This window comes from Perna viridis, chromosome 13, assembly GCF_037379345.1.
Source record: "Perna viridis isolate PV_CMFRI_1.1 ecotype Kerala chromosome 13, ASM3737934v1, whole genome shotgun sequence".
NCBI lineage: Eukaryota > Metazoa > Mollusca > Bivalvia > Mytilida > Mytilidae > Perna > Perna viridis.
Window position 1 is genome coordinate 23,525,083 of NC_142457.1, and position 72,089 is coordinate 23,597,171.

At 32.8% G+C, this 72,089-nt stretch overlaps 2 protein-coding genes and 1 pseudogene across 4 annotated transcripts; 2 read left to right on the forward strand and 1 right to left on the reverse strand.

The window, feature by feature from the left end:
- Positions 1-3,842: 3,842 nt before the first annotated feature.
- On the reverse strand, positions 3,843-27,056 carry LOC148600056 (uncharacterized). Of its 3 annotated transcripts, none has more exons than XR_015918110.1 (4): positions 26,961-27,056; positions 7,878-8,034; positions 6,340-6,485; positions 3,843-5,273 (listed from the first exon to the last, which is right to left on the reverse strand). XR_015918110.1 is itself a non-coding variant. In XM_088559065.1 (4 exons), the coding sequence occupies exons 1-4, from the start codon at positions 9,536-9,538 to the stop codon at positions 5,167-5,169; spliced, it is 462 nt and encodes a 153-aa protein (XP_088415191.1). In that variant the 5' UTR covers positions 9,539-9,597; the 3' UTR covers positions 3,843-5,166. The 3 variants fall into 3 exon arrangements, 2 of the variants coding, with proteins under 2 accessions (XP_088415191.1, XP_088415190.1); XM_088559065.1 differs by lacking the exon at positions 26,961-27,056 and adding an exon at positions 9,487-9,597; XM_088559064.1 differs by lacking the exon at positions 26,961-27,056 and adding an exon at positions 9,466-9,592.
- LOC148600057 (uncharacterized) lies at positions 21,904-23,936 on the forward strand (annotated as a pseudogene).
- A 4,587-nt stretch (positions 27,057-31,643) lies between the features above and the next one.
- Positions 31,644-58,914, forward strand: LOC148600058 (uncharacterized). Its single transcript, XM_088558718.1, has 2 exons — positions 31,644-31,671; positions 57,184-58,914. The coding sequence occupies exon 2, from the start codon at positions 57,188-57,190 to the stop codon at positions 58,223-58,225; it is 1,038 nt and encodes a 345-aa protein (XP_088414844.1). The 5' UTR covers positions 31,644-31,671; positions 57,184-57,187; the 3' UTR covers positions 58,226-58,914.
- Positions 58,915-72,089: the final 13,175 nt, after the last annotated feature.

Consider the following 72,089-nt stretch of genomic DNA (forward strand, 5'->3'; position numbering starts at 1 on the left):
TTGAAATATGTGTGACGCAAGATAATCTACTACCGCAACTTTAAAAATGCAATTAATAAGTAAGGGTCTTTACCTAACTAGACTATGGTAACGTTTATTGTTGCATAACATTTTTATATGATCTTAAGAGAAGGTTAATTCCATGTATCTTCTGCTATTGGCACTGAATAATAGTACAGCTATGATGGTTTGGAAAACGAAAACGAACTCTAATCCAAGAATGTCAGTGTATCGATTTAAAACTAAACCCATGCCCTTACAGATTGTAATAAGTAAAATTTTGTACATTAAAGGTAAAGTTTGTACTCTACACAAATAGTGTATCGGTTGTCCACATAACATTTAGAAACTTAGTCACTGACAACAAAACCAGCTGGTTCACTTCCGACCACATTATCAGCAGTTCCTTTATCGATATGACACCCAGTACAACTTACAACTTTTTCGGAATATTTGGGTAAGATCTAATTTTATTCTTAGATATTCTATTATATTTGGGTCCTAAAATAAGCTCCAATTATATTGCATTGTTGTTAAGTGTCATTGTAAAATAGAGGAAGCCGGTCATTCCCAAACGGAAGAGTAGAGATGCACAATTTGGTCCCATTGGAATGCCGACCGTATCTTCGACAAATTGTGCATCTCTACTTGCGGACCTATTCCTTCATTTTTATGAGGCTTAGGTTATAGCGGTAATCAAAAGAATGTAATCCAGGAACAAAGACCAGACATGGAAAACAAACATACACAACCAAGAACATGAGGTAACTTAAGTCAAACATACAAAGTAACAAAAGCAAATGAGCAAATGCTCCACTTAAAACTGGGAGAATGGACCAGGTGCACCAGTAGGGTAAGCGTCTTCTGCTTTTCTAGAAACATCCGCCGAGTTGCTCACAAAAAGTCAAGTCCGAGGTAGACAAACGAGGAAAGGAAAACTATGACACGTTGAATGAATCAGTTTTCATGGTGCAGATGAATATATTATAACGATCCATGAGTTCATGATGACAACCATAAAACTTATGTTGTGATGACTTCAATCTTGTAGCAACATAACCCTGTTCCAGAAGGCTATTTGTTAGCGTTCTATCGCGATAAAAAAAAGTCTGCGTAGTTTCGGCAAGCTCTGGTGTAACGTATGAGTTGTGATATGAACATTCCATACGCAACTGCTGAAGGGATTTTGCCACAGATGAAAGGAAAATTGACAATTTTGAATGAAAAGTCATCACGTTTGTCGTAACGTTTGGTCAATAATTTTCCTTTACCATCGATTTCTAAGTGTAGGTGAAGATATGAGGCCAACTTCGCAGTGTCTGTTGTATCCTTTATCATATGTTCGTTGGGGTAGATGCGATGAATAAAATCCCCGAAAGTAGGATTGTTTAAACATAATACGTCATCTATATAGATAAAAATCTAACAACAAAACTCTGACTTTAATATTTATTTTGGAATCTTTTTTAAATACATATGATATTCAGAATTAAAATGAACTATAAGTTACATTTATTAAAAAAAAGTCTAAAAACAGCATATGATTAAGGAATATTGTCAAAGGGGGGAAATTCATATTGACAATTTTATAACTTTACAAGTCTAGACGCGATCTTATAACATCTTAACCCAGAATTTCCATACACTCTTAAATGATAGTCTGAACAGAAAACAAAACAGCTGGTCTTGTTTATTTGGACAAAACACGTCTTACATGTGTCGAACTGAAAACAATCTTTTAGTCTTAAACAGTCTAAACATTTCGAACTGAAATCGATCTTACTCTCTTGCATAGTCTTGACATTTTTTTGTTAAGATTTTTCAGTATATTTTAAGACGGTCTAAGATTGTGTTAAGATCGGAATGGCCGTTTAAGACTTAAAACTCAGTACTAGTGGCGGAAACTAAGATTAAAGGATCTAGCCAAACGATATTCTATCTTTCGGATCAGATCAGCTATAAAGTCAGCCCCATAAGAGTGACGGAATAGGTCAGCAAGTTAAGGAGCACAATTTGTTTCATTTGAAATGCCAACCGTTTGTTGAAAAACACGTCCACCACACTGGACAAATATGATGTCGATTAAAAATTCCAGCATTTTGCAAAACATATTCCTCTGTATATTTTGAAGATGATTTGTAATTATTTCTTACAAAGTGTGAGTAATCTCTACCAAGAACTATATATTTGTATCTAGGTGTACCATCGTTTTTGGAAAAAAAACAAGGAGGTATAATGCTTTTAAGTCGGGATTTTAACTTAGTATGGGGAATAGAAGTATACATTATTGAAAAAGCATAGGTTTCAATGCTATTATATTCAGATTATATTCTTGAACTGATTGTCTCCAGAATTTTTCAGGATCCACATTGAATTAATACCACTACAGGAGTAACAAGTGTTATGGTAGTACTACCGACCCTCTTTGACAGTTGTGAGTATAGAAGTTAAGTTTTGAAAGACGTTTAGTGGTACATTTTGCAGATCCAGCAATGCAATGTTGGTTTTATGGATCTTGTGGAGTTTAGGAATGAAGTATATAGACGGTAAATCTCTATCATCGTACTTGGTAGAGAGACCAAAAGAGGATTGTACCGATTTATGGTTTTTCACAATCTCTTCTTTGGAGAGTGTGGTAGCAGCATAGGTCTTATTACTGCTTTTATTTTCTACGTCTACCTCCGATAGTAAACATTGAATGTAAAACGTTTTGCAGACAAAAAAAATAAGTTGAGAGATTTTTGCACCAGCTAAGCTCAAGCCCTTTGTCCTTGTACATTTTGAAAGATGATATTATGGATTCTCAAATAGGACAATTTTATCTTACTATTGGTATAATATCTTAACCGATCCGTGTAAGTATTATTTCGATCTTTCATAGATCACCGATCATTTTCCGATTAATGATAAATCCTATCAAACTGGTGATCGCTTCATTCTTCCATCAGCTGACCGTTGATCGATTTGTTAACTTCAGTATCAGTTTGTTTTGGTTCTCCATTCTTACACATACACAATAGATAATGGTAACGCAGACATTTTTTTAAATATTCTTGTCTTTTAACTGAATTATTTGAAATGATATACACATGTCGATTATAATTTCCAGCTCAAAGTTAATTTAATATGACACTCAATTTAATTTCCTCCTTTACAAATTTTGAAAATTCACATGAACCGGTCATACATCATTTTATATTACAAATCTACAATCAGATCGGTCACTTGTAATTAGTTTGATCCGTCAGTGATTAATTAATCATTGGTTATTGGTCCGTCAAACAGTTGCGCTGAACGATTCAGGGTGTGTATGCTTAATTTAGTTTTTGCAACTAATAAAACATATAACTGTGTATAATTTCTTTTTGATATCATATTTTTTCTAAGATTTGAAAAGATTATACGAATAGCCAGTTTCCCTTTTTTAAGAAACCGCTTATTTTCAAAGTACAGCAAACCAGATTATTTTGTTTAATCTGTAAAACATTCCTTAAGTAAATAAATACGTTTATACATGAAATTGTTTTTACATTACGATAAGGGCATATTCCAAAAACTTCAAGGACAAACTGATCCATTGTAGGGGTCTCTGAAACATTTCTAATCAATATGAATGACAAACGACTAGATAAAATAGTACAAATATTTACTTACTATATTTATGTAGCAATATATTAGATAAACGTGTCAGAATACTCCTCTGTAGTTAAGATTTACTTTCCAATGTTATCCTGAAATTTAGTTTTTGAATAATCATTCCCGTATAAATTGTTTATGATTTACATATGATCAGTACTAAGGCATATATATCCGATATTAAAATAAAATCAATAGGCGACACAAAACTTCATGCATAATTTAATTTCAAAAGTGACGGTATAAATTCTTACCATTGTCTTTTCTCTTATGATTAAACACTTTTCTCTTTGCTTAAATGTGAAAATGAAGTTAACCGAGTGGATGTTTCAAGAGTTACATAATCATTTTCTTTTTTGAGTCTGGGCACTAGCCAGAATTTGAGTTGCAGTGTGTAGACCTTTTATATGCCGTTGAAGTTATATATGATTAATACAGTTACGAACAGATACAGTAAAAGGTTGTTTTTATCTATCATTAATGTTTTTTGGTTTATGTTTGATAAACGTATTGCGCACGAAAAATAACTGTTGTACGCATTTGTTAGTGGTTGTGTAACAGTAATGATTTTATAGTGTAGAGTTACAGCCTTTGTCCACTATAAAAAGAGTTTTAAATACTGTTGTAGTGATGAAAATATATAACGTGTTTCCAACCAACACTGAACTGTATATCAATTAACAAATGATGGAAAAAATTAAATTAATTGAGCCCCACGTTACATGTTTAAGATTGAATACAACATTGTTGTGATTCAACATACTGCAGCAGAAATTCCATATAAGTTAGGACTGGACCGTTTGATTAATCGAACAAAACCTACTTTGTTATAATCTGACACACTGAGCCGAATGTAAATTTTGCTTAACCACTTAATGGTCGTTATCATTAAATCGTGGATATTTATTGTGTATTCTTCGTACCAATCTGCACAATAGCAACTTATTTGTCATGGTGTCACTGTTTTCGTCTGACGGCTACCAAGAATGTATTATCCTCAGAACAATTCGGTTAGTTTCCGAGAAAACGCTTACTCTACAAATGATCCAATTTCATGTTCTTTATTGTGTGTATCTATTCTCCCTGTATATTCGATGTCCTTTAATTTTATCATGTTGACTATTGCTCGATTCTTTGTTCCCTTGATTTCCCTTTCACAGAAGTGAACGCATGCAGTTTGGCATGTAACCCAACTCAGACGCTTCTTCTTACTAACTATTCAATCGTCTAAATGCCGTATGCATTTGGAGATAGGTGACTTTCAATTTCAAGTCTAAGGTATGCCTCGAATTGTGATTGACTCTACTGCTTGCAAGACTACAAAATACTTATGAGAATGTCTTTTAAGCCATTGTTTACCAATTTTACTCAATTTAGTTTGGTGCAAAAGGCATTCTTTTCTTGCTGTATTTTTTTATTGCGTTAGAACAATGTAAATGCTTAGTACCACCTTTCTTTTTGTTAAATGTTATAAGTGAAAACAAAGCCATTTAAATATATATGTTCTTATTCTACTCCTGCATTGTTAAGTCAATAGCCAAAATCATCTTCATCACGGTGCCAATTAAGGTAATTGTAAGAGCTAATCTTCTGACCCCGAGGACGATCATGGTATATATGTATTGGTTTGACCTCAACTGCAATAAATTAGATTCTTATATAGATAGTAGTGTTTTATCGAATGTGTCCAGTATAATAAAGTTCAATAATTCACACTGTGAAATAAATTCGGTAATTTCACTCTCGCACTTCTCCCGCCAAAACGTCACAGCTATGATATCAATGTACAAATCACAGACTTTGAAATAAAAAATTTTAAAAAAATTAGAAGAGAATCTGTACAATATCTATTCAATTGATTATTGTGAATAACCATAATATAATCACTCGTGCCAAGAACGCATGAAGATTTAACTCGTGCACGGAACAATTCCGCACACTCGTTCAATCTAAGCGTTTCTTCAGTACTAGTGATAATATTTTGATTTGTAACTCTTTCCAATTCATTATCCTAGAGTAAATGCAGTACTAGTAGATTGTGCTGCAAGTATGAAGAAACAAAAGTGCAACACACACCAAAAATCTAATTTTATCATTTTATATCATGTATATGTCTTCATAATAAGATATGACTACAAGGCGGCACCGTCTTTGTGGATATAATTTAATGTATTTTGCATAGATAAACATAGTTTTGGATTCAGTAAGTTGTGAAATTGTCATATTTCCTATTCGTATCCTATGTAGCTACGTAAAAGTTTTTAAACCTTTCTTTTATAGTCCGATCGTCTAAATAAACCTCTTCCCGTTTGCTTGATAAATTGAAGGTTTCCCTTTCAATGTCTTGGAAAAGGAAATGCGCTAAGCGTTTATTTTAGGTGTAGACATGGTCCATATGGTAAATGTCTTCATTGTGTACCACTAGAGGTGAGATCTATGTGTTATTCTTATACAATCACAATTTTTTTATGGTCGTATATCATGCTGTCTGTGTCATTATCCATAGAAAATTTGGATTCCAGAAAATTACTTGAGTAAATGATGAAATTACACCACAAGGTGCCATACCACAAAAAAAAGACTGGGATCCACAAATGGGGAATTGGTGCTACTTCAATTTTGTTTTCATCGATATTTCAATCATCTAATATAAATACCAATAAACTACCAATAGCAAGACTTACCGAAGTAAAGCTAACTTACTTGCTCTAATGATGACTTTTTGTGGTTCTGGTCCTATTCTCCGATGTCCTTTGCAATATATTTGTTTACAAAATATGATTGCAATAGTAGTCAGTATCGAACCCGCTATTGTACTTCCAATTGCAATACCAGCTGTATGACCGGACCTAACATTAATGATATGATTTGTAAACCATGAATTCGTCATCTACAGCATGCACCCAAATATTGTCTAACGTAATCGTGAATTCCTCCAGCATGCAATAAAATACAATGTAAGTCTGATATTATCCAATCATAATAGGCGTTTTATAGAGCGATGTTTTGATGTTGTTAAATGAATTCCTTGAATTAATCTATTTCTTTTTACACATAATTATCGATGGTAAAGGAAAACCATTGACTAAACGTTACGACAAACGTGATGACTTTTCATTTAAAATTGTCAACTTTCCTTTAATCTGTGGCAACATCCATTCAGCACCTGCGTATGGAGTGTTCATATCACAACTCATACGTTATACCAGAGCTTGTCGAAACTACGCAGACTTTTTTATCGCGCTAGAACTCTAACAAATAGGCTTCTCAAACAGGGTTATGTTGCTACAAGATTGAAGTCATCACTACAAATATTTTATGGCCGTCATCATGAACTCGTGGATCGTTACGGTGTATCCATCGGCACCATGAAAACTTATTTGTTCAACGTGTCATAGTTTTCCTTTTCTCTTTGCCTACCATGGACTTGACTTTTTATGAGCAACTCGGCGGGTGTTTCTAGAAAACTAGAGGACGCTTACCTTACCGGTGTACCTGGTCCATGCTCCCAGTTTTTAGTGGAGTCCGAGTTGTTCATTTGCCTTTGTTACTTTGTATGTATGATTTTAGTTACTTTGTGTTCTTTGTTGTGTATGTCTATTTTCCATGTCTTGTCTTTGAAATAAACGGAATATTAATGGCAAAATAAATGAAATGGTGTAAATAACCAATGCATGATCACAGTTACCGACGAACGCCAAATTCAATTGAATGTGTGAACCGTGTTCCTTGCAATCATGAAATCCAAAGCGTTTCGGCACGAGTAAATTCTTTTTTACACATACGAATGTTTATAAATACAGATGATATAAAAATATATTTGATTTCAAATATTTGGGAATCTGGTTAGTGGCAATTTGATATTCAAAATATAAAGCGACGTCAACTTAAGTAATCGTAAAAACGGCTTTGTGGTGTTTAGATGATTGAAAGTCCAAAAGTGAAATTATATAATTTATTTGCATGTTGAAACAAATATAACAATGAAGGATGCCCTAATTTTATCACACAAGAAACTAATTCGAGAAAAATAATGTCTCTTAATCTCCGACTAGCATTATGGTATATACCTGCACATGTTTATTAATATAAAGGGAATCAACTTATATACATGCTGGGCATATATGGTGAAAACTCAAATCTGTGACCTCCGAATTTCAATTAACGCAAAAGATTTGTATTCAAGACAGTATTCAGTGTTTGAAAAACAAACAGCTGAAATGACATGATGATGGCCTTACCCAGTTGAACTTGAATTTTTGTTTGAATTATAATAGTAATAGTGTGAGTAATAGGACGATGAGTAATAGCTACGGTAATAGTAACTACTGTATCTGTATCTGTAATATGACCGGTAAATGTAGTATCTGGAGTAATGAGAACAGTCGCATTGGTCAACTGAAAAAAAAACGGCGAAGATTACATCAGCCAATGTGATAGATTCAACATTGATCTACAAATGGTTTCCTTTGATCTCTTTGAAATATTCAAGTATTTTTAGAATGATTATCATGTATAGTCGGTGCCACATACATAACATGTTGTTTAAATCAAAAATAAACAAATTGATGTGCAGTTTTATTGACACCTACCGGTTTTAAAAAATATGTTAAATTACTTGTTCATTTGGCCGTGAATCTATTAACAAAGACGATTTTCGGCTGTTAACAGTTTGGCAAAAACATAGATTTACCGCTTTATTTTGTGTCAAAATTTCGTCTGAAGCTTATTATTCATATTTAATAATTATTTATTTTCAAATTCGTGAGAAATTTCATTTTTGTCAACATAGAAACTGAAAAGTACGTTGTTTTGTCAACAATCTGCACTTAGCAACATACATGACGGAATGACAATGACATTTCTCGTAAGGATTTTAAAAATTCATTTAGGTTGCGCTTTTCAATCGAAAGTGCTGATGTTTGATTTTGTAAACGGAAAAAAGAATAACAAACAAAAACTCTGTCTCGATGACAGAACGGCTGAAGAAAATTATGATTAAAAAAAAACGAGGTTGAACTGACGTCAAGTTTAGATTGTCGTTTCTTTTTAATACAAGTTTGTATTTCTTACTTTTTGCAACATATTAAAATTAGCAAAATTTAGCAAAACGATTAACGCTTCAACATGTTTCACTTGACAATTTAGTAGTAATGAATTGCAAACATGTTTGATTGGTGATATGATTCAACAATATAGCAACTAAAGACATTTTGCCTAATGGTGAGAAAGAAGAAATGATACTGGACAGAGGATGTGGTGGAATGTTTTAGTATCGAATTTGAAGTAAAATCGTTGGAGATGGTACTTATTTGAGAGTTCTGATCTTCCTCTTTATAATTGGACACAATATACCATTTCAACATGTGTATAATATGAAACATAAATCATAATAAAAATAATACTAAAGTTTGTACGGATAAAAATAATAAGTAGGAAGTGCAATACAAAATTTCACATGTTTTACCATATTGCATCCCGAATTCCCCATTTTCCATTTCCCGATCCTCATTTTACATTAGGAATTCTCCATTTTCCATAGGAAATTTCCCATCTTCCCATAAAATACCAATTGCATTTTTGTCGTTATTAACTATTTACAAAACCTCATTAAATTCTATATTATCAAATTCTTCAGTATTAAAACTATTATTTCAAATGGAATTTTATCCTTTCTTCTTTTGTAAATAAATACCTTTAAAAACTAATTTCATCAGATCCCCCTTTTCAAATACACGTCTCCCATTTTATCATCCTGCCCACCAAGTTTTTTTGGTCCAAGTTTCAACCTTATTCTTATTCAGCACAAATGCCTTATTTTTTACTTACAGTTAGTACATAAAATCATACCTTGTATTAATATTCCAAGCAAAATTAAAAAGACCTTCAAAACTGCGTACATTGTAATATTTTGAAAAGAAAGTATGGAAAAAAACAACAAATTATCTAAAAAGTATTGATTTTATCACTATTGATAGGATAAATTATAGTCATGTAATACTGTTGTTTACATAAGGTTTAAAAAGGATTTCAATTTAACATCATGCATTTATTATGTGCAAGGTGACAAATGTGTCCTGAGTACCTTTTAATGCGGATTCTATACTTAAAATATACAGTTAACACTAAGATTCTTCAGTTCGGTAGTACATGTATTTAGTGTATGTTTTTGATTAAAAGATTCCATTATGGATACTTCATTAAATATGAAACTTTTATAAAGTCACCTTTTCATTCCGTTATAATTGCAGCGTATCTAGTTTCACTTTAATATCATATAAAGATACATCTCTATTGACGCCACATTTCCATTAACTTATAATTAAGTTTTTGTACAAGATTTTGCGCTGATTACGCACCAGCTGCCGTTCTTAATATAAAGAAACGATTCTCTGTAAAATTATGTCATAAACAGCATCATTTTAAATTTCTTTTTATCACATATCCAGATAGACAAATACATACAAGAACAAATATGTAACTCAACTTTGTAATTCTAATTATAATCTTTTCATAAAGTTTAGGCCATATTTTACATGTAATTAAGCATCGACAATGTCCTTTTTTCCTTCGTAATGGCCTTGTGTGCCATTGATCTCGACAATAATGATATGTGGTCAATGCTCGTTTTAATGCTTGGTTAAAAATGTCGACATGTTTGCGGTTTTATGCATCAGAAAAGCTCGTTTCCATTGAATCACAAACGGAAGGATGGAACCAAGAGAGAAAAAAACACTATGACTACACGCAGAGCAACCCCATGATTCAAACAAACGCAATCTTTTATTCACAGACATTTGGTGTTTATCTTCTCATAGAAGTTTCTCCTATCGCTGTAAAAGGTTTAACTAGTGCTTTCTGTCACGTTCGTCTAAAATGGGTAGTGAATTTATTAACCACCCTTTAAAAGTCGATTATACAGATCTCCTTTACATATCAAAATCATTCATACGAACCGATAAATTAATTCACTCTTGGAGTTTAGGCTGTTTTTCTGAAATATATATTATTTTAATTACTAAATAATTATGACACTTGCTGATGCATTCTTCAATATTCATATCTCACAGAGGGGCGACGAAACAAAATAAAAATAAGCATTCGAAAACCGCATATTTAATTAAGACCAACAAATCAGTAAACAAAAACAAACAAAAACAACAACAAAACACTATGTATGTAGCATTTATTGACCATAACATAAAAGAATACATAATTATCATCTTATTCAGACTATCCAATATAGCAAAATAACAAATGGCGTATGTGAATTTTAAGATAAAAAAAACATGCCGCGCATTTAACTTCCGGTTCGTTTAGTCTGACTGTCAGTCCCTTAAAAATGCTGTTGATAGGGTTTATGGGAATTGATTATGATACAAACATATCATTGATTTCCAGATTTATGTCCCTTACTCTAGGTCTACCTCCTTAAATCGACGTCAATGATGGTTAGGTGAAGGTGTGTATAGTATAGTTTATTACAGTAAAAGGAATTAAAGGTGCAATATCCACCGATATTCTATTCCGTTTATTGATCTTTTTTGTATATACCGGAAATAAAAAAGGAGACGTTCCGAGTTGCTCATTTGCTTTTGTTACTTTGTATGTACGATTTTAGTTACTCTATGTTCATTGTTGTGTATGTCTGTTTTCCATGTCTGGTCTTTGTCCCTAGTCTACAATCTTCTGATTACCGCTATAACCTTGGTTCCCTTGAATACTCTTCCAGATGTGTTTTTTTTTTCCAAATTGCACACTTGTCGTCTGGTAATCAAAACAAAATGGCAGAATAAGACATCGCCTATCTCTTGAGTTCCATAGGAAAATTACGAACAAAAATCAATTAAAAAAGGCAACGTGAAGGCTTACAAATTAATTTTTATTTCTTTTTATGTATTATATTGGTTATTTTAAATTCTGTGTTGTGAGAGTCTGTTTTTCTTGTCAGGTCTCTGCTCTTGTGGTGCGTTTTTTTTTTTTTTTTTTTCTTATTTTATTAATTTTTTTTTTGTTCTTTTTGTTGTTTTTTTCTTTTTTGTATTTTTTTTTTTTTTTTGGAATTTCCGATAAAATCTTGTTTCCCTTTGTTACTCTTTTGTAGATCAGCAAAAAGAAGTAAATGATCGTAAACTGTTTAAAAAGGATATTTAAACATATTGTTCACCTAGCTGGTGTCGAGCTTAAAATGAATTTTTCGTGTTCATATCTGTATTGAATAACTTTACATTAAACTCAAATTGCATTTCTCTATCAATGTCTCCGTCGCGTAGTGATTGTAACCAACGAGAAAATTTTGATACATTTTGCTAATCAATTGATCTGATAGAGTACTGCAAGAGGCTGTAGTCTTGCTATTTAACGCCATGAACTGAAATTGCGGATAACTTTTTTAATCTGACGTTATTTTGTCAAGGAACTATCCTGCACATAAAAATTGTATGAAATAAATATTTTATATCATCTCCAATACAGTAAAGTAATCTTTTTGATAAACAATTTACTGTCTATTTTGTATATAAAAGAAAAAAAAGGTAAAATCGTAAGAAAAGTTCTATAAACAGTTAGAAAGATTGTGTGCTTCTTATCAGCTTTATGTGAGCATATACTTCTTATTTCAAAAATAATTTGACAAGTACAAATTTATAAAAAAAAAAGACATTATTTTTACAAAGTATGATCAGGTTATTAATTTTCGCATTAAACAGCATCATACAAAATCATCTGCACACGGTAAGTTTTAATTTACAAATGTAGCACCTGTTTTTAATAAGTCTTTGTTATGGATATCCGATGAAATTTATAATTTTCCAATAAGTACCGAACAAACTTCTGATTTGCCTTTACCTATAACAGTTTATACCATAATAGGCCTTGGTCAACGAAAACTATTTCTTTTGCTACTGAGTACATGTATGAAATAAAGAAGTCTTAAACTTTATCCAAAGGCAAACTTCTTGAATAAATATTTTTGTCGATCTATTAAATCTGGATTTGCAAAAAGATTGACATTTATCTCTACACATCTTTATCTGTAGACAAATAAGTATATACATTTGTTTGCGCCATCAGTGCGTCAATAACTTCATTTGGATTAACGCTATGAAGGTGTATATGTCACTGGTTTTTCATGTTTCAATTAAAAGAATTTACAGCTGACAATTTTGTATCAAATGAAGTTAGATCTCATTATCTGTTATGCATGCAACATGTTTTAAATTACGATTTAATCTATAATGTGACCGTCAAATTATTATCTTAATCTTTCGTGTGGTTCTTCATTATATAAAATGTCTCATTTGATCAAGGTTTGAAAACATATTAAGTTTGTGATATTAGTATTTCCTTGAAGATAAAGCATAACACTATATGTAATTCTAGTGGGTTTGATAAATAATACAACTATACGTTTGCTATAAAATTAAAAAGCTTATTTGATTCATTAAGATAATATTATAAATAGAAAATATTTTCATTTTCTATGTAAATCCTGAATATATCATGCTTCATTGTTTTTAAAGCAGAAAATGTTTTAACACGAAAAAAAAAGTATTTTCAAAACTATGTATTTGTTTACCACCAACACTTCATAGCTAACATTTTGGTAGAAAGAATGTACTGAAATATGCAATTCAATAAACATGCACATGAACCACTGTATCCAATGATTTATAAAAGACATCTCATTTTTGCTATAGTCAGCTGTCCTTTTCTAAGGTTTCCACCTATGTAGGCTGATATAAGGTTTTCTTCAGTTCACAACCATCCCACTTTGAAATTTATAGTGGTGTTGTCGATATGTACAATAAATATGCAAACAGTTGTCAATCACAGCAACACCAGATAAGGACATTACAATAACCCAGAAACATTACATTTTCTTAAAAAAAAATAGCTTTTGTGTTTGGCCAGAACATATATTACAAAGAGTAATCAAGGGAACCAAGTTTATAGCGGTAATCAAAAAAATGTAATCCAGGGACAAAGACCAGACATGGAAAACAGACAAACACAACAAAGAACATAAAGTAACTAAAATCATATATACAAAATAATACAAGCAAATGAGCAACTCGGCATGGACCAGGTGCACCGGTGGGGTAAGCGTCCTCTGCTTTTCATGAACCCCCCCCCCCCCGAGTTGCTCATAAAAAGTTCGGGGTAAACAAACGAGCCCGTTGAATAAATCAGTCTTCATGGTGCAGATGGATACACCATAACGATCCATGAGTTCATGATGACGACCATAAAACCTCTGTAGTGATGACTTCAATCTTGTAGCAACATAACCCTTTTCCAGAAGCCTATTTGTTAGAGTTCTAGCACGATACAAAAAGTCTGCATAGTTTCGGCAACCTCTGGCATAACATATGAGTTGTGATATTAACACTCCATACGCAAGTGCTGAAGGGATGTTGCCACAGATGAAAGGGAAGTTGACAATTCTGAATGAAAAGTCATCACGTTTGTCGTAAAGTTTGGTCATTAGTTTTCCATTGCCATCGATTTCTAAGTGTAGGTCAAGATATGATGCTGACTTCACAGTGTCTGTAGTATCCTTTATCTCAAGTTCTTTGGGCTAGATGCGATGTATAAAATCCCCGAAATTAGGATTGTTTAAAGATAATACGCCATCTATATAGCGGAAACTGAGATTAAAGGATCTAGCCAAACGATATTCTTTCTTTCGGATCAGATCAGCTATAAAGTCGGCCTTATAAGAGTGAAGGAATAGGTCAGCAGGTCATGGACCACAATTGTTCCCATTGGTTTGTTGAAAAACACGTCCACGACACTGGACAAATATGTTGTCAATTAAAAATTCCAGCATTTTCTAAACATCTTTCTCTGTATATTTGGAAGATGATTTGGAATTATTTCTTACAAAGTATGCGTAATCTCTACCAAGAACTATATATTTGTATGTAGGTGTACCATCTTTTTTGGAAAAACAACGATGTATAATGTTTTTAAGTCGCGATTTTAACTGGGTATGGGGAATAGAAGTATACATATGTTTTATTGCTATTTATGCATATAATAGTCTTGAACAGATTGTTTCTAGAAGATCTTTCGAATTTTACAAGATCCACATTGAATTAATACCACTACGGGAGTAACAAGTGTTGTGGTAGAACTGCAGACCCTCGTTGACAGTTGTGAGTATAGAAGTTAAAAGTTTTGAAAGAGGTTTGGTGGACTTTTTTGCAGATCCAGCTATGAAACGTTCTTTCTATGGATTCTTGTGGAGTTTAGGAATCCAGTACATAGACGGTAAATCACAATCATCGTCATTGGTAGAGAGACCAAAAGAGGGTAGCACAGATTTTTGGTTTTCCACAATCTCTTCTTTGGAGAGTGTGGTAGCAGTATAGGTCTTATCACTGCTATTATTTTCTACGTCTACCTCTGATAATAAACATTGCATGTAAAAAGTTTTGTAGACAAATACAATGTTCTTTTGGGCTTTGTCTGCTGATACAACATACTTGTCATGTATAGTAGACAATGTTTCTGCTACATCGGGGTCTTTGAACACTGATGTAGCCTTGGCATGCATTGACCTACTTAAAACTTCATTCGTTTCAAAAGTAAGGACCTCACGGCCACTCTGACAGAGAATCAATGTCTTCTTGTTCTTGTTGTATCCATTTTCTTGCATAGTTCTCGCTCGACAGCATCCATAAGAACTTTAAATGTTATGATTCCAATTTATGGAGCGTGGTTCACCGTACTTGGGACCTTTAGAAAGGATATTACGCAGAGATTCGTTTTCGATGATGGTTAAATCTCCCGACGACGTGACCAGAAGGACCATATTTGAATGGAGAGTTTTTGCAGGAAAACTCAGGTGGTTTAGCCTTGAAGTCCTCAATCTCGAGGTTATGCAATAGCCTTTTGTGATTGAAAATTATGGATACAATGGGTGAAATATAGGAATATGAAATAATTGGTATAGATTTATCTTTTTATCATTACAATTTATTTTTGAACTTACAAATTCAGTAAATTTTGATTTTTTTAATTGTAGAATTGTTGCCGAAAATGGAATAGCTATACTTGGGTTTTCTCCATATGACATAGATGTAGAAGCATATTTATTCTCGTCTGAGCAAAGAGACAATATTCGCCTTAAAGAAGAACGTTTTGGAATGTTGAATTTGACACAGATATATATAATGTGAAGATATACAAAAACTCCACGTATATATATATATATGTATGTATGTATGTATATATATAATGATGTACAAACGTGCACTTTTAACAACAATCTATAATGAGTTTAAAAATAATCGTTCAATTGAATAAACTGTCAGCATGACCTTGATTTTGAAACCTACTTCAAGGTGTACCTGGTCCATGCTGCAAATGTTTAGATTAGTTCGCGTTGCACATTTACATTTTTTACTTTGTATGTATTTTTTGGGCTATTCTATGTTCTGTGTCGTGTTTGTCTGTATTCCATTTCTGGTTTTTGTCCATGAATCGCATTATTCATTTCCGCTGGAATATAAACATGTATATGTCCGAAACGGTTGACCTGTATTGTTGATTGATATTCTGTGTTGATATCAATAATGTATTCAATTTGGTATAATGCACCAGCATTTGAGATAAAGAGAAAAGCTGAAATTTCTTATGATAAAAAATGCATTGTAGATAATAGGCAAAAATAGAAAGGCAGGACTTCTTATTGCATTAAGTTTTTATTTGGCATATCTTAAAACAGTCATGAGTAAAAAAAGGGCCTTCTGACTTCCCCTCCTAAAAATGTCAATTCAATTATAGATCTTGCATATGTAATTCTTGTTGTTTAAGGAAAATAATGTTTTCTCCAGTTTAATTTTATATTTGAAAGATTTCGAAAATGCACCACAGAAGGTTTTGTTTCAGTACGTGTGCATTTCACTTACGGTTAATATTTAATGTCTCTCCCTATGAAGCTCAGAACAAGATTTTGTGTAGATTATTCTAATAATTCAAAATCACGGGACTTAAAAAAGATGCTTAGTCAATCCCGAAATTCCTGCCCATACATGCAATCATAAAAATATGAAGAAAAAATATTTCGTTTCATAGCAAAAAAATACTTAATCGGATCCTATTCCAACACAATTTGAAAGAAGAAGTACCCAATTTGGTACCAAACATTAAATGTATCGATTTATATCTTTTCAGTGTAATCTACAGTTTTTGACAATGCTTGAAGTGTTCTTATGGATTAAGATCATTCGTTTTAGTGCAGCTCTGCCTACAAACCAGACAGAGGTACTTAGGATTAGTAATTCGTGCATTTTAATCTCAAACTAATCTTTCATTAGGTCTGATAGAAATTATTTAAAAGAAATAATACAAATAAAAGTTATACTTTGAAGATGTCGACACTTGAAATGGGGCTAATTTATACAATTGAAAAGTACATAATTTTTACCCAATAAACAATCAATAGTCGTTCATGATTTATATAAGATCAGAGGCATTGAACGTATCAAAAGTTATTTTCATTGGTTTTCTTGAGATATGATGAATCAACCCTTGCATGGTTTTTAGAAAGAACAATACTAAAAACTGAAAAGACTTTCCGTCTTGCCTCGTACATTTGTCGTGCAATTGGTAAAAAATATCGGGTTTTTCTTTGTTGGCGTATCGCTCTTTTAAATATATATTTTCTATGATAGTATTTTTTTTTTCATTTCACTGGCATTACACCTATGATGGCATAATATTTTTAGGTCATTTGATAGAACACCGTCTTATTCTTAAGTTCATTAAACTATAAGAATTTCTATCCGAGATCAAGCCATTTATGAAAAATTTGTTGTTTTTTGCAATACCTTCATTTTCATTTCTTTATTCACTAACACTTAAGATGGCATTGGACTTTGGCAGAAAGGTTAATATAGGGAACCAATATTATAGCGGAAATCAAAAAAATGTAATCCAGTGACAAAGACCAGACATGGAAAACAGAAACTCACGACAAAGAACATAAAGTAACTAAAATAAGACATACAACCAGGACCAGGTGCACCAGTAGGGTAAGCGTCCTCTGCTTTTCTAGAAACATCCGCCGAGTTGCTCATAAAGAGTCAAGTCCGAGGTAGATAAGCGAGGAAAGGAAAACTATGACACGTTGAATGAATCAGTTTTCATGGTGCTGATGGATACACCGTAACGATCCACGAATTCATGATGACGACCATAAAACTTCTATAGTGATAATTTCAATCTTGTAGCAACATAACTCTGTTCCAGAAGCTTAATCGTAAGAAGTCTAGCGCGATACAAAAATTCTGCGTAGTAACGACAAGCTTTGGCATAACGTATGAGTTGTGATATGAAAACTCCATACGTATGTGCTGAAAGGATGTTACCACAGACGAAAGGAAAGTTGACAATTATAAATGAAAAGTCATCACGTTTGTCGTAACGTCTGGTCAACTGCTTTCTTTACCATCGATTTCTAAGTGTAGATCAAGATATGAGGCTGACTTCACAGTGTCTATAGTATCCTTTATCTCAAGGTCTTTGAGGATAGATGCTATGCATCAAATCCCCGAGGATTGTTTAACGACAATACGTCATATTTACAGCAGAAACTGAAATTAAAAGACCTAGCTAAAAGAAGTCTTTTTCTTTCGGATCAGATCAGCTATAAAGTCAGCCTCAAAAGAGTAAAGGAATATGTCAGCAAGTAGAGGAGCACAATTTGTTTCCATTAAAATGCCGACCGTTTGTTGAAAAACGCGTCCACAACACTGGGCAAATATTTTGTCGATCAAATATTCCAGCATTTTTAAAACATCTTCATCTGTATATTTGGAAGATGATTTGGAATCATTTTTAACTAAGTATTAAGAATCTCTACAAAGAACTATATATTTGTATCTTTCTTGGAGAAGCAACGATGTACATTTTGTATAATGCTTTTGAGTCGGGATTTTAACTGATTTTGAAAGAAAAATAGTACTCAGTATTCAAAAGGCAATATGAATTTATTAGCGAACTTTTTTAGTGGCAATTATTTTTGTCATTTTAATACCTATAACTGTATTTTGCTTTTATGAATGCATTTTGTGATCTTTGGTTGAATGCTGTCTTTAAGGTATGCACCCTTCACTGTTTTAATAGTTTTTATCTGTATTGTAAGACACTATGGGGAATAGGGAAACACATATATACTGTAGTATCTTTATTTTTACAGTTTACTCATTTTTACCATATTTGCAGAGGACAGAAAGACACAATTAATCGACGAAATCAATTTTCAATGCTATCAAAGAGTAATCAAGGGAACCAAGGTTATAGCGGTAATCAAAAGAATGTAATCCTGGGACAAAGACCAGACACGGAAAACAGACATACACAACAAAGAACATATAGTAACTAAAATCATACATACGAAGTAACAAAAGCAAATGGGCATCTCGGACTCCCCTAAAAACTGGGAGCATTGACCAGGTGGGGAAAAAAATCAACTGCAACATATGATATCTGCGAATATATCATACTGTTTGTAGACATAGCGGTATCCGTGAAACAACAACTAAAAACCTTAAATAATGTTTGTATCTATTGTTATTTTTCTTGGCACAGTATTATGTTGGGACCTTGTTATGGTTTACATCTACGTGAGCTTGTGGGTTGTGTATGTGGATCTGTCAGTCACATGTATTATGTATGTGTAAACCGTTTTTTTAAGACAATTGATCAGATCTTATTCAAGGACTAATAATCACTTTGTATACCGAAGTTTCAGCACCACAATTTCACTGGAGATATGTGATTTGTTTGCATTTAACAATATTAGGACGCTGTAAATTCAACGGATTTTGTCACATCAACTTCATTTCTACCTGATTTGACACATGTACTATATTAATTGCAAGTACAGTTTGATCAGATGAACTATGAGGTCAATGTGTGCAGGAGATACTTGTCATTCGTCAGGTAGACAGTAAATTTCTTTTCAAATACATATTGAGTAGTCACGACATATCTGGGAGTTATTTAGTTTTGATAATGAATACAAAGATAACTAGATATAATTGTTACATACAGCATTGCAGGTTGCTTGTTCCACACTTCTCCTCCCATTATGACGAGAGCATTTCAAATCGGTCTTTTATGGTTCCATGAATTTTACACATTTTTTTTTAATTTTGAGAAGCGGCCATCTTGGAGAGGCGGCTACTTGAAATAAACATTAATATGGCCGATGTGAAGTAAAACAAGTATGAACCTTCTACATTTTTTTGTGATTTTTTTTATGATTTCTCGAAATTTTTCAGACGACCGCTATTTTGAAAATGCGGCCATGTTTGAAAGGATGAGGGTACATAAAGCCCTGTAGAGCTTACTAGAAGAAATGCAACTGTCTCTTTTTAGTAAACACACGGAGTTAAAAAGTAAAACAATTTGTTTTATCTTCGTTTTTTACCAATTACATCTTGGTGTTTTATTTTAGACTATTTGTTTTAGTCATATAATAACCATATACAAGGATACAGATTGTAAAACTATGCAGAGATTCGAACTAGGTATGATGTGTTTTCCATTCTGTTTAATGTGGATATGTATTTTGTCTGTTATGTAATTGATTTCAAGTTTATCTCCAGTGCCCGACTTAAATTTAAGCAAACAAATGTTGGGCATGATTTTGGCACGTATTTATACCTGTAAAGAATCTTTACTTCAATTTACGCATTAAAAGGCTATGAGCGACTAATATTTTTGACTCCCGTTCCTTAAAGTAGTATTTTCAACGACTATTGACATAATTAAAACACGTTTATATAAAATTCAGTGATCATTGAGAGTGTTCCGCTGACTGCGGAATCAATATAGAAAAGAGAGAGAGAGAGAGAAAAAAAAAGTTGTTACTGTTGTTTCATCAACTACATAGTAGCACTGCAATATATCTTCAAAATACAAGCAGTTTCATAACGCTGATTAACTACGTACCGACAGACAGATAGACATAGCCCTGCTGCACTGTGTTTAATATTTTCATAATTAAGTACAATAGGTCAAACATAATAAGCACGTATATGCACAATTCATTGTTGATAAACGTATCATTACTTTACAAAAACTGATGCATATAAAATTTACGAAGTCTTAAGATATATAAATGAAATAAAAAATAACAGATGACACTTATACATTAAAACTTTTGATTTTGAACAGTACTAAATTGATTGATAAATTGTACTAAGTTTGAAATAAATGCATCGATATATACAGCTAATTGTGACACCACCCTCACTTCACCCTATCTATAGGTCGTCAGATTAAAGTTGTAAATGCAGCCGTTGAACAGATTACAATTCCCGTTAATAATTAAATTCATTACATTTCCCTTTCTCATGATGAGAACGACAGACACAAGTGGTGCGAATATCTCTAAGAATACATTGTAAACTCAGATGTAAAATGACATATATTTATGTTGTACGACATGGTTATATTATGCATGTTATATCAAACAACATTAATTCAATATACTTTCAAAATCCAATTAAACAAGTCAACAAAATACAATTTGGCGTTACGGGCAATACACCAATGCTTTCGATATGCATTTAACTGTAATCGTAAAATACATATCTTTTATTAAATCAATGCTTAAATTCACAATTATGGGCATCTGTCGTTGAGCTTTGTCGCTGAAAGTGTGCCGAGAATGCATATTGCTTGTGTACGTTAGGTAAAGGTAACAAGGAATGAAATAACAAACCCATTATACACCCGAATCTATCAGGAAGGGGTATCCCCAACATTGTAAATTTGTAAAATTAATTAAGTGATAGTAAACTACAGTGGGACCGTTGAGCGCTGGCCCAGCCCATGTCTTGAATATTGTAGTGGTTGTTCAATGCACACATTGATAGAAGAAGATATAGACCATTTCAGCTCTAGTCAAACATTTTTGGCGGTCTGACAGAATAGGCTGTTGGTCAAAGAAGATCATGATGGGTCTGTCAGATAGAAACAAATGCCATGATAGGTATTTGGTCACACACATCAAAGGAACAAGGGCCAGGTTTATATATCATATATTGCCTTATTGGTGTTCTAAGCAATGGCCTTGTTTCACAGGCATTTTTTTCTATCAGTGGCAATGCCAAGGGCCAGATCCTTGACAAATCTGTCATTGAGTAGTACCAGCCATTCTGTTCTGAGATAAATTTTTCAGATTGTGCCAGTACAAAATCATACTTGAGAATTTTACAAGCTGTTGACCCATATGTTTGAAAATCAATGAAAGGCCTTCGACAGAGAAGTGTTAGGAAAATTAGGGAAGGATTCAGAGTGGCAGAAAAAGGTACAGAAGTCCTTAAAAGTATCTTAAACTTAAATATAAGGTACATGTAAGTTTAAGAAAAGATGTCAAAAGCCGGATTGGCCATCAAACTATAAGCAAAAAACACCTTGAAAAAGGCAGGGTAACAGTAAATCATAGTGTTTAATAACTTATCTGTTTCTACGCAAATACAACCAGCTCTGCTGCAGAATGCATGAAATTTATATTACAATTACTACTAAGCTATTGTTAGCTCACCTAGCCTAAAAGACCATGTGAGATTTCAAGGTCACCGAACTACTGATTTAGGAGTTATTGCCCTTTTGATGCTGATTTTACCTATTCTTTTTGCAGTTTTTGGTTATTCATTTGAAAAGTACATGTATTGCAGCTAGCTTGGTAATTCAAACTAAATTATCATTATAAAGATAATTCAGTGGTGCAAATTTCTGATTTTTTTTTGATTTTTTTACAAGTTTCCCTGTTTTGCCTGTTATTTTTCAAAACTCTTCTTCTCTGAAACTACAACACAGATTTCTTTTAAATTTTGCATGAACGATATATGGCATATAGTTTACATATCCTCATTTTGCTGTGATCCGTTTACATGTATTTCCATATTTGAATATACTTTTTGTACAAAAATATTTAGAATTGTAGCGTACGAAATATCTAGAAATTGCTGTTTTTATATTATATAGAAGTTATTGCACTTTATTATGTTTTCCAATCTTATGGGGTTGGTCACTTAGTGTAATCATGCCTGAAAGTTTTATAGGAACTTACTAACTAGTTATGATCATGTAAATATTTGATTGCCATTTGCTTTATTTTTTGTTAATAGTTGCATATAATGAAGAGTCAGAAAGTGCTGATCATTGCTGTCAGTTTTCCCTGTCTGACAATTCAAAAGAATTTAACATAGAGTGCCAACATGCCCATGATAAAGTTTGCAAGAAATGCGATTAGTTAACAGAGACTCTAGAAACAATCAAGGCATCCTCTACCCAAATTACCTATAGGTCTGCAGATGAAGAAGATGACACAAAGTACATCATAACTGAGGTGTGATACTTCACATTTGCAGTTATCTCAATGTTGACAAAAAGTGGTGCAAGGCGATAATTTAAACATTGGTAATCTATCGATAATGAAGCTCATCTTGTTATGAATCATCGTCAGAAATAGAAATAGTAATCAAGGGAACCAAGGTTATAGCGGTAATCAAAAGAATGTAATCCAGGGACAAAGACCAGACATGGAAAACAGACATACACAACAAAGAATATAAAGAAAGTAACTAAAATCATTCATACAAAGTAACAAAAGTAAATGAGCAACTCGGTTTCCACTAAAAACTGGGAGCATGGACTAGGTGCACCGGTAGGGTAAGCGTAGAACATATCAATTATTTCTACTAAGTCATTCATTTGCAAAATGTAGGTCATGTGAGTCATTAAGCGGTTATAGACATAAACCATTCTTCCTAACCGGACGTGGATGCTGACGCAAGCGAACTGGGTATAAGATAAGCCCTACTCATTTCATTAGCTGAGCTAAAATTAAATAGAAGGAAAAAAGAATAACCAAAATATGTTATGTAGGACAAAGAAACTCAGTTTTGTGTCAATAGAAACACGGGGGTATTACTTTGTGATTGTTGATTTTCACAGCAACTCCGACCATTTTACTTGTAGAGTGTCAGATCAGTGGAATATTGGAAGAAACATCTTTTGAGATCAGTCAACCAAGATTGGGCAAGGAGAGACATTCTGACAACACTTACCAGTCAGGATGTACTAATTGAAAGAGATTGGGCTATGAAGTTTCTTCCTATGCATTATTACATAGAGAATTACAATCTAAATGGTTTGCCAAAAGAAGACTCAACTGGCATGTAAGTGTTGGCACATATTTGGATAATGAAGGAATGAAAATGCATACCATCGTCCACATTTTTGACAATGCATCTCAAGATGGTAAAACCTGAAATGCCATATTGAAAAGCACATTGTACCAACTACTTCAACTGAATCCATCTCTTAAGAGCCGTCATTCGAGCTGATAATGCTGGTTGTTTATATGGCTGAGATTGCAGTGATAAATCAAACATGACTGTTTCAAAAATGGATTTTGCTGATTCCAAAGGTGGGAAATCTATTTGTGACAGGCGGGCAGCACATATCAAGTCTTATGTCAGGAGGTGTGTGAATGAAGGGAACGATGTTCGTACAGCAGTCGAGTTTAAAGATGCTATTCGACACAGTGGTTTGAAAAATGTGACTGTCATTGTAGCTCTACCTCCATCAAATGAAAATCAAAACCATGTCAAGTCAAAAATCAGGAATATTACTACTCAACAATTTTGTTTATTACACCAATGCTGTACATGTTTATAGGCAATATGGTATTGGAAATGGAAAATCTATAACACATGATGAACTAAATATTCAGTCAATTCAAACAGGCAGTATTACAGTTCTGGGTACATTTAATGGCCAATCAACTGTAAAATTTGGATTCAGAACTACAAATGCAAGAAACATTGAACCTGTTGAGGACCCTACTAATGCTGAAACTCCTTTGAGTAACACACTTAACGAGTGTGATAATGGAAGTAATCTATTTACATGCCCATAACTAAATTGCCTGTCATCTCTCACCAAATATGGAAATCTGGTAAATCATGTTGACTTTAATTTATACAAAAATTAATTTTAATAAACACAGCAATGCGTCATTAAATGACAGATCCAAAGTACTGTATGTTACCTAAATTGAAAAGAACAAGTGTTAATTTAGCATCTGTAAGTAATTTATTCGAACAAGAGAAACAATGAACTCTGGCAATTGGATGGGCGCTTAAGTCAAGAAGACAAGTAAAAAGGTTATCTCAACAAGAGGTCTCTTTTTTTAAACAAAAAATTGCTAAGGGAGAAAAAACTGGCCATAAATGTGACCCAGAAGAAATATCAACTGAAATGAGGACAGTAAAAAATAATCTGGGGAAATGCCTTTTCAGCAAAGATGATTTTCTGTCAGTAAACCAGATTGGAAGCTTTTTCAGTCGACTTGCTTCAGAAAAAAGGAAATCATCATGTAATACATATGTAGAATAAGACTCGGAAGCTGAAAGCCAGACAGAAGCTATTCAAAGTTTATGTGATCTAGCCAAAAATAGTGACTGTATTTGGTTCTGACAGATGTCGTCATTAACAATTCTTCAAACATCTTCTCCTCAGAAATTGCTGAATGGATTTGGATGAAACTTGGATAGTTTTTACAGTATCATGCACAAAATAACCCTTTGGATTTTTGATCTGATAAAAAAAACATGGCCGCATTACTAAAAATAGAACATATATCTCAAAAACTGTTAAATTAAACCAAAGTCTGACAGGGTTAAAGTATTGAACATGATGAGATCTATCTATGGTCAAATTTTGGTAAAAATCTGTTGACCCATGTTCGAGTTATTGCCCTTTTTGGACTTTTTTGCTGTTTTTGATGTGACCATTTTCAAAAATCTTCACCTCAGAAACTACTATACAGTATTCAATGAAAGTTGGTATTTTTGTATTTTTTTGGGTATCCTTACAGTAACCTTACATGTAAATATTGGTTGCTATGCATGTTGCTATGCATGTTGCTAAGATGCCACTATAGTTTTCTCCATGTTCATATGAAAATCATGAATAGATAATAAATTCTTGATATCTTTCTTCAAATGAAGTATTCCTATGGTAATAAAAATATGGTTGCGAAGCAATGACTATGGTTGCTAAGCAATAATTTTGGTTGGTGGGGATTTTTTTTTCATAAATGAAGCTTATAGGTAATTTTATAAGGCAATTTGGCTATGAAAAGTATGTATATGAAAATTTTTATTGTTGTATGACATGTTTAAAAGAGATTATACTTTAAAAATTAAAAAATACCCTTTCTTGATAAAATTATACCATATTTTATGGATTATTGTTTTTCTTTTCAAATGGAAAACCTACCCATTTTTATTTTTTAAAGATGATATTATGGTATTATATTACAGGAAAACTGAAGCCATTAGTTTCTTTATTGTTGCGCTTGTTTTTTGGGAACAATAATGGAAAATACAATTTATAAACTTTTTTCTAAGAGTTTTACACCCTGTCTGATATAACGTTACCATAGCAACCACATTTTTGGGGCATCATATTTTTAATATTATTTCTTGGTTCAACACATGGTATATTTTGATATTATACTGATACAACTATAATTATTTGTTTATTGAGTGATGATTAAAGACTTATAAGAACACTTGTTTTGATGTTTTTATGCATAAAATTCATTGAAATAAAAGGATGTTGCCATGGAAACAGAAAACAAATTTGTTTTCAACCATACATATTTCTAAAATATCAAAATATTTTTATGAGTGTTTATTGTACAAAAACGAAACTATATAGAACAATTTTTCAGACCTTTCTATACGTTTACATATCTTCCCTGTATCAATTTCATCCAGCTGGCCGAGTGGTCTAGGGCGCTGGACTTTGTGCAAGCGGTGTTGCCATAGATGTCACAGCTGTACGAGTTCGAGTCCCGCGGAGGGAACGACCAAATATTTGCATGACAAATTTGACAGTCCTTACATCGTTGGGAATTTTTCAGACCTTTCTATACGTTTACATCTTCCCTGTATCAATTTGATCCGATGGAGCAGTGTAGCGAATAGAGTCGTCACATATATATATATATATATATATATATATATATATATATATATATATATATATTGCTCTTTTCATCCATTGTCACTTATTTTAATGACTTTACAACCCAACAAAAATGTAAAATATAAAGTTTTAAGTAGGGTAAAAAAACTATTACTTGGTCTGCAACAACTTATGTTAACTTTTTTTTGCAAATATTGATTTTTAAAAAACGAAAATTCCTTAATTATTTCTTATGGTATTGCAAAACCGTATATTGTGAATTACTTGCTGCAGTCATTTATCAAAAGAAAACAAACCTTATCTGCAACAATTTGCTCGGTTACCGTGGCACTTGTACTTGTCCATGTACACAAGACGCATCATTATTATTTAAAGTTGGTCGTATCTCACGAACATCATGATTTTAAAGACATTCTATTGTATGACATTTGTACTACATAAGTCCTAAAAATATGTCGTTCGAACAAAGCAGCCAATGAGAAATTTCAATATCTGCCAGTTTTATTACAATATCGCCGAACCGTCAAGTTACCAATTATCATTATAAAATGACAACATCTGGAATATCTCAAACATTACAATATGTCACCTTTTATTTAAGCATCAAAGAAAATGGATTCTTACTTAAACGGTCGATATTAAATACGTTTTAGTTTTACTGACATATTCACATAAGACCATAGCGAAGCTGATCAATCAATTGTTTTCAAATGATTCAAAGAAAATTCAACAAAATTGGAGAAAAACATAATTGTTTTGTAGTGATACATATTTTGAGAAAAGTTGTTGGGGAAAAGTTTTAAGAGATTTTCACAAAACTGCTCGGTCTAATTATATTACTTTATGAGCTTTTTAGTTGTCATTTTTAATTGTACGACACCTTTTCACTTGACTATCGGAAAGATGTAAGTCGGCAACATTTTTCAACTAATGACCGTTTTCATCTGAGGTAAGTTTTTACTGTTTTCCAATTTGTTTTTTACAGTGACAGTGCTAATGAGTAATCAAGGGAACCAGGGACAAAGACCAGACATGGAAAACAGACATACACAACAAAGAACATAAAGTAACTAAAATCATACATACAAAGTAACAAAAGTAAATGAGCAACTCGGACTCCACTAAAAACTGGGAGCATGGACCAGGTGCACCGGTAGGGTAAGCGTCCGACCGTGCCAATTTGCATACTATTGTAATCTTCTAGAATGAAGGTGATACAAATTTGTCAATATCATAGCAAGGAAAATCACAAAAATATATCCGTTTTAAACCCCTAATATAGTTATTGTTTAATGACTTCAGAAAAAAAAGTTAAGTAGCACTCCAGCTAAGAATCGTGCACAATGTGACACATGGTTGGAAAGGCTACATATTTTTAATTTGATATTGTGTTTAAAATTTTTAAGTAAACAGAAAATAACATGAAGATTATCATATAACCCTTTTCCATAAGAGATGCAAATTATACAGAATGTACTGTAAGGTTGAAATTTAAGGAAAATAACTCTGTAAATTATACTAAAACACAATGGAAAGTATTTTATTTCCATGGTTAGTTATCTCCTAAGAGCAGACAGATTGAAATGAATAATTAAATATGTCATCGTAGAGACCTATAAAGAAACTCAATAACAAAACATAAAAATATGTAGCCTTTTTTTTTGGGTTGTATCACATCTTACAGAATTTGAATAATTCTTACAAAGACTGCTACTTAATAGTTACGTTGATGGAATGATTAAAACATAATGACAGAAGAAACACCATCGCTGAAGTATGTACTAATAACTATCACCTTAAAAGAAAATAAAATTCATCGATTTACAACAGGTTTAAGATACGGAGTACGGAGTACTGTTCCTTATTCTTTCGTCTACCCCAGACTGAACTTTTTTATGAACAACTCGGCGGTTGTTTCTAAAAATGTAGAGGACGCTTACTCTACCGGTACACCTGTTCCATGATCTCAGTTTTTAGTGGAGTCCGAGTTGCTCATTTACTATTTTTACTTTGTATGTATTAATATTTAGTTATCTTATGTTCTTTGTTGTGTGTGTCTATTTCGAAAAACACTCATATTTACTGTAAGACTAACGCGATTTACTTTTGTCACAAGTGAGTTCTTTTGCATTACACCAAATCTAATACATATTATAACGAATTTTTTTTTCACAATGAATAGATTACTTAACAGCAGTATAGTTCGAAAAAACAAATTCATTTCAAAGCAGAATTTTGCATATTATCTGACCCTATCTATTCCGAAATTACTATAATTTAAACCTAATATGGGACAGTTGAAACCCCAAATGAGTCGGAAGAAATTTAAATGCAAACCTCAATTAATGCCGAGCTGCATACTCCGATTGCATCCTAGTTCGATGCATCTTTTGCTCCTGGATTGCATTCTTTTGGTTTCCACTGGAATCGTGGTTCCTATGGTTACTCTTTCATATGTTTCATGGTAACGTAATTTAATCGCAGAAGTTAGAGTAATTTACATGCAAAGTACCTTTGATAATAGGCAAGATAGAAATTCTATGATGTCTATTCAAGATTATGGTGCAACTTTCACATTTTGGATATTGTACCAATAGAATTATATTAACATCGTAAAGCATGCCAACAAACAAGTTATTATTTACTGAAAACAAAATTCTGGTCAAAACATGTGTAATAAAAGATTACATATGTATTATTGAGTAAAATAAACCCGAGAAACTTTTATTCGTTTAGGCTTTTTTTGTTCAATGTAAAACAAATATAAGCATAATCCCCTAATTTAACGATATATACATATATACAGCATACTAACATGTGAATTATGTAGGCATTAGAACAAAAATATAATATTTCTCAATAAAGAGACAAGAACTTCCTATTTTTTCGCTGTGCGAGTTTTCCTTATCTAACCTGCGGCTTAAAACTGAACACGTTGAACACGTGCGCTTTCCCGTAGAGAAATGGCACATTTAACTAACATGTTAATGAAAGATCATATCCTACCAAAATCGATAATTTGTTTGAAAAGTCTTTTAATATAATAGTTTTATATCGAGAATAACCGGCGATTGATTATTTCTTGCATTTTGTTGATACCGTTTTGCAGTAACCTAGATTTTACACCTGTTCGTGATGTATCCTTGGCCTGAAACGTCACGGTCAGCTCTTCAATGCAGGTCATTTCAATTAAAAGTTTTTTTCGGAAAACTCGAAGTGAGAACAGAATCAAACACTTGCTCTTCTCATGCAAGAGAACGATTAAATCTTACCCTCGGGTTTCTGAGATTTCAATATTTTGCATTGTACAGACGTATTTGAAGACTTTTCAAGGTCAGCTTTGAATGCATTTAAAATGTAATATTACTTTGTTATAATGTTTTCTCATGAGGAATATGAGAATATTGCCATATTAAGATTAAATAAAGCAACAACATGTGTTATACTAATATCGATGTCTGCATTTAGGAAAAACACCAAATATTGTTTCAAGACTTTATTCAAGGTCAGCATGTGCATGCGTTACACAATTTAATGTTTACAATTTTTATAATGTTGCAAATACGAACACAGCCAAATTAAGGTTTCACCAGGCCGCAGCAGATAATCGGATAATACTGATATTTACGTTCGAATAAAAATAACCCCAAGTGTTCTTACTTTTTTCACAACTGCGATTTTCCTTTTACAATCAATTAATGGATGGGTTAATTTTGATATAACTGTGTTGTATTTGATTGTTTGGAGGAGTCAGTTTTGGATTTGAGGGCGGGGACAAATTTGGATTGCTGCCAACTGGATATTGACGACGGTAGATGAGATTTTGTTTCATAGTAATTATTTTCCTATAGCCGACAATAAAAACCTTTTTCAAGTTTTTCAGTAATTTCTAATGAATTTCTAATGAATGCTCGAAAACCATTTTTTGTTGTAATACTTTCATCTAGAGATTAAAAAATCACCATGGGAATAGAGGTTAACCATCTTTTTTTTTTTCAATTACCACCAAAAGTTTGGAGGTACCGGAAGTATTGCATATTTTTTTTTAAACTTGAATCCTTTAAGAATCTAAAAAGCATCATTACAAACTTTGTCAGTGCACCAATCTGTTCTTTCAAAGTTCTACTTCCTTTTATCTGAATAGGGTACACGATTGGTCAACCTAATGCATGGAAATAAATACTACTCTTTTCCCTTAAGTCAAATCTACACTGACGACGACAATTCTTTTTTTTTAAAAAACGATTATCTCCATTCTTTTGTAAATGTCAAATATATCTGTAAAATTAACAGATTAAAATACTTTTCCTTCATAAATCCTGACATAACATTAAAGCTACTTAAAGACTGAATAAGTGATGATATAAGAATGTAATCCATGGACAAAGACCAGACATGGAAAACAAATGAGCAACTCGGACTTCACTAAAAACTAGGAGCATGGACCAGGTGCACCGGTAGGGTAAGCGTCCAAAAATCATTTCACATTTATTCAAAATGAATTACACAATCAATTTAAGGTTATTACAAAAATATAATGAAATTACATACAAAATTTAAATTACACAAAAATAATTAAAAACAATTGATGAAAGTTAAAATATAGAAGTAAAACAAACCAAATATACATTGTACAAAGGAGGATATTTCTAGTCATTATATCCCTCCCCATTTTTATACTTACCTATGTTAAGAATGTCTTCAAACTTTAAGGGTCTCCCAGTTAAGTCTACTTCCGGTCACCAAATGTCCGCGTCCGGTCTCCCTTCCTTTCCCTGTCACTTCTGCTCCACCCAGCAAATTTTTATCTTATTGAACTTGAAAATTTTTATTACTAGGCTCAAAGAAACGTCAATTTCAAGGTAAAATCCAGAAATATATCAATAAATATGTAAATATATGTTAATATATTATGAAAAATATATTTTGACGTGGCGAAGAAAATTATGTTTCATAATATGGATTTTTTAAGAGAAAGTTGCAACGTAAACAGTCGTCATTTGGAAGGTTCGATATTGTACATTTATATATGTTGGACAAAACACATTATATTTATGTAAGTTTTTAACTTTGTTTTTACAGGTCTTATTATAACGTAATCAATATTCAGGTTGGTGGAGCTTGAAAATTGTCTATAGCATGTTTCTTTATTCTTTTTCTATTGAAGTCCTTGTTTCTTAGCTGAGATTGAAGTCTCGATTGTCAATGAGAATTCAAATACATTAGATATCCTACCTCAAAGCAAACATTTTGGAGAATGGCTTCTGTTTATTTATTTACCAGAACTAGAAACTAGAGAGACTTATGACATTGTCATTTTTAGACCTCGAATTGGACGACAGCAGTCATCCCAGTACAAAAAAAAATGTCAAACGAGACTATTTCGATTTTGATATTATAAATTTCATTTAATATGCATGGTGTTTATACTTATCAGCAACTGAGCTAAACGTTATAGTCTAGAGGACGGGGATCTGGTCATCGGAATATAAATCAGACAGATACGCTGCAGAAACGGGTAATGGAATTGAATTCAAAGTGAAAGAAGCCTTCAAATTGGTTTAGAATTAAAGTATTGAATTCAAAAACAAACAAAGTCATTTACAGTATCTATATCCGTTACGCTGAATTATTTCTTAAAATATGAACAACCGTTTACCTATCCTATATCGTCCCTTTCAGCTATCGTCCCTTTTGTCCATGATTTTACAAACGTAATTTATATTTTGCTACTCTGAAGTTTTCTTTATGATTTGTTTTTACAATTTTTTAATATTATGTACGAAATTTTTACACAAAAATCCCTATTGTGTCATGATAAATCAATTCAATCAACTGTCATGATGGAATGCCGATAAGCCATTTAGTCAGAGAGCCAACTTGATCAGACGACGTAGTGATTAGTAGTATATGTGCACGTTTGGGTTAGTATTTTTCATGTGGTGCAAGGTGGTGCACCCCAATGCGCATGCCCATGACGTTACATCCGGTGGTCATAGACCGGAAGTGGACCTTGGGTATGACCGGAAGTGGACCTTGGGTGACCGGAAGTGGACTTAGATGGGGGACAAATAATGGGAACATGGGGAACTTTTGATGTAGGAAGGGGGTCTTAATGGTTGGGAGGGGGAAACGACCTCCATAGGTATCCTTATTAAGTGTCCTAATTGGTGTCATTATATAGTATACTATAAACAGGTAAGTATAAAAAGAGGGTGTATTATGACAAGAGTTATTTTTCTTTGTTTATATTTTTTATTATCGTTCATTGTTTTTAATTATTTTTGTCAATTAATTGTTTTTTCATTGTTTTTGTGTAATAATGTCAGATTGAACTTTGAATATATTTTAAATTTTGATTTGAATTTCTTTGTGTTCATTGAATTGTGTATTTTGAATAGATGTCTCAATGATAAGATAGATGTTTGAAACTTTCCATTTCACTGGTGATTTCAAAAGCCTATGTATTGATTTTTAACCGCTATTTATTGTGCTTTATGAAAACATTACAGGTGTAAGGACGTGTTGTGCAATATTTACCACTAAGAAATAATTTTTTATCATTTTTTTAATTATTTTTGTTTTCATATTTTTTGTATTCAGTTTGAAATTTGACCTCACCACTAACGATTATCCTGCCAATTCTAAGGTTTAAAATTGATGTTTACAATCAGAACGTTAAGAGCTTTTGAATGGTGTATTGCCTTTCAATTTTATTACAATTAGATTTTTATAAGGAACTTTTTACTGCCATAGTATGTTTTCAAGTTACTTATACTTTGACCATGTTATGAGGTTTTGATATTAAATATGTTTGTTTATGCTGCCGGTAACGGTTTTTGTACTCCCCCACCCTCTTTTTGTAAGGAGGAAATCTCTTTTTCTTTTCGTTAGTGTAGTTGTACTATACAACTAGATACACCTATTTTTATTTATTTTAGGTTACAGACCACCAATTCAACCAATGCGCATTTGGAACGTACGCAAAAATAGTCCTACGCAAAAATTACCGCTGTTCCTCATAGTGCTGTGAAAAAAGTTCTCTTATTTAAAAAATTTAAACAGTTTCTGAAAGGAAAAACATTTCTGTACATTTTATAGGTGCATTTGCGTCTTGTGATGTGAAGCCTAATCTCCATAATGATTTTTAAATATACCCTATCTTGTGATAACACTGGGATTTCCCATGCTATTTATAGACCCTTCACTTCCGGTGACCAGTACTGCACTGCAAGTCTGCTAACCCCACATGCCATTCTGAGGATTGTGAGCTGACATATGTAGAATCATGCTGATATATAGTCCTCTGCAGGTTAAAGTTAAGGTAAAGTCCAGAGAAGCCATTGAATATTGTGAAATTAGCATAGAAGCCTATGGGAAGTGGAATTAGTGGTTTCTAGCCTTTATTGACGATTTTATAAAATCGTCATACGTTCTTGATATTATTCCAAGACACATCTGGTTACCCATAATCGGAAGTGGCCACCGACCCCTTAGACTTTGACCATTCTAACCACTGATGTTTTACCCTTTCAACCCCTTGGTAAAGTGTTTTAGTGCAACGCCGTCGGGTTCAAGATGAGATCCGACTCCTTCATTAGCGTCGTCCTATGGATTCAGTTGAAATCCAAACGTGTGAGATCCAATCGCGTGCGGTCGCGGGGAGGATAAACACTCCGGAAATTTTCGAAATCGTCATTTTCTTGCAGACCTCCAGAAGAGAAAAGTTATAAATCTTAACCTCGAAGTTAGCTTTTGGCACCTGGTTTCCTACGGGGGTTAGTTTCATTGTATTGTTTGTTTGTGTTGAACCCCAGCCTAGAAGTAAGTTTGGCTACTTGCAACAAGGAGCCCTTTTAGGTAAAGTTCGATCAATTATGCCACTGTTGTTTCTTTTTTGTTATTTTCCAACACCAATTCATATCATATATTACACGAAAAATCTATCTTTGGAACACCTGCTTCGTTATACATCCATCATTGACCTCGTAGGTAGTGATTGATATAATCGTGTATGCTACATTTTTTTTCACTTTCCGGTCACACCAAAGGGTCACTTCCGGTCATACCCAATGTCCACTTCCGGTCTCCCTCCCTCTACCGGTCACTTCCAGTCTATGACCACCGGATGGGACGTCATACGCATGCGCATTGGGGTGTACCATCTTGCACCACCTGAAAAATACTAACCCAAACGTGCACATATACTACTGTAATTCCTTTCCTGAGTATGGTTATTAGAAATTCAATAGATCAAACAAGCTCTCCCTTGAATAGTAAGGGAATTACCGCCAGGTTTTCAGAATAGATTGATTTTGTGTAGAGCACAGTTATGATTTTGAAAGTGCAAGTAATCTTTAATTTTTTTACATATTTTCTTTATTACGTAGAACAGTAATTGTAGCAAATGTTGTAACTTATGTTGGAAAACATTTTACACAACGTAAATGATTTCAGTTATGCAAATATATTGAATCAATAACATACATAAAAAATAAATTCTAATACGATATGATCGTCAAGAAAACATTTATCAAAAACACCATTACATGTACGATTGTTTGTTTTTAAACGGTATGAAAACGTTTGATAGAAAACAATGAAAGTTTTGTTTTCATGTTTTCCCGACCATATATTTTAACGGCAGATAAACATTTTTTTAAAACATTATAATAACAAATATTAAAACGTTAATAAGACATTGTATAAATATTTTATGCTAAATGGAGTTGACCAGGGTTGATCATACTTTATTCTGCAGTAAAATTACTATGTTCAAAATGACCAGCTGGGGGATTTAGAGTTATGACCCTTTGATAAAGCTGTTTAAAGTGCTTAGTTTCTGAACACAAAGTTTCAAATACACGTACATTTAACTAAAACGCCGAATGCTTAGAATATGATTTCAACAATAATATCTGGAAAAGGTAATAGTAGCCATGCATTTTTAAGTCCTTTGAACATCTTTAGCTCTGGCATTCCAAGGGCACCAACTGTGCTCCACTCCTGGTCGTATTGTTTTTATATTCATTAGAGACTGAATTTCTTCAGAATCTCATAAAGAATAAAAATATAAAAGATGCTAATTCCTTGAACTTTACATACAAATATATTGATGATGTGTTGTCCATCAGTAACCTTTCTTTTTCGATATATTTACCAGACCATATTTAATTCTATGCTATTCACGCCAATAAACAACTTTTACTGCTAACTAAATATGATAATTAAATTGGTTTGTATTAACAACGATCCAATTAAAAAAATAGTTGTCCTTTTTCGCCAATTGGATATAAAATCGCAGTTAAATTTCGCCAAAAGATATTTTCCGTGTAGTCCTTTTCCGCCAGAAGAAGACTTCCTTTCGCGCCAAATACGAATAAGAATATCAAAGAAGTAAAAATCTAAAGTAAAATGATAATAAAATAAAGAAAATGAATTAAAAATGAATTAAAGAAAGAAAGATAACAAATACATATATATTTAAAAATGTATCCAGAATAAAAACCGAATATAAATTATTTATTTTAATTATTTATTTTATTTTTTATTTTCATTTTAATTTGATTGTAGTCATTTGTTTTTCAATTTTCAACATTAAATTTTGAAAATTAACAAAAAAAGGAGAAATAACTGGATAACATATAAGTAAATGGTTTAATAGTTCTTCTATCTCATAATGGATAAAGTATTGCTCGTCCGTCCGTCTGTCGCTAACATGTCCCATAGCTGATTAAAAAAGAAGGCCATATTCACTGGTTTACGAATGTAACTTTGTAATGCAGTCATATAGACTGAAGTAGAACTCCAGCTAAGGATCATGCAAAATTTGATTCATGGGTAAACAGCCTACATATTTTTATTTTTGATATTTTGTTTGAAATATCATTGTAAACAGAAATTAATAAGTGGTTTTATATATAACCCGTTCTCTTAGGAGATAAAAATTATGTATAATGCACTGTAGATTTCAAATTTAAGGGAAATAACTCTGTAAATGGCACTCAGATACAATAGAATCTACTGTATTTTCAATGTGGATTATCTCCTAAGAGCAGGCAGATTTGAATGAATAATTACACATGTCATAACATAGACCCATAAAACAACCTAATTACAAAAATAAAAATATGTAGCCTTTTTTTGGGGTGTATCACATTTTTCAGATTTTGCATGATTCTTACAAAGACAGTTACTTAAAATATAAGATAAACAGCCAATTCTAAAGAGATTTTGAAAAATGGTAAATAACATACAATAACCACACCACGCATCTAATGTAAATTAATTTGTATTCTGGGGGAAAAGGATCATGAATTTATTGGCGCAATATAACTATAAAAATCGAAAAGTAAACTGGCGCAAATGAAGCACTGGCGGTGCAAAAGGAAAACGCTGCCTCTAACATTACCAGTACCTGTTCAATTCTATGCATTTACCAGGATAAACAAATCGTTCTTTATTTTATATTCAATATGTCGCTTACAAATACAATACTCTTAGACGCATAATAAAGCATTTGATGTTTACCTAGATATATAAATAGTCATCGCTCATAGAAATGAAAAAAACCAATACAGAGTGTCAATTGGAAGTGTTGTCTTTCAGAAATTTCATGCAGGGCCTGGCGGATCCATATACTAGTATTTGCAAAAAGGGGGCATTGATTCCGATCAAGAAACTTATACAAAGAAAGATGATCCCGGGGCAGGCAAGGACTACACTCCCTGTTCCAGGCTAATATTTGTCGCTCATTTGTTTGCTAAACTTTTAACACAAAGGTAGCATAACCCCCGAAACCACCCTGACTACCACCCACTGTATTGTGCATTTTTATTACGGCTAATGCCTCGTGACATCGGAAGCCCGTAGGTGATAAATAAAAATGAAACTTTGCTTATAGACGATGGCATATGAATTTTCATAATGCATTTCTAAGGAATGGTATTAGTCTGTGGTCTTCTGATATTGGTTTTTGATGTAATAAATCTATTTGGCTGTTTGGCCATGTTTGAAAATGATAGAGTTGTAGGTGCTTCAGGGCCTTAGAAGTGCATGGCGAGTGCTTCCTGCACCAGACATGACTGTTGAAATTGTATTCGAAGACTTTTGTGTTTATGTTAATGTACGTGAAACTAGGTGCCCAGAAACTAGGCGCATTATATGACACACAGGTGTCTGTGCGATAGCTTGTAGGACTTGAGTTTAACTACTGAGAAATGTAGCTAGTTGAGAGGGACATGTATCTAAGGGTATGGTTTATTTCAATAATTGTGGCTTAAGATTGAATTATTTGACAGACAATTTCGACCTGAAGATCTTTAAATTGAATTTCGAATTAAAAATTTAGAAACTGGGGAAGGCCAACCAGTAGTTTGCAGTTAAATCATGCATCATGTTGGGTGTTTTGTATTAATTCATCTATGTGTTCCATATAAACCATCATCGAACCTGAATATTTCGCAAACTGGTGCACTGCATGCTACGATGCACCGCAAAATTTTGTTGTGTGTTTATTAAATGCCTTTCGTAATCAGAATGGTTAATTTAAAATAAATCAGAGTTCAATTATAACCATTTACAACAATAAATATACGTTTGAATTATATTCCTGTACTTTCCTTATATCCCTGCTTCATCTCATATTTTTGCAATTTGACGATTATTTGAGAGGTAAAAATTCAAGCGATCGATATAAATTAATTCAGTACATGAGTACGTTGATTACCCTTTGACATTAAAGACGCTCTCCCATGGAAACGCATGTCAACTTATCGCAATTCTGTTTCCCGATTGGCCTAAAACTGATAACTTAGTGGCGTTCGAAAAAACATGCATCGAAAATTGAAATTGCGTCAATGTGAACTGTAGATAATTGTAAGTAAAAAGAACAAAATTTTACTGCGTCGGCTATCTTTTTTTAAAGATAGTATGTAAATTGGTTGTTTAATAAAAATAACTGATAATTTAATATACAAGATTGTGATGGTATACAAATGTAAAAAATATACTTAATCATACTACCTTATGATAATATATATATATATATAGAAGGGTCTGAAAAATTCCCAACTATGTTAGAACTGTGAAATTTGCGAAGCAAATTTTTTTTGGTCGTTCCCTCCGCGGGACTCGAACTCGTACCGCTGTGACATCTATGGCAACACCGCCTGCACTAAGTCCAGCGCCCTAGACCACTCGGCCAGCTAGGCTATATAAAAATATAGCTTTCGCTAGCCGGGTCATTCCTCCTCGTAGGATTAATATAGGGCTGTAACTTAGTACACGATGTATGGTAGTACGGGACAGTTCATCTAGGTGTTATTATGTAGGATAGAGGATCAAATTAATGATGCATGTCACAACAAATCAATATTATACAACGTCTCAGAATGTGACGACTCTATTCGCTACACTGCTCCATCGGATCAAATTGATACAGGGAAGATAACGTAAACTTATAGAAGGGTCTGAAAAATTCCCAACGATGTTAGAACTGTGACATTTGCGAGCAAATTTTTGGTCGTTCCCTCCGCGGGACTCGAACTCGTACTGCTGTGACATCTATGGCAACACCGCCTGCACGAAGTCCAGCGCCTTAGACCACTCGGCCGGCTAGGCTATATAAAAATATAGCTAGTAGTACACCATACATCGTGTACTAAGTTACAGCCCTAGATTAATCCTACGAGGAGGAATGACCCGGCCAGCGAAAGCTATATTTTTATATAATCTCAAATATCCACCTTTTGTGCACAGGTGAAGATGAAAACCAGTTATATACCAAAGATACTACTATCAACAGTCAATTGTCTGATTTACAGTTAAAGAAAAACAGAAAAATGAGCTCGTCCATTGTGCTAAGTCGAAAAAATGGCCGTCAAAATCACAGTTATGTTTCGGTCGTGTTTGGAGTTAAATAGAGTTATGATAAGTGTTTCTGGAATCGAGAGGCTACATACACAATTTGCCTTTCTACTTACTGACGTACAATGTATTTTGTAAAAACAATTCCGGAGATGCAATTGTGTCAGTTATTTCAGAAAGTGGTATTTACCAGCCGAATATTTATTTTCTTAACTCTCGGTAATTTTGAAGAAAGCGGGCATAGAAAAATAGTGACAGTATGCCAGTCACCTCGAAAAATATGGTTTCTTATACAAATCGGCTTATCTGAATCTAAATTCTCATGATTTATGACAAAACAACACGATTATCAAAACCTAAGGACGTAAACAAAGATCAACTGCCAAGTTGATACAGGTGTACTAGTCTACCGCCACCATGAAAGAATCGGTGACGGACTGACCTTTCCGGTGGACAAAACAATTACAGTAACTTCTTTTTTCCTCCAAAGAACAAGAGCACCAATTGTGACTATTTTGTCTCTGACGATCAGAAAAAGGACGTCAGAAACGACATTGTCATAATATGAGGAAGGTAAAACATTAAACGCTCCCGAAAAAAACAGGAATTCAAACACCTAAATCCTTTCAAAATTTTTTGTAATTGGTAAAATGTGCAATGTTATACGTTTCTGATATATGTTTTTCCATTGTCTTTATGCCTTCTACGTTGTCATGGTCTGAAAATGTATGGGCCTAAATGTCCAGCTTTTGTAAGGAACTGTGGGTTGTTATGGTCCGAAATGTCTTTGAATCGAATTGTCCGGTATTGATTTCCGTAAACATTCGGGTGCCATTTTTTTACCATTCCTACCGTAGAAAAAGCTCAGACTCGATTTGAATTTCATCATCGAAGCTAGTTTATGTGTCCAAGACTGGCGTGGTCCTAAATCGCATTTTTTCCCTCTTGTTAGCCTATGAAATTACAAACAATTAAAAAAACATTCAAAAATAACAGCTTGTCCCGTTTTCTAATCGCAACATGATTGACGTTCTCTTTCAGCATGATAAAAAAAAATCAACGAAGATGTTGCATCATTGGAGTGGCATATGCTTTGCGCGAATAAAGTAAACAAAATGTTCTCAAACGGATTTTATCGAAATTTCGTATTGGTTTTATGTTGACCCACGAATGAAAATGAAAACGTACAGGTCTTACAAAAAATGTATTTTCAGTGGGTATGGTGATTTTTGTTATACACGTACTTTTTGTATTCCGAATTCACTTACCCCGTAAAACCACCTTTTGACAGTTTTAAGCTTTGAAAGAGTAATCAAGGAAACCAAGGTTATAGCGGTAATCAAAAGAATGTAATCCAGGGACAAAGACCAGAGATGGAAAACAGACATACACAACAAAGAACATGAAGTGACTAAAACAATACACAAAAAGTAACAAAAGCGAATGAGCAACTCGGTCTCCACTAAAAACTGGGAGCATGGACCACATGCACCGGTAGGGTAAGCGTCCTCTGCTTTTCTAGAAACACCCGTCGAGTTGCTCATGAAAAGATGTATAGCCTTTTCAAGCATGACAAGTATCATTCCAAGGCTGCTGTTGGATGTGGCTTCTCTACATAAAAAGAAAGAAATAGACAATTTTCAAATTTAGTATGTGCATGGGGGAAGGCGTGTTGCTGGAGGATAAACTCCATGGTTGTATAGAACTTTTTGATGGACCACATGTACATGTATATAACATGTAAACTATGTATGTCTGAGTTTTGAAAATGATGTTTTGATACTCACTCATCAAAACTGCACGATAAAGCTAATGTTTTGCTCACTAAATATCGTTGAATCGATTTAGCGAGATTGAAGTACAAAAGAAAAGAAAAATGTTTACGTTGATATTTAGAGTCAAAAGGACAACTTTTAAGGGGAGGCAATCACTACAGAAAGGAAGAAATTAAATTGTGGTGATGACGGATAGAAAATCCGAAACTGAGATTTCGAACTGGGTACAAAATAATGTTCCCTCTGGGATTTCAGGGTAATACTATATAGGCTCATTAAAATCCCTGTAATCATAGAATTACATGATCTACGAGGTTGCTTTCTTTCTTAAGGCGTTGTCAGTAGAGAGTTTCGGTACATGTACCCGTTACGTGTAGAGCGATCTGGATGTTGCGGTGGTTACTATGCATGCAGACCGGACTGTTCTTGTGGGTCATAATGTTAGTATGCATAATCTTCCGAACAAAAGTAACATTTTTCCTCCGTCTTTTTGCAGTTTTAATACAGGGTATAGCTTTTTTTCTCCGGTCCTCAACTGCCATAGGTAACTGCTGATAGATGCTCCACTGTTTGTATGTAGCACATACAAGGACAAGCCTAAAGCCTTAAGCCCCATTTCAGATACGTGAGCAAATTTGTACATGTGCAAATTTACCTGAAATTTGAAAACGGGTGTATAATTAAATTTATTCATGCACAATTATACATACATGTACGTATGTACTTTTACGCACGTGTGTAATATATATGGATGTACAAATATCGCATGTATATGCAAATACATACGTATGTAAATTTACACCATATGTATATATATAAACATGTACATCACCTCAGGACCAGATGTAAATAAATACATATGCACAAGGGCAGAAAAGTTTTGCGCATGTAAATGCAAAAAGGTATAAATACATACGGGTTTAATTAAACTTCATTGTCCACCGAGACAAATAGGGTTAATACTTCGTGCTGTTGTCCGGAGTCTGTCTTCGACTGACCCCAGAAATGCCAAACATATCAGTTCAGATGTACCCTGAACATAATATAGAATCGAAGTACTCGTGTACTGAATCAAATTATATCGATTGTTATAATTATACGCCTAAATCTTCAAATTGCAAAAGTATGGACAATATACATGTAAAAGGAAAGAACCGGGGTCGACTTCAAACGTATGTTAAAACAAGTTTATTGTTATGAACTGTAAGCATGATTTAAATTCACCATTTTGAAATAGCGAATTACATTTTTTTTCTTCAAATGCTCCCAGTTTTAGGTGGAGTCCGCGTTGCTCATTTACTTTTGTTACTTTGTACGTAGTATTGTTTTGGTTATTTTATGTTCTTTGTTTTGTGTGTCTGTTTCCACGTCTGGTCTTTGTCCCTGCAATTACATTCTTTTGATTTCCGCTAGAATCTTGGTGCCCTTAGTTACTCTTTCAAAAAGCAATAACACCAGACCGTAGACTGACAGTATGCAATCCATGGTAAATTACTATGTCACCGTCTAAGCAGTTCTATTTTTATTTGTCATCTACTTCCGATGTAACGAGACAATAGGTCAGTATAAATTTATTTTCTACCTATAAAGTGTAGCTTTCAGTCCTTAGTTCGTTTGATTTGGCCCTTTTTATATCGTTCAGAGAGATGAATTCTGTGGCTACTCAATAATACAACGTTTCCTTTCGGTATAACTGTCTAGCGCAAAGAAATGCTGTTTGTTTTTAATGCTGTTATTTGTCATCGTGTATCCTTTGTCCATATATTAAATTTATCATTGAATTTGGATTGGAAATTTAATCGATTGTAAAATGATGGGAATTTTAAAATCTGTTAAATGCTTTGTTTATTTGCTAGCTATACCCAATAAAAGAAATTGGTGTGATGGAGGACTCGCCTTGCACGTACAATGTCTGTCCTCCCACGTTTTGTAGCGGTAGTTCCCCTAAACTGCATTACATGTGAATGTTTAAATATGTATGTTGCAGCAAAATTATCATCATATACAGTATGCTTGCAAAACGGAGATCTTTCAATAAAGGTTTATATATTTTGAACCCGTCGAAGATTTCTCTGATTTCTAAAAAAAAAACCTTTGGCGTACCTGAAAATGAAATATTATTTGGAGGACATCGGCTACTATACAAGAGCAAGTTTGAATACAATTTTTACAAACATTTAGTAATTCCGTTTACTAATTGAAGCAATTTGAATTTTGGTCCGAAGTGTAAAAATGTTAAACGGTTTATTATGTGAACGTTGGGCGGTATCATAGTGAAACATAAGACCGTGCCACATTTATTTTCAGTTTTTGACAAAGGTTCGAAACCATATGAAAAAACATATAGATATTGAAGATGCACAATTTTGATTGTTTTTCAATAATTTGTACGGATTTTTCAGAGAACTTCACTTGAAATTGCCTGTTTTTTGTGGCACAAACTTCAGTCTTCTCTCTCCGTGTTATACGACTAAATTACCAACATGTGAATTTGTATGACTAATTTTCTTTCTGATCTTATCAGAGACTCGACTCTGACTTTCAAATAAAGATTCTTTATTCATTTATAAGTCTCATCAGTGGTATTTTCATAAAATGACACCTTAACCCGAATATAAAAAAAGGATGTTTCGAACGCTACAAGTGGCTCCATTTAAACTGTTGTGTGATCTCATCCGATTTTGAATGACACGGTGCTTTGGGTGGTTGTTCGTGTCAAAGGTCCACGGCGACCCCTAGCTTATAAGATCTTATAAATTGGTATCATAAATTTAGACTTTGTCAGCGGTTCCGATTTTTAGAGAGTCAATTTTAACTTCACATGCAAAACGTTGTACTATAAAGGTCTTACATGTATCAAAAGACGGTCAAACTGAATAACTTTTTGGTGCATACTACGAATTCCTGGTGCTTCATGGAGCATCTAAAAGTTCAGTTACTGAATAAATGACGTTTACAGTTACTTGACTTGGAAAAAGAGAGATTATTTAGGCAAATTCAAACAGATTATATGGATTTTGCACATTTGCTGCAATTGGTCCGCACAATAGCAGAGTCAATTGAATTTTTTATAAGCCCCTCACTCCCCACGTGTAGCGTTCCGAATAAAAATCTTTGATCTAATAAGAATATTGTAGCATAGATCTAGGATATACATAGAAAGAAAATTGATTGATAAAACTTTCACCATCAGTAGTGGACCCCTCAGGACCCCCTTTTTTAAATCATTAATCTAATGCAAAATGTGCGTTAAACAAAGCAAATAATAGCCTGGGTCCCCTTTTCTGGAACCTTCTTTTAAAATAGACTGGATTATCCGCTGCGCAACACTCTTGTTATCATATTTAAACACTCTCTCGTCTGCCGCTTTTGATAGTGCATCACCATTTCTGGTGATTATTTCACCACCTCCATTGACGGATAAGATCGGTGAAATCGTTTTTTTTTTCCTATGCGATCGTCTGAATTATTCGAAAAAAATATCTTGTGTTATTATTACATTATACAAAGAAGAAAACTGTATATCTCTTTTAAGGAGGTAGACCTAGGGTAAGGGACACAACTGTTTAAAAATCATTGGAACGTTTATATTCAGCATTTTGCATCGATCTTATATAAGCATCTAATTAACTTAGATTCATTTTATTCTGCTTCAAACAAAAGCTTGAGAGGCTTTGGTAAAATTGAATATGATGCAACCATATCACTGATTTCTTTTCCCAACATCTATGTTACTAGCGATTTTTCAGCTTCTCCACCTACAAATGGCAAAACTTTGACCTGTCTAGAAGCGTCCAATGAACAGTTAAGTAATAAGCAAATTAACCCAATTACTGCACTTTTTAAGCCTTTCTTACACTCCCCCTCATAAGACAAACGGATGCCGAACGGATAAAAATATTTTGCAGGTTTACAGTAAGTATATCGTAAATGGACAGACCTTACACCAAATTATCCGAGCTGACACCTGAACCCTACCGGACAAGCACCGAATGAAACGGACTTTGAACGTATAAGTACCGTACGAACACCGAGTATAACGAATTTACAACGTCTACATAACGAATAGATACTGAATTCAATCATTTATAGCATAACTATAATGGTAATTATTAAGTAATTTGGCTTTCTTTCAAATTTGACAACTCAACAGCTTATACAAACAAGTTTCTTTAAATTTTATTTAACAGCGTGCCGTGACCGATTTAGTTCATATAAACAAATTACAAGGAAAGGAAATGAATGATTTCTGGTCTTCTAACCTTAACTCTGTTTTAAGCTGGCCATATAACCCAAATTGTAACTTCCTTTCGGCTCTTAGCAATGGCTTCGTCCTCTACCTCCATTCTCTTCTTCGTCTCATGTGTTGTAAAATGAATTTTGCAAAAAGCAAGTTGAAGTTTCCGAATCTAATTCAAAGCGCCTTGGTTTGACTCTGGGGGTTTGACATTGACAAGTATGTCATTTATAGCGATTTGTCAGTGGAGTAGGGGTACATTATTTTCATTTTATCCAAAAGCCATTTGTGTAACCATAACTGTTTAGATACCATTGTAAAGCTGAGACATTGAACTACATGATGATACATCAATTTCTTTAGTTTGTTCATACATGTTGTCCGAGGAAGACTTAGCCGCTCAAACAATTAAGTCACAAAAAATCTTGGCTTTTTTAAGTTGATGAGTAGGGTGCACGGTGGACAGGCGCGTAGCGCCGTTAGGCAAAAAAGCTTTTGCCTGCACTTAATTTTGCCAATTTTTTCTTTTTTTTTTTGAGATAAAATACATCCAGGAGAGGCATAAATGATGCTCTAAAACGCTATCTCCGCGGAGTTTCGTGGGGGCTTCGCCCCCCTGGACCTGATGGGGGTCTTAAGCGGCCCCAAGACCCCCTGCCGTAATTTTGCCTATACTTCACTTTGGCCTCAGCTACGCACCTGGTGGGCCCGCCCAGCCCATGGACCAGGATCAAAATCGGGAAAATATTAAAAGAAATATTTTGTGTTTATTTAGGATGGCAATGTGCTAGGTATACCTCTAGGCCAAAAATTCGAATTTTGTCTTGTCGTTGTTACGGCCGAAATCGGAATATGACCCATTCCGGAATGGGACGCGTCCTGAATCGGAATAACGCGAGATTCAACGTTATTCCGATTTAGGTCGTTCGATTCCGGAATGGGACGATCTCGTTTATAGATATTTCAGTGCATATTTCGAGATTTGTAAAGGGAACTTGCTAAATTAGCTCTTACCACTTTTTTTCATGTTTAATTAAAAAATCGCTATAGAACAACACCTTATTCATCCATAAATCCCTAAAAACGATGCATTTAAATTATTTTTCTTTTTACACTCAATAATTTTACGGAACCTTAAACAATAAGCGGGTATACCACCTGTTATATATTCATTCATTTACTTATGTTACTTTTTATGTATTATTTCAGTTACTTTATGTTCTTTTTGTGTTTTTCTTTTTCCATATCTGGTCTTTGTCCCTTGATTACATTCTTTTGATAAAATTTTGGTTCCCTTAATTACTTTTTAACTATACACTACATTATTACCATACATGTATATTTTATTTTATATTGTTTAATTCTGTTGCTATAGAAATATTTCTATTTGAATTTATTCTTTAGTAATTTAATTTTTATGTATATAACCGAAAATAAAATGTGTTCAGCATTTATAATTTACATTGGACAGGGTAGCCACATTTCTGTTCTTTTTTTTCGGCTACATGTTTAGCATGATGGAACATTTTATTCCTAATTGACTTTATCACATATCATCATGCTAATGATATGCAAAACACTTAGTAATGTTTGATATATTTAAATATTTTGACAATATTGTATTACAGATAATTTATATTTTCTATTTGTTCCACCATTTTCATCAGAATTAGAGGAAATGAGTTATTATTTGTTCGTTGGTTGATTGAACTGAACAAGAATAAAGAACCATGAAAATTCCTAAAGATTATTTTTCCCTTTTTCTTAGGGTGTAATTCATGTTACAATCACTATGAAATCTATCTGGAAAGGTTTAATAATAAAGTTCTTTTTTTCAATTTTATTCGTATGAAAGTTTTTTCCTATTTAGCTGTATTTGTTTATATTTTTAATTGGGTGTTAATACTTTTCTAAACTTATGGAAAGTGCGACCTCGTTATAGGGATCAAACTGCACTGAAATATTTACATTGTATTTTTAAATTGAAAATGTGTACTAAAAATATTAATTTTTGTTTAAATATGTTCTATAGATGTAGGACATTTGTACTGAATATGATGTAATAAATTCAATTTTAAGATTAGAAGGAAATTCATAAATCCAGGTATAAAGACTATAGATAGAAAACAAACACACACAAAAAGCTTATACTAATCAAAAAGGTACAAAGATGAGCAAATAGCGTGAATCCTCAAAGTTGGGAGCATGGACTACATGCAATTGCAGCGTAAGCATGCTTTGCTTTTAATAAAGTTGTGCGAATTTAATCAGAGGAAGTAAATGGAATAAAAAAATAATGTTTTATTACCAAATTAAAGGACCAAATAAGACATGCAAAAAATATTTGGGACTGATAACTCTAGGTAGGAGGAAAGAATGTAAAACGCGATTTCTCTTCCACTGAACTAAAGGAAGGTTAGAAGCAAATACATTTGAGAAACAACCTAAATGATTTTTATAAGTTCTAGAGGTATGTAAACGGTAAAAACACCGAAAACAATAGAGTAATCAAAGTACAGAAGTACTGAGTCAATGAAGGCCTTCATAATTTGCACTGTTCACTTTTCAAATTATAAAAAAAGATTGTATAATATTAAAATAGGGAAGGTAGTTTTTAAACCCCCTTTCAGAAGGATAGGTATACACTTAAAATTTACCCTTGTCCGTGTCTCTGTTATTTGTTCGATACGTTGCTATAATAGTCAGATTTCGCATTTTTAACGGCTAGATTACACTTTTTTCCTTATTTTTCTAAATTTTTCCCAACTATCCGGACTATCATGCTTTTTTGCCTTATTAAGACAGCGGTTTTTCTTCATAATTATTTTTTTTAAGGGAGAGTTAATCCAAAGTAGATCTTTCTTGTTTATACTAATGATACGGTTTTGTATAACCTCGTCACAGACAGAAATATTTTTATCCGTGATATTTGAAGTAGACGAATCTATTTGTTCAATTACAAATAGGGAGTCCCAGTCTACTCTAGCGAAACGATCTCTCAGTAGGTTATAATCTGCTTTTTCATATAGATAGATTTTTCTTTTAAAGAGTTTTTGAGGTTAGATTTGGGAGATTTAAATTCCAAGAATGGGTAAAAGGAAGCGAACTTGATCTAAGAGATGTGGACCTACATCAGTGATCAACAGGTTGATTGGATTTTTAGCATGGTAAGGTCAATAAGGGATGATGAGTGTTCAGTAAAATGGGTAGGTTCACTGATTAACTGCTGAAGGCTAAACATTTGAAGATCTTTAATTTCATAGTTTGGAGAATTAGATAGTTGATTAATAAATAAAATTACCTGTTACAGTAATGTCTTTGCAGTATTCAGGGATAATTTTAAAGACTCGGAGACTTCTTCCCATATATTATCGTTACTATTTGGTGGAACATAAAATGTACCGTATAACACGATTTTCTTTTTAAGTCTTATTTCTAACCATGAGCATTCTAATTGACCAACGCAAAGGACGGGACGCCAGATACAGTCGGTGTTGGATCTTACATACACAACAACACCTCTATCCAAACGAACTAGTCTGTCTTGGCGGAATAGTTGGTATCCTGTTATCGATATTTTATTATCAGATACAGTCTGTTTTAATCAGCTTTCCGTAAATGAGAGGCTATTGAAGTCGTTATATTCAATTGATATTTGCTCAAGTTTTGGTTTTATGCTTTGCACGTTCAAGTGAAGAAAAAATACGGAATTCTTCAGGATTTGCGAATAACTTAGGTTTAAGCTGGTGGAGCTTGTATTTAATGGTTCTGTGCTACAACTGGATGTAGACGAGGGCCCAGGATTAGGTTCAACGCCAGCAATTATCTATAAAATGCAAGCAATCATGTAGTAGAAAATTTCAGTTTTTATTGGGAAGTCTGGAACAGACTTAATATAAATTGATGTATTTTTCCTCTTTATCTCAGTACTTGCTTTTGTATTTAGTTCCCGATTTAGCTCGTGATCAAAAAGGACTATTCTTAAAAGAAGTATCAGCGGGACAGAGGCTAATCCATAAGTGATAAATGAACAAATGAATTTGATATTGAACAATGAGAGACATTTCTTAGATTTCCTTATACGCAATAATGAGTAAAACAGTCCGATTTTCTCTCTCTGTGTAGCTATATCATCCGTCATCATGACCATTTAAGACAAGATTTAACAAAACAAGATTTTATTGATAGCCTCAGACACAGTAGGTGTACAAGTGGACAACAAAAAACAAATACAAACATGTACATACATGTAAATAAGACAAATACACCGACAAAATACACAGAACAGTCAATATCATTAAATATCATTACATATGTGAATACATACAGATTCACATTTATATTTTAACACATTCACTTTCATATGATATTAGCAATTTTTCGTAAGAAAAAAAGAGACATGTTGTCCATTTGTAAAAACCAAGACTGGTAGAATTGATCACATAATGTCTGTTTAACTGCGACCTTAAGCCAGTTAATATTTACTTTAACTTGTTCGTTCCATAAGTAACTAAGACCCGTATCATCCAAGATAGATTTAACATGATATTTATTCCACCAAAATTTAGTTGGATTATTTTCAAGCAATTTTAACATAAGCCGAAGCATTGTATTTGACAATTTTTGTTCTACTTGCATAGTTCTTTCCCAAAAGCTAACCTTTCTGACTTAAACAAGTATTTCAAGTGGAATTCTACCCAACTCTCCATAAACCATAAAATTTGGAGTGCTGCTTCTCAGCTTAAGGATATTTATAGAAAATTTAAGATGCACCTTTTCAATGTTTTGCTTATTTTCAAAACCCCAGACCACAGAGGACTATAACAGTATTGGTGATATCAAAAGTATCAAATAACTTCAACTGTAAATCTATTGGCAGTGGAATGTTTCTTAGTTTCCTATAGAGAGCAAATAGAGCTTTTTGGTCTTGATCTATTAGACGCTTTCTTGCAATGGTGAAACTGCCGTTGTAACTGAAAACCGTGCCTAGATATGTATATGACTCTACTGTTTCTATATTTTTGTTATATATTTGGAATTGAAAATGTTGTTTACACTTTATTTTACTGAAGACAATAACTTTTGTCTTTTCAGTATTAATTTGTAACTTCCATTCTTTACAGTAATTAGCAAACACATCCAATGCTTTTTGCATAGCTTTCTTTGTTTCTGACATTATAATTGTATCATCTGCATTAACCATCACAAATATTTTGACATATACATCAAACATTTTTAAGCATGAACTTTCTATCAAATCTAGATTTTGTACTTCATTGTCTTGCAAAAAGATTTCTAGATCATGCAATAAAATTGAGAACAAAAAATGCGACAAGTTTTCTCCTTGTCTTACACCAACTCCACAGTTAAAAATACACAGAGTTTACCTTGATGCGTAGTACAAGCCTTAATATTCTGATCCATATTGAAAATAACTGAAAATATTTTCCTTGTTACATTGGATTTTAGCCACAGACCATCTCTCCAAACTGTGTGAAAAGTTTTTTAAAGTCAACAAATGTGCAAAATAGTTGTACCTTTTGAAAAATATATAGCTAAAAGGGCATGTAACACAAAAATGTTGTCAACAGTAGAATAACCCTTCCGAAATCCAGTCTGTGATTCAGATAAGAGCTCAATCTCACCAGAAGACGTAGTAAGTCTTTCATTCAAAATGGATGAGAAGGTTTTCCCTAAGCATGAATTTAGTGTAATTCCTCTATTGTTATTTGGTACAATAAGTTCTTGCGACCAAAGTTCTGGTACAATACCTGTATCGAGTACTAAATTAAAAATCTTTAAGTATACAGGTATTAGCTCCAAAACAGTGTTTTTAACATATTCATTAAGAATATCATCGACTCCACAGGCTTTGCCATTTTTTAGATTTCTATTTTTTTTATTTTTAACTATTTCGTCCACAGTGATTGGACCATTGAGTAATTTGTTCAATTCACTTGGTAAGTTGTTGACAAAATTTTCAAAATTTCTTGAACTCTACTTCGGTGTCCATTTTAGTATCAGTCTTGTATTACATATTCCTGAGCGGTGTACCCAAATGACTATCATTTTTCATCAGAAGTACAGGGTAAATATCAAGCTATGACACAAAAAACTAGTTTTTCAGGAAAAAATAGTATTTTAATGAAAAATAATGCTTCAGAAAAAGTGAAAGTGAAAGTAGAAAATGTCTCTTTTTAGTTTGACCAGTCCTGGTGTTTCAAAGTTTGTGCCTTTTTTTCTAAAATGGACCTCAAAATTATTTTTGACATTTCCTTAATTGAAAACCATGGTCAAAGGTTGAAACTCCTTGTCTATATTTTTTTTTAAATCATGAAAATTTAAGGTATACTTATATGGCACTTCCACTGAAATATTAATGTGACTTATAAAAAATTGGTGGTAATGACATATAAAAAATGAATTTTCTTCAATAGAGTGTGAAGTAAGTAGAAACTTTGATGTTTTCTGTGTATGTTATTTACTGTTCTTGCAAAATATCAATCTGTTTCTGTGAGATTTTTCTCCTTTTGTAATTACTGAGTACATTTATACATGCCGGGGTACCAATTGTGACTGAAAATCGGCATTTTTGGGAACTAAGATGTCTTTTTCATTAAAATAATGATAATTATTTGACCCTATTATGCCTTTGTGTAAACAAGAAATTCAATTTTGTGCAATTGGTTGTTTCAGTAAGCAGATTTAAAATTATCAAGACGATCCCTTGTGTTAATGCTAAAAAAGGGGGGTCCGAACTGGACTATTGTGAATATTGGCAAAACAAATAGAGATTTTGAAATAATTTGGTATTCATAGAATAGTTAAGGCATTTGTCTTATCAATAAAGACTACCTTTAATGTTTAAAAAGGTAACTAATTTTTTTTTTTCAAAACGTTTTTAACAAAAATACTACTAAAGGATACCTATATGAAAATTGGAACACAAATTCACAGGAAAGCAGGAGGACAGAGATATGTTGTCTTTAAGTTGGAAATTGAACAAAGTTATAGAAAAGCAACAACATTTAAAGATGTCTAAAAGTTTTAGTAATAGGTATCAGTCTTGTATTACATATTCCTGAGTGGGTGTACGTCAAAACATGGAGAGTGAAAATATAGTGTGCTTCCTTATTGCCTTTTCCTGTTTTTGTTTCTTGGCAAATGACTATCATTTTTCATCAAAAGTACAGAGTAAATATCAAGCTATGACACAAAAAAAAACTTGTTTTTAAGGACAAAACAGTATTTTCATGAAAAATAATGCTTCAGAAAAAGTGAAAGTGAAAGTAGAAAAGGTCTCTTTTTAGTTCGACCAGTCCTGGTGTTTCAAAGTTTGTGCCTTTTTTATGAAACTCCTTGTTTATTTTTTTTTTAAAAATCACGAAAATTTAAGGTATACTATAGAAGTCTATGAGGCAAAGAATACAAGACTGAGACCTTTTGCTGCGTCTGTCATATTCAAATAAATACCGCCTAGGAACTTGAAATAGCGTTATTTATCTAATAAACTAAGTCGTCCCATTCCGGAATCGGACGGCCTGAGACGGAATATCGTGGAATCTCGCGTTATTCCAATTCAGGACGCGTCCCATTCCGGAATGAGAAAATTCCGATTTCGACCGTAACATCACTACCGCTGTTTTCTCCATTTTCTTGTGAAGTTTGCGCAAAAATTAATTGCTAAAAGAGAAATATTTACAAATCTAGAATTGTGAGCTATTTTTCTTATTACATACTTCAGTGTACATGTAACTTGGGTCATTCTAGCTGCAGGCAAAGAATTAGACATAGTCTGAATGTATTCCATTTAGTACTGTCCTACCTTAAGAAAGCATTCCAAAATATATGAAAGTGACTTACCCTTTTTTCACTCTAAGCTATAGGACTTGTAAGTCTCAATCAAGCTTCAATTTCTATACCAGAAATTCCGATGTAGAACGTATTGAAATCCGAATACATATCTGCATTGTACTGCTTACATCCGAGATTTAGAAACGCTGCATTAAATAAACACAAAGGAAGCATCGGGATTTGGTTAAGTTCATGACCCTTTGGACTTCAGGATCATACCGATGTGTTAGCATTCTTATAGTAAATGAACACTTGAACACTTTTTCAAAAATGATTTGTCACTTCAAAAATTGTGTTCTTTTAAATTATAACAAATCTTCTATAATATCGGATTCTTATGTATTGTTTTTTTACCAAATTCAATTTGTAAATTGTTTTATTCATTACTCGATTTGTTTTTGGTAAAGAACTTCGAATGCATTCCATTAGAAAAGGGTTCCAAATCTTTCAGTATGTGCGGATTTTGCAAGTTAATGTGTAAAGGTTAAAAGGTCAATCTGTCTGGTAACATTGTTAACAATGATATCTGGACAAACCTAACACCTTTTGGACGTTAAAATTGACCCAATTTAAAATAATGTTTGGTTTTACAAGTTTCAAAATAATTGTATTGTCCTTTTTATGATAATATTCGTTATAACTGTTAAAATTACATTTTGGTTACGTCAGTTTGTATAAATTACATGACATTACTTACGTACCGTCTACTTTATCAATTACTGGGCATGTATTCCTCCGGGTATTTTGATTTGTTTTCATTCCACTTGCAGTATTAATATTCCGACGTAAAATATGATTTATCATAATTATTTATGCATCCCACATTCCCTTCACCAGTTTTGAGATATTTTGAGATACTTTGAGGGGGAGACTTTCCTTTTTGAAAAATTGATCTTACCCCTGCATCGTGAAGGAAGATAATTCAAGTTTATTTCATAACACTTTTCTTTAAAATATTTGTTATCTGTATCTTGATTCTGATAAATATCTTTGATATTTTGAATGTATGATAATTTTGATTGGACAATTATTTAGGAAAATCCTTTTTTGTATATTTTCAGCTTTTTACCACACACTATGTGCATTCATCAAATAAAAGTGAACTTCAAATGTTTTTTTGATTGAGGCCCATAGATGGTTATCTATCTGTCTGTATCTGTCTGGCTATATTAACCTACTATTCCTTGTCAGTCCCTGTAAGAATCAGGCAGTTGGTGAAACATGGCATGAAAAATCCACCATTTTGAAAGTTTAATTTGAGTATTTCCACCATCAGAATCAAGGAAAAATGACAAGATAGTCCATATCATGTTGGATCATTGAGTCATAATTTCATTGAAATACACTGAAAATGAACATTTCAAGGGCAGACAACTCTGTCATAAAACTCATTTTTCTAACATTCTATTGAAAAATATCCGAGGAAATCCTGTGTTTTAAAAATCACATAATCGACATTTCAAATAGAGAACGCATACTTGAGTGATATTATATTGTCAGATCGGTGGGTTATTGACACGCATGTTTCTGATTTTTTCCATTTTGCCTGATTCTTACAAAAACTTAGCTAATATTATGAACTATTCTATAAGCTCAATATTTACATGTTGATTTGTTTGTATCAATATCATATAACTTATTTTTCTATTAATGTTGGAACTTAGTCCGTTTTTATCAACTTTTCTTGAAATTACTACTTTTCAAAGGTAGAGTTATATGTATAATCCTTTAACAACTTTTTTTTTCTATTTATGTTGAAATTTATTCCATTTTTATCAAATTTTGTGGAAATTACTACTTTTCAAAGGTAAATTCATAATTATATATAATACTTCACGCCAACCCAATGAATATATATTATAAAATTGTATTTAAGCTTGAATTAGGCTACCTTTGATTATAGTTCTTCAGTAAACCTTCAATTTCTTTCTTAATATTATTATTAATTTTCAGTTCCTTTTCCAGAGCATTAACAAGAAAAAGGTAACAGGAAGCGCACAATATTTTATAGCCTTCGTGTTTTGACGAACACCCGCTCAGGAATATACAATACAAGACAAATACCATAACCGCTGTTTTCTTTAGAGGGTGTCCATGTAAACACCAGGAAATGGGTGGCATATTTTGTTTTCAATTTTTTTCATGCTTTTCATATCACAAATGCATCCTTTATCAATTTTGAATGTTGATGTTTGATTAACTGCAAAGGTTAAAGAGATATAAATAAAATAGAAAGCATTGATAGTTATCGAAAAAGGGAGATAACTCATGAATTTTGTGCAAAATTTGGTTGCTTTGTAGGAAACAATTTAAAATCGTTTTCCGAGCTATCTATTATCGCTTTAAAAAAGTTTTTTTTACTATTTGGCATAGATATGATTTGAGAATTACATTGGAACAAAAGAATCATTTTGTAAAAAATATCGTATTAGGATCTGCCTGATTTTTACATGGACAGCCTTTCAAATATTTCTGGACAACACTGTTATGGCTTTAATCGATCTAATGAATATAAAATACAACGAATATCCTTTGAAAGTATTTTTATTCGTGACGTTCGTGGGTACTATTTTTCGTTTTAAAGGGAAAATTACATTTTAATAGTTCATAGAAAAAAAGATACACAGGCAAAATTCAGATGCAAGTCAAACATATGTCAACCATACGATTATTTTTATTTTTATTTTAAAGCTGATAAATAGGGACTTCAACTTTTATTCCCAAAAGTGGCTCCACTACAAATGTGTATTATGTGACACACAAATTGTTATTTAAACAATCGTAAAAAAAATAACAGATTAAGATTAAAGCCAGGATACAGAAATCTTGAATAAGCATAAATGATAATTGACCCTTTTTTGTTGGGATTCTGTACCCAAATCTAGGTATTATTGTGCTCAATTTATTGAAAAACTGTGAGTTGTATTAGACTTTTAATATGGTCCTGCCTGGGTAAACACCAATTATTTAACTTATGAAGACCAAATAAAGTACTTTCTGACAATTTGTTTTAATTCTTTTGATTACTGCTATAACCTTGCTTCCCTTGATTACTCTTTACTACGTATGTGGAAAGTAGGAAATAGTGATTACTAGTCAACATGCTGTTTGAATCAGAATAATTATTCAGAGAGTAATCAAGGGAACCAAGGTTATAGCGGTAATCAACAGAATGTAATCCAGGGACAAAGACCAGACATGGAAAACAGACATACGCAACAAAGACCATAAAGTAACTAAATCATACATACAAAGTAACAAAAGCAAATGAGCAACTCGGACTCCACTAAAAACTGGGAGCATTAAACAGGTTCACCGGTAGGGTAAGCGTCCTCTGCTTTTCTAGAAACACCCGCCGAGTTGCTCATAAAAAGTCAAATCAGAGGAATTGACATGCCCATCTGCTTGTTATTGCTTCTAAGAGCTAGCACTCTAAATATCTGGCTTAGCTTGATGCGCAAATATTGGTTGAGCACAAAACAGGAAATGTTAAATTGATTAACCCCATTCTAATAATAAAAAAAACATTGCATGGAGTATCGCGATGGAGCACTACGACCCCAAGTAATCAATTACTCAACTTGCCAATTATGTGATAGTTAACATTATAAAGATGATCCTTTTTTTCTTATTATTAATAATATTATTTATTATTTATAATTGGTTTACCAATTAATTTCTATTTCCCATTGATTAATTAAGAACCTGTACAGCAATTCAAGTTAAATTTGGATTTGGAAATACAACTCATTGTATTTTAACCGATCTTACTTTTTCTAATTACAGGCAGATGGAGATGCAAGGTACAGAACAGAAACTTATCCCCAAAAAGATCAGGCATTATACCTGTGGTATAATGCTTTTGTTTTTGGGATCATTCTGTTTCTCGTGCGTTTTAATAAGAGTAACCGATCATCAAACTCAGATAATTCTAAGCAGGTTCGATGAACCAAAACCCAAAGCGATCAATACTAAGGATATATATTTAAAACATGAACATAGCCTCTTTAAAAATTCGAATCTTCGTCAGGTCAAAAGTCAAACAAAGATTAAAAAGGATTTCAGTGCATTGAATTTCATTAAAAGAATCCTGCCTAACAACAGTTATTCATACAAAGACAGTTGGACATTCCTTGGAGACTCTACAATGTACCGACTTTTTAACTCTTTTAAAAGGCTACAGACAAACTGCAAAAAGATAAAGTCCTCTGGTCGTTGCAACTTTTGGGCTTATCTCGGTGTTCGTCGGCGTGAAAATTGGGTGAGACCGACGACGACAGAGGGCCCTTTACTCTTTGGTCTAACCCATCCATACTGCACAGATTGTTCTGGATGTAACAGTATTCAACTGAGTTGTAGAAGTAAAGATATCGAATATTTGTCGGTTGAATTCGCACGAGACGTCGAAATACAATCGACAACAACAAACACAACACAAGAGTCGGTCTCGTTCTATCTATCGCTTAAACCTAGGAATCGATGTATTGTTAATTCAGGACTACATGACTTGGCAATTTTTAATCTCACTGACAGTCAGTATGTCAATAATGTTCGCCAATATCTTGACCTACTTCAGACGTCATGCAAAAGGATATTTTGGTTATCGACCACAGCAGTAAAAGGAAATCAAAAGTTTCCACAGGAAAACAGAAGAATCTACAAGTGGAATAAAGATGTCGAAAAAATGATATTAAAAAGAAAGTTCCAAAATATCAAAATAATCGATGTTTTTGACATATCTAATTTTCCAACACTTCATGTCGACAATGTTCATTTGAAAGGTACATTTTATCGTAAGGTAGCTAAAAATATAATGTTTATAAATTGAGGTAATCAAGAGTGTTGTATTGGCCGAGCTAAAAAGGCAAAATTATTTCACATGGTTTTTAATCAAGTGAGTAAATAAAATTTGTAACACACTTTACAGGAAAATCAAGTGAATTGAGCGTTCGCAAGAAATTCATGTCTTTTTTAGATGTAATTTCACATTAATTAAAATTCAAGTTAACATCAAGTTAATTTTATGTCATTTTCACGTGAGTTCATATGAGTTTCAGGTAAATTTCACATTAACAATATTTACCCGTGAATCAGTATGTACTTTAGACAGATATCCAAAGCGCGTTTCGTGAATAAGTTCAGGTTGATGTCATTTGTGAGAAATAACTTCAAAGCACGATAAATGATAAAGACAAATAGATGGTGTATGTTAAAAATCTCTGGTGATATTCATCTCCTATCAAAGATAACGAGATTTCCAAATTTTGATTTCTTAATATAATCTTATTCATTCAAATTATACATTAATTATGGTGTCATTATGTAGTGAGTTTCATATTGGCTTAAAGGTCCAAGGCTTGTCATATAGTCCCAAGACTACGCCGAAGACTAATATGACGAGCCGAGAAGTTATAACTCAGCCAATATAAAAATACTTTTATTAATTGATTAAACTGCACTATGTTGAGTTAACTGTTCAACGTCATTTTGAAACAAAATATACACTTTTTAAGATTACGTTCAAGTTGTATCTTTCTTCTACTAATGCTTGTCAGTAGAGTAAGGTTCCATTTTTACCATGAAAGCATTTACAATCGCCAAAGTTACCATACAGATTTTCTTGACATGCATGTCATAAAGGGGGATTTGAAAGATCAACCAAGTTGAAAAACCACATGTCATTACGAAATATGACTCAATGTATGCTAACTTTTCCAGGATGAAAACGCACCTTCATAAAAGATCCATAAGTTGTTGTTTGTGTAAGACGGCATGTTTCAGTTTTTTTTTATGAATTATTTTGTAATTGGTTATTTTTATCTGTGTTAATTTTCTGTTCTGTTTCTTAAAATTAATCGTTAGCAGTATTGTTGTTATGTTTACAAGAACAGAAAATGATTAAATATGCGTACACTTTAATTGCCGTAACAATTTTTTTTTAAAGCCCGCCATCAACGAATTATGCTGAGGTGATTTATGGGTCCGAATATATTTAATTCTAGTTTTTTATTTATTTTATTTCATTTTATTTTATTTTATTATTTTTTCAATTTTTTTTCAATTATTATTATTTATTTATTTATTAATTTATTTAATGTTTTTGGTAAACCCGACTTCCCATCACATTTCACTGTAACTTTAATCTTCAATTCAATTCACTTATGAAGTTTCTTATTTACAGCCATTATATGCTTAAATGAAATGTTTCAAACTATCAAAAGTTCTTTTTTTTTTATTTTTTGTTTATGAATATCTATGTCTTCTTTTGGAACGTCCTAATCAGTTTAGAAATCAAGGCATAGGGAAAAGACAAAATTTGTATTTACAAGGGAGATAATTTAACAAATGTACTTGAAGCAGTAAACTTAGGAAAGAATTATAATTAAATCTGACAAAAACCATGAAAAAACCATCATTTTGATAGTGTAATTTTACTATTTGCACCATCGGAATCAAGGAAAACAGACCAGATTTTCCATATCGTGCTGGACCATTGAGTTACAATTTCATTAAAGTGCACTGAAAATGAACATTTCAAGGGCAGATAACTCTGACAAAAACTTCATTTTTCTAAGATTCTATTGAAAGATTTCTGAGCAAAGCCAGTGATGCAGAGATCAAATAATGGTCTTTTCAAATGGAGAAAGTATCCTTGAGTGATATAACATTGTCAGATCGGTAGATTTATGACATGCATGTTTTTGATTTTTCCCATTTTTCCTGATTCTTACAAATACTTACACTTAATTTCAAATGAAGGACAAATCCTAAAACTAGACGGTCATAATTGGTTTTCGAACGTATCAAATTGTCAATTTTTCTTCATGTATTTTAGTATAAAATGTCAGTAATTTGAAGGTATGAGAGAAAGTTGTTTAAACCGAACCCCTTGTGGACTTCAAAGTTTGTTCGGTTTAAGGTGGTAGACCTCGGGTAAGGGACACAACTCTTACAAATCATTGGAACGTTTGTATTCAGCATTTTGCATCAATCTATGTAAGCATCAAAGTAACTCAGACTGATCTCGCTCAGTTTCGAATGAAGCTTGATAAGCTTTGGTGAAATTGAATATAATACAAACATATCACTGAATTCAAGAGTTATGCCCCTTACCCTATGTCTACCTCCTTAAGCAGGTTTTCGGTTTACAAAGGTTCTAAATATATTCAGTTTTAACAAGTTGGACTGTATTTTTCTTTCTGGCAGAATTATTTTCAGTAAACAAATTATGACTGCATACGGTTACAAAATAGTTATTGGAGGTAATTGGGTCATATGGTTTTACAGGGAAATAACATTTAACATAATCCTACTATTTTTGTCAAGGAAGTCTATTTATAGACTGAACTTGACTTGGAGATCGTCGGCAACCAAATTACATAACCAGGATAAACATTTCAACATACAACTACTAAAATAACAGTCCGCGGGTTATTCTTCTTGCAAAGTTTGCATTAAGATATCGCTCCGCCGCCGATCATACTCCATGTCAAACATGTGATGTTTCCTTTTCCTAAGACGTGGGCGTGTAACGATATTAAGGCTATTTAATATTTGTAGACCTGCAAGATTTCAATGATTATATGATATTAAATATTTAATTTTGACGTAGAGAGCTGGATTATTTTGTCAAATTGACCCGAACATTCGCAGGGAGGAAAGCTCAATCGAGATTTGCCATTTCATTTCTCTCGATCTGACCCTTTTTATGAAGATGTCAGGAGCTTCTGATGACGGATTTTCGGAGCTGAAATGTAACCTTTTTTATATTAAGTATAGATTACAGGTGCGAATCCAGGGGAGGGCGCATGGGTTGGCACCTCTCCTTTTTATTGGAAAATTACATGTATGATTAATTTGATCCCAGGAATTTAACTTCTGTACATAAAATGCAAGCACTGTGTATATATATGTTGATTACTACATGTACTTGCACTTAAATAATATAAAATGGTAAATACATGTGCATACATGTAGCAAACAATTAAGTATTTAAAGTAGAAAATAAACAGAATTGTTAAATTATTATGATTTCAAAGCAGAGACTCAAACAATGTCTCTGTTTCAACGGTAAGGGTGTCATGTGGCACATTCATCACATTCAGTAGGTAATCTTGAACTATCAAAAAGGAGGGGTATCCAGTGAAATAAAGTTATGTCCTTGGGACGCGAGTGGACACATGAGCCATGACATTACACATACAATTGTGCATTTACATGTTCCAAAAATCCAAACTTCCACATCGACCATAGGCCTTTATCGCATACCCTATATCACGCCCATAGACCTATATCCCATACCCTATATCACACCCCTAGACCAGTATCATATACCATATATCACACTCCTAGACATATCTTATACTGTATATCACACCCTAAACCTATATTGCATTCTATATCACACACCTTGACCTATTCCCGACTTGCGGACCAACATTTTGTCAACATTTATCTCCCTTTGAAGCAGGTGTCTATTCGGAACACGTAAGGTTTTCCATCCGATATCGACGATAATTTAGAAAATCTCGAAAGTCAAGAGAATTTCTCGTTCTACAGACCCTGCCATAAATTTTCTTTACCCGGGATACAAATGAAAATCATCCTTATGTATCCTACCGACAAAATGAAACACCCTGTAAATTGTAGACACAGCGTTGTGTTTGTCTGCAGGGGATTCCATTTTCATTCGAGTTATCTCTTTTTTCTGCACCCGAATCCGAACATCGATTAGAGAGACTTCGAAATTACACTTGCTGTTACGGGAGGTAACTCTGCAAAAAAAAAAACAGGATAAAATATGGCTGCATTCCGAACTCCGCAAGTAGGAAATATTGCATTCTATATCACACCCTAGACCTTTATTGCCTTCTGTATATCACACCCAGGGACTTATATCGCACACCCCTAGACCTATATCGCATACTGTATAGGACCTATATCGCATTCTCCAAATCACACCCATAGACCTATATGGCATACCCTATATCATACCCCTAAACTAATTTCAAGTACCCTTTATTAACCAACTACCCAAAATACGTTAAAATATGTCAAAACTGATCAGTTGATATGAATTCAAACCGGGCATCTATATGGGGCTAACATGGATGAAACCAGGACCAATACGGTATCATAACTTCCGGTCGTTTGACACCACCATTTTGAGTTAGAATTGGTTTTCATGAACGTTGATCACCGGGACTAAAAGCTGCAGAAACACAAAAAAAGTCACAAAAATACATGTGCATGTACTCTAACTATGGTTACTGGCATGTGCAGCACAGTATCAATTCAAGATTTTATAGATTAAATCATGATATTTGTAATATAGTTATACATGTATCTAATTTGTTTCCTACTTTGCAATGTGATATTAATTGCTCATAGATAAATCAACATTCAGGGATTGATCCAGAGATTTTGAATGGGGGTCCAAACATCATTATATGTCAGCAGGTAGTTAAAATCATACATGGAAGAAGCCCTAAAGCAATATCCTCAGCAAGCTTTCCATTTTCTGTAATTAGAAGGTTTTTGTCTGGTAAATGAAATGACTTTCGGACTCATCACTTCAAACCACTTTTTATGATCTATCTGGTTATGAGGGGATGTTGTTTTAGCAATGACAGGTGAATAGTAACCTGTTCTACTCTTACTTACATGTATGTTACCTGTTATTAATAGTTATTGAAACAAATGTGTGCTCATGAAATACACTGTACATTTTTGCAAAAGTTTGTTATGTTATTTCAGATAAATTTGAATTATTTTGGAGACAGAAATGTTTATTTTATATTAAAAGAATAAAACCTAAGATACATTTATATATTATATTAGCTTTTTCAATGTAGGACAAAAACTATGAATAATGACAGAAATATTGTATGCAAATTTTGAATTGACCAGTATTGATCACTGTGGGAATAATGACCCGGTGGTTTAAAAACCAATAAAATCTGGTACTGTTATAACCACCCATCCTTTATTTTTGTCTCATTTGCACGAAATTATATGTACATGTAACAATATTTCCCAACAATACGAGGTTTCTCTATATCATATGGTTAAAATACATGTATATTTTCATGAATTTACATTTTAACATTTTGCATATATAAGTTACTGTGATGAAGTGAGAAGAAAGCAAAAGTAAAACAGACCATTTCTATGCTGGGACACTATTTAAGCATGAAACACAGTTCAGGATTCTCAAATGCTGGTACATGTATGTGTAGCATGAAGCAGCTGTAAATGTATATGTCAACATCTCTATATAAAAAACTATAAAAGCATTAGCACTTATATATTGCAAAACATAAGAGCTACTTGATTTGTAATCTTGTACATATTTATGAAACAATCACGCAGAAAAAAGTGAAAGAGTAATCAAGGGAACCAAGGTTATAACGGTAATCAAAAGAATGTAATCCAGGGACAAAAACCAGACATAGAAAACAGACATACACAACAAAGAACATAGAGTAACTAAAATCACACATACAAAGTAAAAAAAGCAAATGAGCATCTCGGATTCCACTAAACACTGGGATCATGGACCAAGTGCATCGGTAGGGTAAGCGTCCTCTGCTTTTCTAGAAACACCCGCCGATTCCGGGGTACACGAAAGAGGAAATGAAAACTATGACACGTTGAACAAATCAGTTTCATGGCGCAGATGGATACACCATAACGATCTACGAGTTCATGATGACGGCCATAAAACTTTTGTAGTGATGACTTCAATCTTGCAACATAACCCTGCTCAAGAAGCCTATTTGTTAGAATTCTAGCGCGATACAAAAAGTCTGCGTAGTCTCGGCAAGCTATGGCATAACGTACGAGTTGTGATATGAACACTCCATACGCAGGTGCTGAAGGGATGTTGCCACAGATGAAAGGAAACTTGACAATTTTGAATGAAAAGTCATCACGTTTGTCGTAAAGTTTGGTCAATAGTTTTCTTTTACCATCGATTTCTAAGTTTCGGTCAAGATATGAGGCTAACTTCACAGTGTCTGTAGTATCCTTTATCTAAGAAATGAAAGAAATGCACATACATTATTGAAGGAAGACAGGTATAAAACAATCAGCAAGTAACGATTCATCATAAAAAAGTGGTACTCATGGGGTATGGAGCCACTAGTAACTTTTTTGTTTTGGATAGAAAAAAAGATGGATTTATACTCAAAGTGCATGGGTGATTAAGACATCATATTCCCTGTATTCACCACATACCACTGACTTTCCAACTTAATTGGAATCTTAAATTGCTCAAATCTAATTTTCACAACAAGAGTTTTTATCCTTGTTTGAACTGAAAAATTCCTAGAGGAAGGTAATCATTTATTGTACATACCATAGACAACAATGACAAGGACAAATTTTAGTTTTAATTTATTACAAAAAAAATTCTACATCAAAGTGAGCACAAGCAAGAAAAAAGTTTTTTGCTCATTTCTCCCTTACGATTGGGCCTTTGTTCAACTTCCTTCAGTCTGCGGGATTCATTTTTACTTTATTCGTCTCCAAACCGAAATTTCAAGGTGAGGGTCCATTCTTACTTTGAAAATTCATCGAATATTGATAATCAGTGATTCTCAGTGGAATCCATGTTTTGTAAGAAATGCTGATTTAAGTATTAGGAAATTTGAGGACATCAACAAACGTGTACAGCCAGAAATACCAAAAGCAATAATACAAAAGAAGATTAAAAAATATATATTGATAAACGGACTGTATAAATATACACTGCGTTAAAACAAATGGTTATTCTTTAAAAGGACTAAGTTTTGATAGGTTTATTTAGCTTACAATTTGGTTACATGAATATTTTTATCACTTTGAGGTCTTCTTTGACTCAGTGCCTCAGCATTGATTATATTTCTTAATGTTGCAAATACACAAATAAACCATATTCTTTACTTTAACTATGAAGAAATTATTAAAATAAATTCACGATCATGCTCAAAAGCATTTTTTTGCCTCCTGCACCACAATCATGAAATGTTTCACTTTGTATATCATATTTCTTATTTTCTGATTTAAAAGAATTTTAATTTATTGAAATCGAATGCATATACATGTATTACGCGATTTAATTGATATCATCACACTTGGTTTGATGGAAGATGGTAATTAGAATTTCCTTGCTTTGATCGCGCACCATATATAAATCTCAAACTTTAAAATTTTTGAAATTCTCAGAGTTCTTGGTTGTAAGTACATATATCATTGGAATTATTACAAATTGATGAAAATTAAAATGTATTTCGTCACATTCAAAATACTAGTAGTTCAGAATTAGCGGTTTGTTTAGTTCCATTCATAATGATTTCGTGGGAGTTATTATTTGTCACTTAACAATTGCGTCGCCATAAAATTCTAATCATAAGATTCTTCATGCTTATAGCCGTTTTTAATTGGTGGAAAACGCCTTTGCCAGAAAGTTCATACTTGCATGAACTTCGCTAGATCGTTTATACATACATGCACGCTAGTCAACTTGAAACCAATGTGGCGGCCGTGTAGTTCGAAAGAGTGTGGCAACGGACTTAACGGCATAATATAGCCGTGGGAATAGTTTATTACATTCACATTGATTTTACCGGTAGTTTGTTTACAGAGAGTAATTTTCAGCTCAGGGAAAGAAACTTATAAATGCTTAAAATCTGATTACATGTACAAGTAAATTCGCCCCAGAACTAGATTCTATAAATACATCTACCGGTTCAACACATTTAAAAAAAACAATAATTCCCAAATGTTGGGATAAAATTATAAGGATTAAACAGCTATCTTGGGTCGTTCGTGGATGTACGAACAGATCTTTCCACTCCAAAACATTGAGTTGGGAGTTCCGAGATCCGTTCATACAAGCATAAACGACCGAAAATAACTGTTTAATCCTATAATAACCTAAATACAAAATAGTAAATACTTTCATAGATCAAAAAAGGTTTTCAAAAACTGTTTACGCACCATTAAGTTCTAAAAGGCCCGACAAAAAAGTAATACAATCCACGGTTACAGAATGATGACACTACATTGCAGAATTAGCCCCATTGGAATTCCAACAACTTATCTGTATAGAATATTACCAAACCAAATGTAATGTCAAATAAAAAAAGTCAAATTATTGATCATATCTAAAAATCTAAATATGACCAGAAATGTATTTACCCCCGTCTTAAATCACTGTAAAATGGATTGTAGTCATTCAAAAAAAAAAGAATTGAGAGCCAGATTTATCAAAGGAATATTCACTTTGGTATGAAAACTTTTCCCTAGTAAGTGTATATATAGCACAATCGGTATATCCTAGTCCAATCCCGGCTATGCTCGGAATCAACGAGACTGGCCGAGAAGTTGCGATTGTATATAGCGGTAGTGTAAACAGGGTAAAAAAGTAATAACTGTCAACAGAAATACACGAATACTAACAGTTATGAAGTTGATCTAATACCTCAATTTTTAAACCTTAAAAAATAATTTACATCATTATTTTCATAACATTTATTGCACCTGGTCCATGCACCTAGTTTTTAGTGGAGTCCGAGTTGCTCATTTGTTTTTGTTACTTTGTATGTATGATTTTAGTTACTTTATGTTCATTGTTGTGCATGTTTGTTTTCTATGTCTGGTCTTTGCCCCTGGATTACATTCTTTTGATTACCGCTATAACCTTGGTTCCCTTGGTTACTCTTGCAATAATTAAAAGCGAAATTTTAGAAATATAAGTAGTTAAATATTTGCTGGAAGATGAAATAAGATATGATTTCAACGGCTTTTTGTGAAATTATGGTATCCAGTAGTTTTTCGGTATTTGTACACAAAGAAGCAGTAGATTTATATTTTTAATGTTCTTTAGTTACTTCACTTTCTGAAGAATTTATGAACTGGAAAATATACGAGTTACGAGGAATTTCTGTAAAATCTGTAAACCTCGTTGTTAACCGCATTATTCGTCGGCGCAACAAATTCTTTCCCAGTTCTTTACGTTTGTTTATGTTACTATTAGCGGGAAGTTCAGTTCTTATATCTACAATGAATATATTGATGTCCGTATCAGTAAAGATAGATGCGAAATTAAAAATAAGATTTTTATTAGATGTCTTTTAGGAATAGGTTATAGATTTTTCTAAAATAAAAAAAAACGTGTAGCTTCAGTTACATTAGAATCAATAAATAAGCTATTTCTTATATGCTAATCAAGAAGTAAGAACCAAGATATTTACTTTGATAAAGCCTTAAATTATAAATACTGTTAAGTGTAAGTAAATGGGAAAAATCAGAAACATGCATGTCAAAACCACACCGATCTAACAACATTATTTCACTCAAGTATGCTTTCTCTATTTGAAAAGACCATTATTTGATCTTTGCATCACTGCATTTGCTCAGAAATTTTTCAATTAAATCTTAGAAAAAGGAGGTTTTCGACTGTTAAACTGTAACTCAGTATGATATGGAAAATCTTGTTTGTTTTTCTTTATTCTGATGGTGCAAATTGTCAAATTACACTATCAAAATGTTTTGTTTTTTTAATACCATGTTTCACCTACTGCCTGATTCTTACAGGAACTGACACTTAAATTTTTAATACTGTTTTTTAAAGTACTAGTGAGGCAGATAGTTTTCATGGGCTTATTAATAGTCAGTCTCTAAAAGAATCCGGCAGTCGGTAAAATATACGGTATGAAAATTAACCAATTCGGCAGTATATTTTGACTGATTGTATCATCATAATAATGCATTTGAGGTAAAGTTCTCCATATCATTGTGGTAAAATGAGTTAAAGTTTCATTAAAACAGCCTGAAAAATCAAAATTCTAAAGTGCAGATAACTCCGTCATGAACCTTATTTTGCTAAATACGAGTTCATAAGAAGACTTTCTGATTTTTAAATTTCTTTTCTGAAATATTGTTTTTTCATGAAAATATATTTCCTCAAAATATGTCCTAAAATACAGATTAATTACCCAAGCTATATTTGGAAAAGGAGAAAAGATTATATGAGACTAGCCGATACTACTATTTTAGCCACTTTGTGGTAAACAGCATTATTCATATGAACGTTGTCTATATGATAGTTAGTTACATTGGATGAATTAAAGATATTTATGATTTTCACAATAATAAACAACTTCTTTATCATATCTTCGACGTCCTTATTCCAGTTTTTGATTCTCGTGTTATCTTGTGGATAGTTCGGGTTACCCTTCACTGCTGTGGTCAATAACTATAAAATACTTTTACAGTTCGATCGAAGAAGTTCCTAATATTGGCGGACATTATTTACGTACTGACTGTCTGTTAAATTAAGAATTGCCATGTCGTGTATTCTTGAATTAACCACACATTTATTCCTTGGTTTGAGTGACATGGAAGAAGAGACTGATTCTTGGGTTGTGTTTGTCGTTGTCGACTGAATTTCGACGTCACGTTCGAATTCTACCGACAAATATTCAACGATCAAATCTTTACAATCCAAAAGAACACTGCTTTAATCTGAACAATCTGTGCAATATGTATGAGTTAATCCATACTTTATCGGACCTTCTATGTCTGTCGGTCTGTTCCGTTGATTACGACGACAAACTTGAAGATAAATATCAGTTACACCGACCAGCCGCCTTCAATATCTTGCATCTTTTTTGAAGACTTAGTTCTCTTTTATTTGATTTTAAAAGCCTAAATATTGTAGAATCCCCGAGAAATGTTCAAAACTGCACACTTGCCTTTCTGATGATGGCATGTTTTTTTTTTTTTTTTTTTTTTTTTGCTTTTGTTGTGACGTGAATTTATGTCTTTAGGGTTCATGTTATTAATTGACATAAAAGGCAAGTCCGTTTTACTTGTTTTGTAGAACGGAGTTTTAAACGTCATTTGAATGATCTTGGTTTGACGTTCTGTGATTCTGACCAAAACGTAGGAGAAACAGAGTGATCCTAAAAGAATAAGTACTCGAATAAAGATAAGAATTAACCCTGTTTTGAGTTGGTTTCCGTTCCATTTATTTGTATCAATAGATGTTTTTAAAACGGGCATGCGCGGATTCATAGGAAGTCGACCTGGCGTACGACACTGCCTCTAATATTGAGGATTTTTTGCATGAAATCTTGATATTTCTTAAATTTTACCCCAAATATTTTCTTTATCTGCTTTGTTTGGTCTTTCATTATATTTCTACGCCCCTAGTTTGAACTATAATACCATCTTTTGTATATGCTTGCATACATTAAAATACCAAAGCATTTATAGGGCGGTATACACTAAATAACAGATGGAACCGTTCATCGAGGCATTTTGAGTTTTCGCCATTTTTTGTCAATCAAATACGGATGACGATGTACTCTTGATCGAAATCTAAATACAGATGTTGCATTGTTACAAATGTATTAGAATACTTTGAAACCAGGGATTTTATATTACAGGACTGGTCACTCCTAACAATGTCTGTATAATATACAAAAATAACATAACTGTTAATAGAATATAACACCATGTATTTTATTTAACTCTGTATCGAATAACGATTTTCTTCTCTGTTAATATAATAATATACACATGTAACACCGAGTATTTTATCTTTATAAGTAATCTGTACTTTTTCCTTGTTGACAAATATTTTTTTATCTCTCGCACGTGACAAGACATTTGAAAACACCCGTTAAAATTTTTAACATGATTAAAAATGCACTTACCGATAAACAAATTAATAGTTACTTTCGATACTGACAACATCATGCGGAACATCTTGACGTTTAACATCCTACATGTATATAACGTACTGTTAAAACAAATTTTCGAATACTTATTACTTGTACATGTATGACGTATCCAGATGAAGGTTTCGGGGTTCTGAACTCCCTTCCTTTGGTTAGAAAATTTTGTCAATTTCAAATAATATTTTTTTGCAGAAGGAGCAAGTTTTAGCCTGGAACCCACTCCCCTAACCTTTACAAAATTTCTGGATCAGGCACCCTCGATTTTATTGGTCCACCTCTGAATCTTTACGAATGAAGTCTTGGAGACTTGCGCAATTGTCTATTTCCGTTTCGATAAATCACGACTTCATCAGAATATTTTTTAGCCATTTATAGTTCTGTGTATATAAGACGTCGCTGACGCACCGTCCATATTACCCTATAAGATAAATATTTATTTATGATATGTTACCAAAGACACATGAATAGAAGCCACTTTTATGGCAAGCCAAAGTGGACAATGAGTGTTTTGTTATATTAATTTTATTAAAATAATATTATATTTTTGACATTACAAATTCATTTTTTTTTCAATATATCAAATTTGATTTCTTGTATCACTAAACCCTTTTAATATCAAATTCATTTCAATTTCTAATACTAAAACACGATTTATTTTTAAATTAGAAATTGATTTTCTAATATCAAACAATGGATTTGTTGTATTAAATTACGACTTTTTAATATTATAAAATCATTTTGAACTGATATTAAAAAAATTCACTGATTTTTCAACATTGAAATCTTAGAAATTCCCTTTCTAATATTACAAATTCATTTTCTGATATTACAAATTCATTTTCTGATATATTACAAATTAACTTTCTGATATATTACATATTTAATTTGTGATACTTGTATTACAAAATGTGTGATATTTAATAATATATTCAGGAATGCTAGAAAATTAATTTTTATTATTACAAAATGAATTACTAATATCAAAAAAATATATATTCTAATAGTAAAAGAATGATTTTGTAATATCAAAAAAAAATATTTTCTAATATTACAAAATATTGATTTTTGTCCACTTTGGCTTGCCATAAAGATTGAACTCCTCGTGTATAATAAAAAAAACTACAACTATATGTCTACTATTAAAGAGTACTCTCAAAATACGCCATTTCATAGAAAATGAAATCAACGACAACAGGGCACTTACTCTGAAGATACAAATGTGAATAAATCTGCTGATATTTCAGTAAAATAATTGATATTTATGAGGTAGGAAAAATTGATGTGAAGATGATAAAATGTATGTGTGCACTTTAAAGTACATGTACATGTACATGACTGTCTGTGTAAGAATTAGAAAAATAAAAAAAAATAAAAAAAACTGATGATACATAAAAATAAATGTCAACAAACTATCGATCTGATAATATAACTTCACTCGAAGAAGACTTCTTTATTATTTGACATGACCACTATTCGCTCAATGTTTTCTGCATAAATGGAGATGCTTTGAGATTTTGCATTAGAATGTAAGCAAAATGAGGTTTTTGACAAAAATATCTGCACTTCTAAACTTTTATTAAGGCGGGCGCACCCGATGTGTGCGACACTAAAATTGCGAAAAGGTAGGGCTTTGGGGGCATGAAATATTGATTTCCCCGAGAACTGAAATCATGGATCCGCCTCTGGTGCAGTTCATTTCAATGAAACTCTCACTCATTAAACCTATATAATATGGAAAATTTTGTCCCTGTTAATTTATTCTGATGGTAAAAGTGATAAAATTGAACAGTCGAAATATTATACCATGTTTTACCCGTTTCCTAATTTAGAGACTGACAGTTAAGGCAAAATGGGAATAAAATCAGAAGCATGCATGTCAAAGGCCCACCGATATGATAATATAATTTCACTCAAGGATGATTTCTCTATTTGAAAAGACCATTATTTGATCTCTGTATTATT

Excerpts from the sequence above, each read along its gene's own strand:
- LOC148600056 (XM_088559064.1), bottom strand. The coding sequence starts at position 9,538 with ATGTACGCAGTTTTGAAGGTCTTTTTAATTTTGCTTGGAATATTAATA. Across the intron at positions 6,486-7,877 it reads AAAAATTCAAGTTCAACTGG|GTCCGGTCATACAGCTGGTA; the intron begins GTAAGGCCATCA and ends CATTAATGTTAG. Across the intron at positions 5,274-6,339 it reads AAAAGTCATCATTAGAGCAA|TTGAGGTCAAACCAATACAT; the intron begins GTAAGTTAGCTT and ends AATTTATTGCAG.
- LOC148600058 (XM_088558718.1), top strand. The coding sequence starts at position 57,188 with ATGGAGATGCAAGGTACAGAACAGAAACTTATCCCCAAAAAGATCAGG.